Source organism: Perca flavescens, chromosome 6, assembly GCF_004354835.1.
Source record: "Perca flavescens isolate YP-PL-M2 chromosome 6, PFLA_1.0, whole genome shotgun sequence".
NCBI lineage: Eukaryota > Metazoa > Chordata > Actinopteri > Perciformes > Percidae > Perca > Perca flavescens.
In genome coordinates, this window is record NC_041336.1 from 31,631,100 (window position 1) to 31,683,319 (window position 52,220).

The window sequence follows — 52,220 nt, forward strand, 5'->3', positions numbered from 1 at the left end:
TAACGAACTCCTCGTAGAGATTTCCTCCAATGGACTTCAAAATTGGTCTGTACCATCTTAAGAAGTTAAAGATGAAAAGTTGTTAAAAGAAAAACTTTTTGTCAGACGGTGTGGGCGTGGCGGGGCGGCCATTTTGAGTCCTTAGCAATGAACAAAGAAGTTGACTTGAGTGTACGTTGTTGTATCTGCCCGAAATTTCTCAGGATTGACAAGGATCCAGGCATGAGGACACCTACAGGCCAAAATTGACTTTTGGTCATAGCGCCCCCCGCTGGCAACAGGAAATGCGCCTTATATGACAAACATCATCCCATTTACATGAAACTTATAATGTGTGGTCAACATGTGATACTGAGCCGCCCCCAATACTTTAACCATGCCCACTTACTCAGGCCACGCCCCCTTTCATAACATTTGAACCGTTTAAGGTAGAGTCTTGTGTGACGTGTCATTGAATTTAGCAGAAAGTTCCTTATTCATTGATGATGGTTTGGCCCACCGCCTATGCTTAAGCCACGCCCCCTTTTATAACTAATGACCCGTTTGACGTAGACCCTTGTGCGAGGTATCATTGAACTCAGCAGACTTCCTTCTTCATTGGTGATTGTTTGGCCCGCCCCTTTGTGCTTAGCCACTCACTTTTTTATAAATGGGGACCCGTTTAAGGTAGAGTCTTATGTGAGGTATCAATGAACTCAGCAGACTTACATTTTCATTGGTAAAGGTTTGGCCCGCCCTCTATATTTTGGCCACGCCCCTTTTCACAGCTAATGAACTGTATGACGTAGAGTCTTGTGTGAGTTATCATTGAACTCAGCGGGGAGTTCCCTTTTCATTGGTGACGATTTGCGGCGTCTGAGTGCAGCCCAAATGCACGGCAAGGGCCCGTCCATCGCTGCTCGCAGCTTTAATTAGAGTTACAGTTTGAATTTCATCATGACACTTATATCACTACCCCAAGGTCTTACAAAGCTAACAAAAGCTAACAGTCCAATTTGAATTTAAGGCATTTTTTTTTTTTAAAACATATTAAAAAAAATATTGCAATCAAGACCTTGCAATATATTTTTTTTATATGTAGGCTATCAATATATAAACATATATGGTATATGCATATATGGCAATATATTGGAAAATATAAATATTAAATCACATATATGGGAATATAGTGCCCAATATATCACATATTTTCCAATGTACTGCAATATATTTTGGTTTCGTAAGGGATCTGACTCCAGTAAGTGAATTCCCGCTCCTTCTTTTATTGGACTTACATTCACAATACAGAAGGATCAATCAGAGACGATGTGTTCAGTCAGCCAAATTTACTGAGTCCTGCATAAGAGTTACAACACAGCTGTGGGTTCACAAACAGAGACTAAGTTCCCCTAGCTACAGACATAAAGTCAGAGCTCAGTCCACCAAGTTGTCTTCCGAAATGAGCCCCGATCTATTCTCTCCATAAATTTTTATCCTCCCCTCACAGGGGGGTGTCTTCTTGTTTCCAGGCAGAAACTGTTATCTTCACACACACATGCAGGCCAGGGTTGGGGCCTCTGTTTGGTGCAACTTCCTCTTCTGTTCTCCTAACTTTAACTGACTTTCCTGTTTTTCTGCTTGTCTGTCTGGTACACAATGCACTTTTATGCCATATAAAGCCTAAACTAACTTCCTCTTCCTCAATGACTGCACACAGCTCTTTTGCCATGAGCACAATGTAACTTTAACTGTCAACGACTTTTAACTGCCAATATTTCTACATAGTCTACATAGGAACCGCACCAGGTTTGGTTCTTCTATTCTATTGACAGCTTTTACACCACCCTAAGTGAACCAAAGTGGCAAACACACCAGCGTTCATTTGACTCACATTAAACAGGTGAGGTGTGAAAGCTCCTTTATAGTGTATGCTCTGATTTGGCCAAGGTAAGCTTATAAGAGAACTGAAGATGACTACACAATATATAAAATGATATAGTCTTCTGTACGTCAACCAATCAGTACTAACACATGGGCATGTTGGCTGGGATACTTGTCCTTCTAAACTGTACACTTGTGCGTATTACTTTGTTTGATGGCAGATTTTCTATTATCTTTGTATTGTGTGGACATGGTGTGGTTCTTTTGTCAGTCATGCGTGTGGAGGCAGGGGACTTTAACATTTAATGCAATGCGTGTCCCATATGACTTGAATGTGGGCTAAATATTAACAAAAGGTATGTGGTTAAGGGGGCACAATCCAGAACAGGTACACTGTAGCCCAAATCACAATGTTTTTTTTGTTTACAATAACTAAGTAAAAAACTCTTCCATAACCCGTACATACAATTTAACGGTGCTGAGCAAACAGGGGCAAGGAACAACTGGATATACTCTTATCTTATTTATCTAAAATGCATGTTTGATGCTTTTGTATGTCAACGCGTTACCTAATATTAGCTGGGGAGACCTAATTTTCCCGGTTGGGCCAAAGACTAAAGAAACTGACACCACCCAAACTAGCAGTCAGTAAGACCGGCGGTGAGATGTCGCTGTTCGTAACGCTAGATTTGGTTTATCAAAGACGTTAGCAAAACAACACAGTACAGAAAATACGCACTGCAGAAACGCCAGACCCATATTTAACTATATATCTTTAAGCGTTACAGTCACGGCTAAAAATAACAACAGAAAAAAACAAGTTTGCCCATTTCACATATCCCAGCAATACAAATCAAGGGCCAGTTGTCTACCCAGAAGTAATTTTTGTGTTAGCGCGACATCACGGTGATTCTGTCTATATGTGGCCAAAGATGCTGAGACTTTTTTTAAGCTTAACGAACAATCAAATTCCCTGCGCCATTTTGTTGTGGAAGACTGTGCTGTATACCCATCGCTATAGTCAGACAGAGATGTTTTGGATGAGTTGAAGGGCTGCAAAGTGGAAACAAAGTAAGAAGGGAAATAATTTAGAAAGCAATGTTATACTACTACATAAAATAGCAATGTGCTGTTGAACACTACAGAACACCATGCAGCAGATAGACAGACAGATAGGTAGATATACAGTGGGTATGGTGCAGATCTATCATACTGAGGGTGCACTATGCTGGCTGTGACACTGTGACAGGACCACAAAGCCAGTAGTAAATGTCAGACCTCAGTGAAAGCCTGGCTTTTGTGTGTTTCAGGCCTGCCAGCAGGAAACAGGTAGCAATAGAAAAGCTGTGACCGTGACAATACCAGACTAATGTTGTGAAGGAACTTGTTGCTATGGCAAGCGTCCTGTGTTTAAAGGAGAGTGCAGTCCATTATTAGTGAGGGGGAGGGGTTGCCATGAAGACCAGAGGTGAAGAATAAGGTTAGACAGATATATGGGTATACCAGTAGAGCAGCCTTTAATTACAAATCAAATAGCATCCGTTTGGTGTGGCCCATGGTGATTCTCGTGTGTCCTGGTCACTATGTTGGTCTAAACCTTTAAATCTACCCAGCCACCAGTGAAAACCTGTCTCCTTTAGGCCTGATCACACACCTTTAGCTTTCATTGCAGTGTCTGGGTTCTGTCCAAACAAGGCTCAACATGGCAGATGGTCAGAATTGAACCCGCGGCCGCTGCAATAAGGACTGAGACTTAGTACATGGGGCATACACTTAACCAGGTGAGGTGAGGTACCCAGGCACCCCACAATCTTAGATTTTTGAGCATATACATAATACAGTGATACTTACACCACCACAACTATACTATCACCAGGCTTAAAGGTGCAATATGTAATATTGTGTGTAATACTGGCAGCTAGCGGTTAAAATAGTTACTGCACTACCAATTCAAAATACTGGAGAGTCGTTTCCCCCGCCCCCTCCTGCCCAGACTCAAAGTTCACGGGGGTTGCCAGGCTGAGACCGCAGCATTCACAACAAGGTTGCTAGACGCTTTTCTCACATAGCCAGACATTACTCCACAGCACAGCAGAGTAGCTAACGTTAGATGCTAGTCTCACATAGCCAGACATTACTCCACAGCACAGCAGAGTAGCTAACGTTAGATGCTAGTCTCACATAGCCAGACATTACTCCACAGCACAGCAGAGTAGCTAACGTTAGATGCTAGTCTCACATAGCCAGACATTACTCCACAGCACAGCAGAGTAGCTAACGTTAGATGCTAGTCTCACATAGCCAGACATTACTCCACAGCACAGCAGAGTAGCTAACGTTAGATGCTAGTCTCACATAGCCAGACATTACTCCACAGCACAGCAGAGTAGCTAACGTTAGATGATGGCTATATTGACAGTCATAAAAGCCCGTGCTCACTCGGAGCTCTGTAACCAACTGACAGACACACTTTTTCGGCTTAAAATTACAGTATGAACCGCTTACTGGCTATGTCTCAATTGTTTTTGCGAGTAACCAACTCAGGTACTCTGTAAGGGATAATGTAGAGCGAGGCGGTTGTTATAGCGAATACAACCCCAACAGGGTGATCAGTATTTGCTATAACAACCGCCTCGCTCTACATTATCCCGCTTATCCCGGCTACTTACCAAATAAATCAATAATTTGACTAATAACTTGACAAAATATTGATTTAAATGGGAGTTTATTGATTTAAATACGATTGTGTTGCTTCCACTAGAGAAAATAGTCCGTTCCGTCTCTACGGTTGGAATCCTGCGTCCATAGCAACGTAAAAACTCTGTAATGCAATCCTTTGTCTATTAGCTACTCAACACCACCTTACGGGCTGTGGTAGTAGCCGTATATTTTATGGGGTGCTGCCGTGGTGGACAAATGACCCAGCTGCTGTTTTAATCACTGCAGGAATTGACACAACATTAGCTGAAGCGTTGTAGTGAGCTAGCGGGCTATCGGCTGCTCTAATTTACATTAAACTGAACATTTCTGTTGACGGTGAAGTGAGACACGGTGAATGGCTTCTTTGGGAATATTTATGTGGACGTTTATGTCCTCATTCATCTCGTTTCCTTTTTGCAGAGCCGCTGCATGTTGACACACCTGTAAGTAAACGTTAAACAAGTTGCAATGTAAGCTAACTAATTAGCGTTGTTGTCCCTACGGCGGTTACTGCGTAGCTAGCGATCATAGACGGTATAGAAAGATACTAGCGATAGACGCTCATCAGATCTGCTGTCATTGCTTGAATTGGAGGACAGAAGTTGCTCCACGTTTCCCCACTTTTTGCCACAGCTGATAGGCTAAATTATCCGGACTTCTTTCAGGGGATCGATTGATAGCTGTCCTCCAGAGTGAACAGAACTGCGTCCATGGCAACGCTCTGCTTTTGCATGGCAACGGTGTGTTATCCTTAGAAGCGGTCTGTTATCAAGAAATAACAGACCGCATTCTACATTAGAATTCAACCAAGCCATGTAATAAAGCTATATAATTCAATGTGAGTACACAGATGTTGAAATGACAAAAAATGCCCATCCCTAGTAGCTGTGATAAATTAGCCTGAAGCTAATGTTTACCTGTTCAGGAGGAAATAAGCCAACTCTGCGTCCTTTTGGGATCTAAGCTGTCTCCATCTTTCAAACACATCTCCAATATTTACCAGGGGGTTGTTACGTCTCTGGTCACGCAACTGTTAGAAACATGCTGTTTTCTTTTTTTTATGTCATTTAGAATCAATCTCCGTTGATCCTGTTCGTTTGTGTGCTGCTTTCATGGCTGTACTGCCGTTACAGCTGTAGCGCGCTGGGTTTACGTTTTTACAGGTATATCTGGCAACCCGGCCTGCCTGTCAAACTGGGCCGTTGACAACAACACACAGATCAAAACATAAACATAAATTCCGTCACGGAATGTACATTTCAAAAAGAAAAAATACTGACATTAGCATTGTTGTCAGAAAAGATAGTATTTCAGTTTAACATGTTTCCTTAATATCTGATGAGGCACTGGTGTCATTTTTGGATTTATTACAGTACAAATATTACATATTGGACCTTTAATAATACAGTTAACCATGCTAGAGTTGATCAATGAGTACCTGGAAAACGATATATATATATATATATATGTATTCAATATAAGTATTCAGTATTGTATGTTGTGTAGTGTATTTTGGTTCTTGTATTTTATATTAGGTTTATTTTTTTGCTTACATAGGCGCTTTATTGTGAGTATTTAGGTTATGCATTCCCGTCTGTGTATGCTTCTGTGGAGGCTCCACGCAGAGCTTTCCTCGTTAATGGCCTGAAGTTTATACTTGTGCGTTGGTGTGTTGTTATGTACACTGAAAATGCGGCGGTGTAAATGCGCCATTAGAAAAAGCCAGGCTAGTTTCCCCTTGTTTCCAGTCTTCATGCTAAGCTAACCGTGTGTGTGTGTGTGTGTGTGTGGTAGAGTAAATGAGAGAGTGACGGCGATTAGCTTCGGAGCAAGTAGCGACTCTAGAGTGATAGTGTGAGAGTCTTTCTGACCACGGTGGGAAATCTGGAGCAGGAAAAGTTAACCCTCTCCTTGATTTCATGTTGTTTATGGAGAAGGAGAACCAGGAAATGAGTCGGGGGGGGGGGGGGATGCAACGCTACCAAGCAATGGCCAAGAAACGTGCATCGCCTTGACTTTTTGAGAGGTACACATCAGGCTACAGCGTAGGTCCGTGTCTCCACGAACCTACGTACGTAGCCCTGCAGAACCATAAATCACGCTGTCAATGTCTGTTACAAGGCGTTGATTAGGCTCGTGGTTGATGTTGTTTACCGTGGTGTTATAAATGCTGGCCTTTGTATGGCGAGTGGATTGTGTCATTCAAAGGATAACCAGGAGAAGGAGAAGGAGCAGGTTACCCTCCCCGTCGTCGCCAAACCGTGTGGAATTTTGAATTGATTTAATAGGGATTGCAGACGAGAGACCAGCGGCGACTAGGCGGCGAGTGCGTGTACAAACATTTTCCGGCGGCGACGTGGCGATGGCGTATGTTTAGAATTCCCATCAAATTTACGCCTACTAAAGACGTCTAAACTAAGTACGTCGCCTTACAAACGTGTGAAACAGACGTCTTCACTATCTAAAGACGTCTGAACTATGTACTTCGTCAGGGGGACTTTTCCCCTAATATTGAACTAGAGTATTTGTTATAGATTCATGGAGTCATTGTTTAGATTCACATTTTGTTAGTGTTCTTTTGCTTACTTTCTGGTTCTTATGTGTTACTCATAATGTGTGGCTTATAATATCATCATGCTTATAAAAAAAGTATTAATGAACACTCGAAATGTCTCCATGGCAATAAGAGACAGATGCCGTTTGAACAACAATCATAAATAAAATAGCAATTTGGCATATTTAACCAAAATCAACAACAATCATCAACTGTCTTATGCCTTAGGACCGTAATGAAGGTATAGTCACAAGATATATGATCAAAATCATAAAAATAACAGCTTATATAGCTGGGGAGCTTGCAGCCTTGGGGATAGTTGCGTCAACTTGTTACCCAAAATGAACGTCAGTTCACTCAAAAAATACAAACAAATTAACTATTAAGGGTATTCAACATAAAACACATATGAAGGTGCTTGATTGACATTTACCCATTACATAATAAATAAGTCAGTGATTTGGCTGGTCTTAGCTAGGCCAACTAGCTAGATAAAGAACAGAGAGCCAGCCCACACAGCGAGACCGTGGTGCCTTTGACTCAAATCAAATTCTTTTTAATTGGGGGTCTCTGCAAAGATACTAAATAAAGAACTTACAGTATATTTCGGATTTTTATCAGAAACTGCTTTATTGGCCATGTAAGTGTAAACACAAGGGAATTTGAGTCTGGCTAGGTGTTGTTTTCAACACAGAAACAGACAAAACAAAGATAAACAAGGTAACGTTAAACATGAAGGTTTCACTACTATAGGCTACATATATAAGTTATATTTAATAAAGTGTATACATGCATACATATACACATACGTACATAAAGTTACATGTAAATAGATCTATGAAGCTTATAAACAGTAAGGCAATTAGTGCCAATGATCCAGTAGATGGCGCCGATGTTCAATCAATGTTAGAGTTACGCATTCTTCCAACAGTGCGCAGGTCACATAAACTGATGAGATACTACAATTTAATTCATCGTATTATTTTTATACTGTCAGTAGGCTACTTTTAGAGCAACTTGTATAATGGCTAAAGGGCCTGGAACATATATTGAATGAATTGAAATACATTTAAACCTATAGGCTTACTGTATATTGAACTTGAATTCACTCAATAAATTTTTTTTTGGGGGGCACGTCTGGCGACGACGCTAGGTGTGGCGGTGTTCTTATCAACTACGATGTACACTGGCGACGGTGTAGTTAATCCACACGTTAGAGTCACACGACATAGCCTTTGTAGAAATATTTCTATAATCTAGATGCTTTATTCTCAATTCTCAGTATTAAAGTCGTATTCCCTGTATAATGTATAGACTCAGGACACACAGATAGTTAGCGTAAGCTTTGATTACCTTATCGCCCAGGAATGTGAGTGTATGTTTTTCTGTACCAGACGGTGAAGTGGAACTGGAGGGGGGGTTGGCTCTCGGGTCAGTGTGTGTGTGTGAGCTGGAAGATCTGCCCAGAGACGGGAGGGAGAGAGGAGGGGGACACCTTCAAGCCAGAGAATAATAATCGATTAGGGAGATGGTCAGACGGTGTTCATAAACTGACGTAGACTTAAACTCTGTGTACTTTTTCTGCGGTTAGGGAAACTTAGGGTCATTCTTGTGAACCCACAATTGTGTTTTGTAACCTTAAATGCTGGACTTCAGTAAACTTTGCTTAACTGAACTCTTCGTCTCAGATTGATCCTTGTGTTCTGGTAAACTTAAGTGTGATGTAAGAAGGCGTGGGAATTAATACATTGGAGACAGATTTGACAGACCTTAGGGCCTTATTTTAGACATACTATAATTCCCTACTAGCCTAGAAATCTAGAAGCACCCTATGGGTCAGCCAAACTCTAGCCGGGCTTTACTTAATGACGGCAGAGTTAACGACGGTTCCGCGTGAATTCCCCGCTACTTGAAAACAAAGAAGATGGCCGCTGCTGCTGGCGAACAGTGGTCTTTGGAATCGGCTTTGGCCGCGACTCTGGAAGACTTGGAGTTCAGCTTTTCTTTGAGAAAAGAACAAAGAACGGCACCGAAGTCATTCTTTAAAAAAGCAAGATGTGTTCGGAGTTTTGACAACCGTTAATCCCGCCCCTCTGATCGAGCCCTGCCAATGGTGAGTTCCTATACCAGACATCTTGATGTGGGTCTGGCTCGTCAGGCTAATTCCCTCCAGCTTCCAAAAGCTTTACTGCTCCCATACTAGAACATGGTGAGGAGCGAGGCAGCGTGCTGCAGCAGATGTTGGACTCACTGAATGCTGGTTAGGGGCTATTTAGCTCCAGTAGACCTGCTGCTCTAAACTGGTGACCCAACACAGCACTCCCGCTGTGGCCACATCTGTTTATCCAGGCAGACACACAGCTTCATATGCACACACATACACACACACACACACCAGCTCCTTCTACCTTCTCCTGTCAATACCTCCTTTTTTTTTTTTTTTTTTTTCCTTCTATCCCCGCACAAACATGAGACATGTTGCATCTCCCTGGAAACACTACCAAATCACCTGGATTGTCAAAAACAAGTTTTATTGGATAAAATCTCAAACCACAACATATATGTATGGTAAAATACATCATTTGATACTGAAGACTTTACAGAAAATATCTATAAAGGCTCCATTTTCAATAAACATTAACAGCAGTTTAAAAAAGCATTTCAGGCGAGGCCTTCAAAACAATACTGATTGATAATATGAAATATTAAATCAACATGTACACTCCCCCTCACAAATGGAAATAAGAAAAGATGCATAGCGGGATCCCTTTCTCTCTCAGAATAAAAAACACGTTCAGCATGTCTGTGTATAGGCAAAAATACAAATTAAAGTTATAAAAAATGATTTCAGCTTTTATTTCTTGGCACTGCGAGCCAAACATTTATCATGTAGATATATTGAATCGTTCCCCCGTGAAAGTCTACTAAACAGGGACGAATACAAACAGAAAGATTGCTATTCACTACTAAGCGCAAATACAGATGACAGCAAAAGAATTTCACCTAGCACACGTGCATTTTATGCCCCAGGATGGAGTGTTCACGCAGGTATGGAGACAAATAGAAAACACCTGAGCCATACGGTACGTCCAATACCTACGTCAATGTCTTTAACTTACAAACAAATGTCCCATCACAGTCCACTCTTAGATACATTAAACTCCAAATGACATTAAAACACATTTTTGAAAATAAATCAATAAATATTTATCCCTGGCGATCATTTTAATATGTGTATCTTTTGTGGTAAAAATTAATTTTTACTTTTTTTTTTCCTGCAACAATAGCACTCACTACATTGCTATTTGCCAGTGGGCATTATTTTGTATTGTTTTTTTTTTTTATATTTTATTTGATTTTCTTAACAATGTCTACTACAACTCACTCAACACCTGAAGGTCTAAATGCTTTTGTTAACCCTTCACCACACACAGGACAAACATTCTGGTGGGTAGTAGCCAAATTGAAATATTATTAATAATGAGCATAATCATATTTGCAGATTTACATACAAAAGTATGCAAACACTCCTGTTTATATAATTGAATGTACTATTGGTCCGCTTCTGTTTCTTCTCGTTATGGCCCCCTTTGTTCCAGTGACTTTACATCTTAATACAATGACACACAGTAGTATTCTTCCCAACTTTGTGTCAACAGTCGGTGTTTGGCCCTTTTCCTGGTTCAACATGCACGGAGCCAGCTCCATAAAGAAATGGGCTTGTGTTGAAAAACTTGGCCGGCCTGGACAGAACCCTGACCTCCATCCCACCCACCAAAACCTTTTGGGATGAACTGGAACGCCGACTAACAGCTGGAAAACACCGGGCGCCCTAAAGGCTGGTACGCACCAACCAGACGGCCAACCGTCGGCAGAAAAGCCAGTCGGACTGATCAGTCTCCCCGAGGTGGTCCGAAAAAAAGTGCCTCAGAACACACCGAAGAGACGAGATGTAATACGTCTCCATAACAGCAGGCGGCGCTAATCTGTATTGTTGCCCAAAAAATGAAAACCTGTTGCGTAGCGTAGATACGGGCCTGATCCCGCGCCCGGCCATTCACACTGGACCTTTATTTCTACGCGCCGGTCATAAAGTGATATTTCTTCTCTCTCTCTCTCTCTCTCTCTCTCTGATCGAAAGAGACAGGCTGACTGGGGAAAACTGTAGTAATTTTAGCCTGTGTGTGTGTGTGTGTGTGTGTGTGTCTCTCTCTCTCTCTCTGTCCGTCCGTTCGTCGGTCTCTTTCTCCGTGTGCCTGATCGCGTGTCTCGCTGTGAGAAGTCAAGACAGCCAAAACCCCGCCATAAACCTGGCTGTTTTATTTTGAAATGTGTTTTATTTTTGTAAAGGATGCGGCTGCACTGTGGTCTTCCTGTATGTGATTACCCACCTGGCTTGACACATAGGCTCGCGTATCGTGCAAGGAATAGAGGAGACGCCGACGCCGGCGCTCTGCACCCGGTATGAACACCAATTGGATAAAATAAAAATAGCCGCGCTACGCTGCTATACACAACGCTTACGTGTTTTGGCTGTTAAGGCTGCACAACATATCTTTTTTTTTTTTTTTAAGTCATCATCGCAATATCATCTGCCGCAGTCTTTGTACATGTGGCGAAAGGCTGCGACGTATCGCGATAGACAGTCGGAGATTTTGTTTTGCTTGTTGGAAGAAAATATGATATATTGTACAATGTGGACGCGCCGACAGTGATGTTGTCATTACGTAGAATTCCTCACGGGGGAGGCAGAAACTATCGCAAGTAATATCGTCATCGCATATTTTCCTCATATCGTGCAGCCCTACACCGACTGCACCGACTTAGGTGTTGGACCTCACGGGTGCTCTTGTGGCTGAATGGGAGCCAATCCCTGCCGCCTGAAACCAGACAGGGGGAAGCTGTTATAGCAGCACATTAATGGGATGACATGATCAGCTGTCACGCAGGACTTGAATGTTAGACTGTCGACACACTACACGTAGTGCATTGATTTTACGCTCACTTCTGAAGTTTGGCTTATTTTGTTAAACAAAATGCGTGTTTGGTTTCTTCACAGTGCAAGAAAGTATCAAAATAAATCAGCAATCATATTGGCACCATTCGCATCTCCAACTTCTGATCATACCCAGCCCTGACGGTAGGTCAGCCGAGTTTTCGGTAGCGGAGAAGAGCTACTAGACCAGATCACGCACCGGCGAGTGCGTGATCACGGAAGGCTTGTATCACGTGGACGCGCCGACAGTTGTTGTCGTCATTACTTAGAATTCCTCATGGGGGAGACAGAAACTACACACTCTGGCTTTAAAATAGGGAGATAGACAAAACATTTAATAAATAAATAATAGTCTTGAATCTGAAAATGAGGCTGAAACTAAAAATTTACATTTGTTCTATTATACCAGTTTTCTGTAAAGGAATCAGCGCTGTGAAGCTGGGACATATAAACCGTGCAGTTTGATTGATGTTTGAAACTGATCAATTCGGCAATGGTTCTATATGGACAGGTGTTAAACAACATCCATATTTGGCATTCAGTAAGCATGCAGCAATAGGTTGTATTGTGATTATTATGATTACTGTTTTACGTAGAGAATTCATGGTATAAATGCTGTTTTTTTTTCTTCTAAAATAAATGCATGAAAATAGTCAAATTTAGAATATATTAAATTATTTGCATAAATTACCAGATACCAGCATCAATCAAAAAAATAGAAGTTCTGGCACAGGGAGAGATCCAGAAACGGTGGTCTCTGTTCAGTCTGTTTCGCCAGCAGCTCGTTAATAAGACTCTGGATTTCCCTTCTCTCTCTTTTTTTTTTGTCCAGCAAAAGCAGCGCCTGACTACAAAAAAAGAGTGTCTGAGGAGGAGGAGGAGGAGGAGGAGGTGGAGGAGGAGGAGGAGGGAGTGTTGCAGGAGTCTGCAGAACCTCACAGCAGCAGACGTTCACGCCATGGTGTAACCGTAGCTCCCACAATGCAGCGCGACCAGCAGCCGGTCTCTCAGGACCTCCTGGCTCGGGTATTCTGGGAGTTTTAGCATGTTGATACTGTGGAGAGGAGAAAAGAGGGGGGGTCAACCGGCTGTGGTCATGAGATTCATATCGTGAAATGTATTTCGGCTTTTGTACGTCTACATTTTGTGTATGCCCTTTGGTTGTGGTTTTAAGGCATTACAGGTTTCTACCACATCCTCACATGTATTTTAGCCCTGCATCACCCTGCTACGCCCTACTACACCCTGCAACGCCCTGCATCGCCCTGCTACGCCCTACTACACCCTGCAACGCCCTGCATCGCCCTGCTACGCCCTACTACACCCTGCAACGCCCTGCATCGCCCTGCTACGCCCTACTACACCCTGCAACGCCCTGCATCGCCCTGCTACGCCCTACTACACCCTGCAACGCCCTGCATCGCCCTGCTACGCCCTACTACACCCTGCAACGCCGTGCAACGCCCTGCATCGCCCTGCTACGCTCTACTACACCCTGCATCGCCCTGCTACGCCTTACTACACCCTGCTACGCCCTACTTCACCCTGCATCGCCCTGCTATGCCCTACTACACCCTGCATCGCCCTGCTACGCCCTACTACACCCTGCAACGCCCTGCATCGCCCTGCTACGCCCCGCATCGCCCCCCTATGCCCTACTACACCCTGCAACGCCCTACTACACCCTGTAACGCCCTTCTACACCCCGCATAGCCCTGCTACGCCTTACTACACCCCACAACGCCTTTCTAAGCCCCCCTATGCCCTGCTACACCCCCCTACGCCCTGCTACACCCCGGAACGCCCTTCTGTGCCCCGCAAAGCCTTTTTATACCCCACAACGCCCGCGTAAGCCTACTACACCCCAAGTAACGCCCTTCTAGGCTCCGCTCGCCCCTCACGTGCCCGCTGCCACCCTGCGATGCCCGCTCGCCCCTACTGCATCCCAACGCCTACTACACCTGCAACGCCCTAACTCGCCCTACTACACCCTGCATCGCCCTGCTACGCCCCACTACACCCTGCATCGCCCTGCTACGCCCCGCTACGCCCCCACACGCCCGGCCACGCCCTACTACCTACTCCTGCAACCCCTGGTGGGCCCACATCGCCCTGCTACACCCCACAACGCCCCCCTGCCCCTACCACCCTGTAGCCCTTCAACCACCCCGCATGGCCTACTCGCCTTACTACACCCTATAGCGCCTTTCCTTCTGCCTGCTACACCCTGCTCCTTCCCCTACACCCCTGCTACACCCCATAGCCCTTCTGTGCCCGCAAAACCTTTTTTATACCCTAGCGCCCGCGCCGCCCTACTACACCCCTTAGCGCCCTTCTAGGCTCCGCTCGCCCTCGTGCCCGCTACGCCCTACTGCATCCCCCAACGCCCTACTACACCCTGCAACGCCCTGCTACGCCCTACTACACCCTGCATCGCCCTGCTACACCCCGCATCGCCCTGCTACGCCCTACTACACCCTGCAACGCCCTGCTAGGCCCCGCATCGCCCTGCTACACCCCACAACGCCCCCCTATGCCCTACTACACCCTGTAACGCCCTTCTACACCCCGCATAGCCCTGCTACGCCTTACTACACCCCACAACGCCTTTCTACGCCCCCCTATGCCCTGCTACACCCTGCTACGCCCCCCTACGCCCTGCTACACCCCGCTACGCCCCCCTACGCCCTGCTACACCCCGCAACGCCCTTCTGTGCCCCGCAAAGCCTTTTTATACCCCACAACGCCCCGCATCGCCCTACTACACCCCGCAACGCCCTTCTAGGCTCCGCTACGCCCTGCGATGCCCTGCTACGCCCTACTGCATCCCCCAACGCCCTACTACACCCTGAACTGCTACTGAACTATTATGTCTAGTCATAGTTCCAGGATCTTTATTGTTACTATAACCGCCGCTGTTCATCATCAGAATACTTTGTTGATCCCCTCAGGGAAATTATTTTCATTGCAGTTTCATTTCAACTGCTATTATTATTATGAATCATATTTCTCTCTATCTGCATATCTGTATATCAGTGTTTGCGTCCAAAACGGCCGCCCACCAAGAGCCAGGGTCTGTCCGAGGTTTCTCCCTAAAAGGGAGATTTCCCTCGCCACTGTTGCACCAAACGCTCGCACGTGGGAAATTGTTGGGTCTCTGTAAATGATAGAGTGTGGTCTAGACCTGCTCTATCTGTAAAGTGTCCTGACATAACTCTTGTTATGATTTGATACTATAAATAAAATTGAATTGAAACCAATAAACTACAATAACTATCTAGCTGGTGGAGGAGTTCTGGAGTCTCACACTTATCAAAAAGAAAGACCTGCAGCAATATGAACTATCTGTTGCACGCTCAAGCATGCAGACGCCTCTCCCTGTTTTCATCAGTGTGCGAAGACGCCACTAGTCGCCCAGTGCCAGCAACACTGAAGAGACACACTGCCCTCTAGTGCTTAGTCAGACTTGTCAAATGTCCCTCAGTTACGGCTTGTAGAGGGACTTGTACTGGGTCTGTATGTCTGTTTCTTCATTCCTTAATCTTTAAGAGTGTTGAGGGCAGAAAGAAATAGATCATAACAATGCTTAGTTTCTTCCAGTGAAGAAAAAACACCACAGCATCTTTGCCAACACAATAAGATGTCAGATGGCAATGAACCGGGGCTGTTTGACCATTGACATTTATTCTTAGACCAAGTCCAACTGGGAGCACTTTTGAGAACCAGTCATGACTTAGTACAAAGGAATACAATTAGGGCTGCAGCTAAGGACTTTTTTCATTGCCAATTGTGCTGTCAATTATTTTCTTGGTCAATCGATTAGTTGTTTGGTCTATAAAATGTCAGAAAATGGTGAAAAATGTCAGTCGGCTTTTCTTAAGCTCAAGATGACGTCCTAAAGTGTCTCGTTTGGTCCACAACTCAAAGAAATATTTTAGTTGCAGTTGACTGTCATAGAGCAGTGAAGAAACTAGAAAATATTAATATTTAAGAAGCTGGAAGAGTTTTGACTATGGACTTTTGTTTTAAAAAACAAAAATTAATAAATGATTTTGAGCCCAACTGATTATCGAAATAGTTGGTGATTAATTCAATAGTTGACAACTAATCGATTAATCTTTGCAGCTCTACATAAAATAGCAGGGTTTCCCCCAGGAAGGTTGTGGGCAGCCCGGGGGCGAGTGAAGTATGACCACAGACTGATGGCAGCATTCGTGTTTTCTCATTCTTAGTTTCTGTGGTAACGGTATCATCGAAGGAATCACGAAATCGAGAATTTAAACAAGCTAAACACATATTCCATAAGTCAGTGCTAAGCTAAAGCTAAATGGAGGTTTGAAAATATGACATCTTGAAAATTATATATATATATTTTTTTAAATGTATTCCCACTGGCTTAGGCCTGTTGGGGGGGAACTTAGGCCCGGTGGGCCACCAGGCTTACTACAGTAATACACTGGGGGGAAACCTGGATAGTGCTTGTGTAATAGTCCTCATACTGTTGTTCATAGTGAGAGAGTCAACTGTGATAGAATTCAATCCCCCTTTGAATTTTGAAAAGTTTGATATGTGATAGGAACAGTAAACAACTGTACAACAACATTAGTATGATCAAATACTGTGTATGCAGAACAGAATCAACTGATTTAACTCAAACGTTATAAGGTTGATGTCAGGCAAACAATCATAAAAAAAGTTGTATATATAATATATTTATAAAAAATCTACTTGGGTTTAAATGGATCTCTTTTCCCCTGGAAATGAACAACTGCTTACAAACTCAGCTAACCAATTTGAAATAAATAATACCACATTAGATGGTTATTTTCAAAAAAATACCAAGGAAATTATTATTGCGAAAAACTCCCGGCAAAGACATACAATGGAAAATACAAAGTACCTGCACTCTATAAAAATATTACAACTACATAATATGTAATATTTTTATAGAGTGCAGGTACTTTGTATTTGGTGTCTATGGAGAACCGATGGCTGACTGACGGCAGAGCAGCCTCTCCAGTCTGCCACCAGAGCTAAGTGATGGTGGGCAGGAAAAGGCAAAAGGCCAACTGGACTTGTTTGGGGACAAAGACTGTTGCGAGTGATACCGGTGGCCCGAGACTGAAATAATAGTCAACACACCCACGAGACCATGACAAGTCAACGATAATAGAATAAACAGACTCACAAGTAGGGTTGGGCATCGTTTTGATTTGAACAATTCTGATTCCAATTCCTATTCTTCCATTCGATGCCGGTTCTTATCGATTCTTTGAGGGGTGGAGTTGTAATGGGTCACACGCTTATTTCACAGATAAGAGGGAGATTTGATTTCATCCAAGTTGGAACTGGTACTCGATGTCCGAGCCTACTCACATGCTACAAATGCTGGAATAGAACTAGAGATGATGATGACACCGGTATCGGAAAAGCCTCCGATACTGCCTAAAATGCTCGTATCGGTATCCGAAAGTACTCAAGTTTATGCACCGGTCCAATACCACGTAATTTAGCCCCGGAGAAAAACTACTTTAAAGTACTTTATTTTTGTCCTTTTTTCCTCTATGACTGAATGTCAAACTCGATGATAAAATAAAGTTCTATGGCATTCATTGTTTGTGGTTGTTCATGTTTCACAAAAAATGTAACCTGAGCAAGAACAAAGATAGAAATCCTATCACATCCATACAGGGATAGTAGTATACAGGTTATCGGCCAATGGGCAAGTTCATGTATCGGAATCGGTATCGGGAAACAAACAAACAGTATTGGACTATCTCTAAATAGAACTAAGTCAATAGAAAGAGACTGACGAAGACATCGAGTCATTACCAGGTACTAGAGGTAGGCAGTAGGTTGGAGGTGTATGGCACTGCAGCAACGGTGAACTTCTGTAAACCACTGCCACCCATCAGGTAGGCAAAGCCACCATGAGGAACCCTGGAACTGACAGAGAAGGAAACGTCATTACCACAGACTTTAAGTGGATAGAAAGGCCATTGAACTGTTTCCCATGGTCTTTTGATTGGTACACAACAAAATGGCGACTGCTGTTAGTTGTCATAGAGACAATGCGCATCAGTGGGGCCGTAAACTGGGTCGCGGCTCGGCGCCCAATGCAGCTCGGGAGACGGTCCCTGGAGTTGCAGGGAGTGAGGAGGGACAGTTAGCCCCAGCGGCAGTGGGTCAGCGGCCCGCTAACGTTAGCCCCAGCGGCAGTGGGTCAGCTGACCGCTAAAGTTAGCCCCAGCGGCAGTGGGTCAGCGGCCCGCTAACATTAGCCCTAGCGGCAGTGGGTCAGCGGCCCGCTAAAGTTAGCCCTAGCGGCAGTGGGTCAGTGGACTGCTAACGTTAGCCCCAGCGGCAGTGGGTCAGCTGACCACTAAAGTTAGCCCAAGCGGCAGTGGGTCAGCGGCCCGCTAACGTTAGCCCCAGCGGCAGTGGGTCAGCTGACCGCTAAATTTAGCCCCAGCGGCAATGGGTCAGCGGCAATGGGTCAGCGGCCCGCTAACGTTAGCCCCAGCGGCAGTGGGTCAGTGGCCCGCTAACGTTAGCCCCAGCGGCAGTGGGTCAGCGGCCCGCCAACGTTAGCCCCAGCCCGCTGTTCAGCTCATTCTCTGTAACAGATGCAGCAAGCACGGCGGAACCAGCAAGTCAGCCAGCCGGTGTTAGTTGGCTAACGTTAGCTTGCTAACTCCACCTTAGCCCCCTTGCCACATCGTTCACAGAAAAACGAGCTGAATGGAGCGGTCACTCGTGGCGATAGCAATGTGCTTTGTGTGGCTGAAGCATGAAGTTAATTTGACTCATTAACGGCTGGCTCTCTGCCTCGTAACCTTGCAAAACCTCAGCGCCGCGACTTATTATCGGAAGTTTATTCGTTACCATGGCAAAGGTACACATAAAAATGGCGGCTGCTCTGACTATTCTGCTACGTTGATTTGAATGAAACTGGCCTTTCTATCCATTTTATTTCAATGTTCATTGCTAATTACTAGACAGTCGCACATTTGGTGTATCAAGACCGAAAGTGGAAACCCAGCAGACAAACCTTCCAGTGACAAACTGAAGCAGCAGAACCCGTTCCTCCTGGGTCAGGCTGTTCACCACCTCCCAGAACCACTGCAAAACAAACGCAGACAGATCAGCTGATGGGTCCGTTTGTCCAGAAAGAAGATGTTACGATGTGACATGAATATAGTTCTGCCTGACCGGTGGCAGAACAGAACAGGTCCTGGTATTGAGTCAGGGGTCTGCAGGTTTCACAAAGTCAAATTTAAGACTTTTTAAGACCTTTTTTAAGTACATTATGGATGAAATTTAAGAACTATATAGCGACATAAAAAAAATAAAAAATGTCAGTGTGGAAAAGAATGTGTAAAACAATTCCCTGATTTCTTCCTTGGCATTATAGGACTGGGGTCTAGATTGGCTACAGTATAAGTGCATGTTGGTCTCATTTGTAGTCGTAATACAACAAATTATAATTGGACTAACGACAGAACGAACTACAACACCAAAGAATTAAAAAAGAACATAGTTCAGCGCTGCGAGAACATTTCAGTGAGCATTAGAGGTAGGGAAATTAAGACCGGTTTAAAATTATTTAAGAACTACTAACATTTAGATTTTTGACTTTTTAAGACCCCGTGGAAATCCTGTGAGTATTGTTGGGGAATGTTAAACTATCTCTCCTAAACATTATGCTCATCATTCTTCAGCATTCCTCGGAGGAAATTTTGTTATTTTCAACTTTGGGGTTTTTTCCCTGTAAGTGGTGAACATTTGATCACTGAACACAGAAACTGCCCTCATGTTCGGTAGTTCTGGATTCAAAATATAAAATGATGCATAAGTGTTCAAAGTGCTGGACTGAAATCATGTATTCACTTCTTTCCCTGAACTGGAGCTTCAATAGGCACCTGGCCAGGTTACAGTATATCCAGCTTCTGGTGCATTTTAAAATGAACAGTTTTAAAAATGCAATGGCAGCTGTGTGTAAATATGCTAATATCACATACGGTGGTAAGGATGCGACGTATGGGCACATCTGGCTCTCAAACTAAATGCTGAGGTAAAGACTGAGCATGTTTTGACATGGCATTTTAGCCTTTAATATACAGGAAAGCTGTAGACACGAAATAGGAGGGGGGGACTCAAACCCTGAGCCGAGGACTGAGCCTCTGCATATGGGCGCCCACTCTACCAGGTGAGCTACCCAGGCGCCCAGACTAACAGTTCAAAGCTGATAACACATTGTGAGTAAGTCTGCTCACGTGTCAACCGTTCTTTATAGTCTGACATTTAAAAAGAATATCATCAATGAGAAGAAAAAAAATGAAAAAAATGATACTACCGCATTGCTTGGTAAATGTTGCTTTCCTCAAACTCTTTTCAAACAAATCCATAAATGGAATGAAGTAACATCCTGGCTTAAGGTTTGGACAACCAAACTGGTAAACATCGTAGTCAACCAGATTATTCAAGTGAAACATAATTGTCTGTTCTTGGAGGATTTAATCCACGTCAGACTCGCAGAAAAACCAAACAAGCCCACCTGGACGACTGGCTCCTGAGGGTCGTAGCCACTGGTGTACTCAGTGTTCCTGTACCAATCCTGCACATCGATCTCTGGCATCCCTGACAGCAGGAGCTCCTGCACACACACGCGCACACACACACACACACACACACACACACACACACACACACACACACACACACACACACACACACACACACACACACACACACACACACACACACACACACAAAAAATAATCACTAATTTCCTAAAACAGCTGGACAGTGTGGTTTTTAGCAAACAATACTTAAACAAGAGGAGATAAAAAAATTTCAGCTATGGATTCATCCACATTTGGTGCTCTAGTGAGTATATGGGGCTGCAGGACATTGTGTGTGTCTGTGTGAATCTGAGCCAAAAAACACTAAAGTGTGTGTGTATGTGTGTGTGTGTTCATTGTAATGACGGAACACGTCACCCAGTGCAAGAGTGTGGCTCACTGATGTCTTTTTAATAGTCTTTCGGAGAACAATGAAGCTCCATGGCACGGAGGAATACGATATGTCAGGCTTTGGATACACACGCAGTTCTTGTTAGTAGGATACAGTCATTGTTGGTTTGACTCCGGCACGTGGGATTATTTTGTTGTTTTGGTCAATAAGAAAAATATGGAATATTGCCCTTCTTATCCTTTAAACTCCAGGCACACGTACACTGATGGAATCGGAATCGGCAGCGAGAGTAAAACAGACACAAAACAGGCCGTTCAGTTGCCAGTTGCCTTGCGATGACAGCAGGGCCGAGGCATGTCCAACAAATCCAAGGTGGGATAATCCTCATGCTATACTATTGATCATTGCACAAGTGAGGACATGAAATCTGCCGACACACACAGGAAAGAAATGGGAGTTGGGAGAAGAGGGTTGGGCTTCAAGGTCACCGTAGTAACACCCTCCACCCCCACCCGCTACAGCCCCGCCACATCCAGACATGGCTAATCAATCCCTGCATCAGAGCCGAGCGGGCGGGCAAGCGGAGGGAAGCAAGGAGAATGTCAACAATAAAAGACGATGGATGAGGAAAAGCATATATATATATATATATATATATATATATATATATATATATGTTTCAATATGTCTGTTTGTTCATGTATGCACCAACCGCCAAGGCAAATTCCACGTAAGTGTAAGCTCTTGTGGCAATAAAACCTTTTCTGGTTCTGAGAGGACAGGGAGGTTGGAGGAGAATGACTAACCAATTCGTATTCGTCGAAAAGCTGGATGAGCGAGGGGGGGATGAAGGTGTGGAATCCTTGCAGGAAGGCATTTATCTGAGGCTGGATGGCTCGCGTCATCCTCAGCTCCGTCACCAGCTGGACGTACTCGGCCTGAGAGAGGACACGGACACAGACACACACCCAGATCAAAGTCCCCGAGAAATACTGATGGACCAGAGAAAGAGACATAGCTCATGCATAGTTATTATTTCGGCTCCTGTTCTCTGCTTTGTGAGACAGTGCCATCTGCAGGAACACTGCGGTACTGCACTCTCTAATTGGGACTCTTCCTCCCAATTAGCTGGAGGAGAGAGATCAATTGCTCATAAGAGACCAACAATGGATGGATATACTAGAGGGGAACTTCAGCCGGCCATTCATTTTTGGTCTGACTTGATTCTGACATAAACAACATGTGTGAGACACCTGTCCAAATATTCAAATCAAAAAGAAAAAGCAGAAAGCACCCGTCTTTAAAAGCTCTAAGATATTCTGAGTAGGTCACATCATCATGTAAGCTGTTTCAAATCTTGGCCGCCACACATTTAAATCAAAACCACCCAGATCCATAAAATGTGACTGTGATTTTTTGATACCTCTCATGTCAGGTAAACATGAAGTTGGATCTAGAAGCCAGTTAGAATGGCTTAGCATAAATACAAACATTTGTTAAAACAAAAGGTTTAATGGGAGATTGCCAGGAAACCAGTGGATACATGTGACCATGTACCATCTTATTTTGTACGATCTGTGATCTCATAGATGCGTCAAAAGGCCATGGTAATAAATATTACAGCCATAGTTCATTTTATCAACTGTATCCCGGCCATTCTTACAGCTCACGTTAAATGATTGTAATTTTGTCTTACAGCACAAATGTGTCTACATTTTTTTAATTAATAGTCAAATGTTAAGTTCTGGAAAACGACTTATTTAGACGAGCACCCTGGGGTACCCAAGCCCAAGGAGGAGAAACACTGTGGACATTTTTATCAAGAAATTATTTGAAAAATATGTAAAATAAAACAGAACCACCTATCACTGAACTCTGCCCTTTGACCAAACCAACGTGTTCTTGCGTTATGTTGACATTAATGCCTCTGACTGGTCGCGGCGACTGACCTTGTTGTCCTGGGTGACCAGGATGCTGGTCCCTCCGGGTTTGAGCGGCATTTCCTCCATCGCCCCGAACACGTCTGTCTCTACGGAGAAGGTGAGCTCCAGACCCAGATCGCTGATGTCGTTGTCCAGGATCCACTGCAGGTTCTTGGCATACTCTGGATCGATGGACGACACATCCTGGTAGTTCACTGGGATACCTGGGAAACGCACAATTTTCAATTCACAAGTTGTATTGTCACATGCACAGTAAGGTAACAATACTGTACAATGGGATTCTTCCTTTGCTGTCCACAGAATGCCAAAGACTTACACATTAGTTATAGTATGGAAAGTAAAGGATTTTTTTAACTTAGTAATTAACACAAATGTTAACTTTGATAATCACTAGGGCTCAACTCCCAGATTTTCTTAATGTTCCAAGTGTATGGCACTAGCCTAGGAATCTAGACGCACCCTATCAGCAGCAAATGTCATTTGCAGCCAGGGTCAGTCTAGCAACTCTCCATTGGCTTGGAACTGGAAAAACCAAATTCTGGTCAGGCCAATCACATCGTGTATAGAGTCGGTGGGTGGGCTTAACATAAGGAGGGCAGTGTTGCGATGGTTCTGTGTGAATTCCCTGCTACTTGAAAACAAAGAAGAGGTCTTTCGAATCGGCTTTGGCCGTGACTCTGGAAGACTTGGAGTTAAGCACTTTAAGCACTTTCCTTTTCATTCTTAAAAAAGGAAAATGTGTTCGGAGTTTAATATATCAACTAGTGTTGCTCTGGTTGGCTCTGAGTGCAGAGGGAATTTGAAAGTTTATCCCGCCCCTCGGATTGAGCCCTGCCAATGGTGAGTTCCCAGACCCGACATCTTGACGTGGGGCTGGCTTGTCAGGCTAGTATGGCACTATATAATTCTCCACTTTGCAATGTTTAAAACAAATGCAATATCTAAAACATTTAACATTACAATAATGCTAATACGGTTATGATAGTAACGTACTTTTCTGGAATCTGATCAAAACATCACTAGAGTCATGTCAGGGTACCATCAGGTCAACAATAATGTATAAAGAATAAAAATGATCAAGTTATCCAACACTGAACGCTTGAAACCCTAGACATGCAATCAGCAGTGTGTGTATGACGCATGTGTGTTCCAGTATGACTTCTTTTTAGCTAATTAACCCATACGATTATTATATATTATTAATCAACACACTAATCTGACTCTTATCTACACAGATGCTTGTGTTCTTTTACCCAGAATGTGTTTGTAGAAGGAGCGGGTGAAATAGATGTTGACCAGCTGTCGGTGGTACAGAGCCAGACCCAGGATCTGACCTGCGAACAGGAAGTAGTTCAGATGGTCCGGGTTCACCGACGAGTTACTGTTCGGCTGAAAAGTGGTACCTGTAGATCACACACACACGCACACACACAAGCACACACCGTCATTCCACATGATAAGGTTCTGCTTGTCACACTGAATGTTATCACAGTAATGGTGCGTTCTTTTTGTCCACCGAAGTCGATTTACGAGTCATTTTCCGGAGTTACGAACCGGAAGTTGCAAAAAGAACGCCACCGAGGTCGTATATATACGACTCGTCAAGTCGTCTGAACTCAGAGGACCCCGAGTTCACTTTCAAAGATGGCTACGTCATGCATCACACGTAGTAAACATTGTGGTTTTCTACAATTTTAAGCACTTTTGTCTTTGTTGTAACCAAATGAAGAAGTCGTACACATAGCACTGTATACTGCTACCTATAGACATGTCTCTACAGTCTTATTAGGAGTTAAACATAGTGCTGTATACTGCTACCTATAGACATGTCTCTACAGTCTTATTAGGAGTTAAACATAGCGCTGTATACTGCTAACTATAGACATGTCTCTACAGTCTTATTAGGAGTTAAACATAGTGCTGTATACTGCTACCTATAGACATGTCTCTACAGTCTTATTAGGAGTTAAACATAGCGCTGTATACTGCTACCTATAGACATGTCTCTACAGTCTTATTAGGAGTTAAACATAGCACTGTATACTGCTACCTATAGACATGTCTCTACAGTCTTATTAGGAGTTAAACATAGTGCTGTATACTGCTACCTATAGACATGTCTCTACAGTCTTATTAGGAGTTAAACATAGTGCTGTATACTGCTACCTATAGACATGTCTCTACAGTCTTATTAGGAGTTAAACATAGTGCTGTATACTGCTACCTATAGACATGTCTCTACAGTCTTATTAGGAGTTAAATACCGCCTGATTAGTTATTTTGCAGCTTGTGCAGCTGAAATTGGCTAGAGACGCTTGGTTGCTATATGACAACAATGGCTTAAGCCGAGACTTGAGCTGAAAGCAGAGCAGTAGCCTAACGTTAACGTTAATCAAAACGTAATTTTCATGTATCAAACTGTGAAATATATTTGTGTAATATGTCAATAACTGGGTGAATAGAATCCTAAATGTTAATAAAAATGTTACAAAAATCCATCTTTTCTCCGACTCGTAGTATTGTGTGACAAAAAGAACGCAACAACCCGCGGTTATTCGTTTTCCGACATGGATGTGACGTCACACTCGAGCTACTAGTCGCGATTACAAGACAAAAAGAACGCACCATAAGGAAAGTGACACGTACCATCAGCTGACTGAGTGAACAGAGCATAGTCTGGGTTGATGATCTCATTGGACAGGATGTCAAACCACTCCCGAACCACCCCCTGGCCCTGTAAAAACACCGACAAATGCATCACAACTAACAGCTGTGGATTCAATGAGACATGGGACTGGAGTAGGGCTGGGCAGTATATCGATAGTATATCGACATCAATATATGAGGCTAGATATTGTTAGGAATATTTAGTAGTACTGTAGCGAACAATCATCTTAAAAGAATGGCTGTTCTTGGGCAAAGTCACACACACATAGTGATACACACACACACACACACACACACACACACACACACACACACACACACACACACACACACACAGAGCATTGACATTTGAGGGTGGCAGTTAGACTGGTTGAAATAGTTTGAATTCTTCTTAAAGTAACCTGATCCCGTCCTTGTAAACGAGTGAACAATACCCAGGGGGTAAGGGAGAGCGGGAAATCTCTTTCCAGGGTGTTGTCCTCTACCATTGGATGGATCGAATGCCAAGAAGCTGGGCACCAACCAGGAAGCGCCAAAGTTTAAAACACGGCAGCCTCCCGCATTTTCAAAACATTTTCATATATTGAGCTGTGACTTTTGAACGGCATTCTTTTCGGGGAAAGGAGAGACACAGCGCTCCGCTGACTGTGGCTTCTCAAACCGGAAGAATCCTTGTATACATATATAAGTTGCTATTATTATTCCAGCTTTAATAAACCACCTTAAATAAAAGAAGTTGTTTGTCTTCTGTCCTAACTGACCAAACTGGACAGCGTCAATATCGTCTTAAATTATTATAAGTGTTGTCTTTTCCTGGTTTTAAAGGCTGCATTACAGTAAAGTGTTGCCATTTTATGAACTTAGCAGGCTTGCTAGCTGTTTCATTATTTGCCTTTAACCACTTAGTCATTATATCCACATTACTGATGATTATTTAGAAGAAAAAAAATCTCATTGTGTGAATATTTTGTAAAAAAGCACCAATAGTCCACCCTACAATCTCGCTGCAATATCGACATCGATGTATTTGGTCAAGAATATCGTAATATTGGATTTTCTTTTTTTTTTCTATCACCCAGCTCTAAACTGCAGTACTGTTGATCAGCTGACAGCTGAAACAGGCCAGAAAAAGGAGATGGATTACTCAGAACTCCTGCAGTGCCACATGAATTTAGAAACCCACCATCCCCTCCTCGCCATGGAAGCGAACAGCGATGCCCTGTTTGAGTTTCTCATTGGTGGACTTGGAAACCATCTCGCAGCTACTCCTGAATATGGAATCTGTTAGTGAGAAAGAACACACACACAAAAAAAATACGTATCGGTACACTAAGAACAAAACATTAAGGAGAAAAAGTTGTGGAGAACAGATGGAAAATATGTCGGTCTGGGTTGGAGCTACATGCTTTCTGTTCTTTCTTTTATTGACTGGACAAACTCCAATTAGAAGCTGGCAATTTATTGCTTATTGGCATAAATTCACAACCTGTAGAACTTGATATTTTATCACTTTATCGCACACAATTTTGCACCAAGCAGCATCTATACTGTGTACCAGTCACAAACACCTTTCCATAGCGAATGATGTTGGAAATCATTAGTAGTAACAGAAGACAAACTAGTTCTTAGTAAAAACGTAAAAAAAAAAAAATCTGAAATAAATGAATGTTGAATGTTAATGATGAATGATCTCATCTATCCCAAGGTGTTGTGTCTTAGTCACAATCCACTACACATTAATTATATCAAAAGCCATTTTTGCTACTATTTATGGTTTGGCATCCTTTCAGCAATAGCCCTTAAATGTCTTTACATTCTGTAATTGCCTTTCTTATTCACTAGTTTTCATTGTTTGTGTGTTATTCAAATGGTGTACCCACACATATGGTTTTCACAGGAAATGATGCACACATGTAATAAGGTAATGCTTGTGATGCAGAAGACTCCCCTCTGTTCGTGTATAAAGAGGACCTTTTGTACCTCTGTGGATGAGCAGGATGTCGTTCTCGTTGACCGGACGATGAACCATGTCTGAGTCCGGCTGGCCGGCCAGCAGATGCTCATAGAACCACTCGCAGCGATCTTTGAAGGGCTGAGGGAGGAAACAAGACTTCATCCCACACTGCGCGGCACTTTCCTGAACTAATTACCACTTCGCTGTGCTTTCAACTCTCAGACTGTGGATTTTTCAGTCTCAACCGACGGCTCAGAAAGCCTTCAGTGCTGAAAAACCCGTCTGTAATACAGAGATGAGGCTCGGGGTCTATTTGCATAATATATGCCTTTGTTCTCTAAGCGTTGGAGGTAGAGTGAAGGATGAGCATGGAAGAGAGGGGGAAAAAAAGGCTTTTCCCACTGGGGCTGCGGGGCGTACAGAGAGAGGAATCAGGAGATGAAATCAAATTCACCAGGTTAAAGTCTGTAATTAAAACAAGGGCCCACTCCCAGGCGAGCCATAATCCATGGGTAACGAGGCTCGAACGCTGCTGCTCAAATATGAATACTGACGAGTGAGGGAACAGCACACAAGACAGAGCAGCGCTTAAAATTTATGAAGCCATATAAACAGAACTTAAGACAAGTGTTATCGCCATGGTTGTAACGCTGTTAAATGATCCTGAAGTGAAGACAGGGGACTTCCAAAGTCACTTTCCATAAAGTCCCTGAAGACACAACCAAAGACACCGGGCCCCATCTTTCACCCGGCGCAGCGCAAAGCCTGACGCAAGTGTCTTTGCTAGTTTAAGACTGACCCAGTTGTCAATTTCCCATCCAGCACTCGCGTCGTTTAAATAGCAAATGCACCTGCGCCCATCTGTGCGCCCCTGGGCGTGCCGGTCTTACAGGGAGGTTTGTTCAGGTGCATTCTGGGCGTATTGCTATCTTGGGGCAGCGGGAAGTGATCGCGCCATTGACCAACAAAATCCTGGTCTAAAGTCAGCAGCGCAGCATTTCATTGTTATTTTAACAGCAAATCCGCCATCATAATAGCAATGCGCCAAAGTACAAACGCGCCTGGCTTTTAAAGAGAATGGGAGATAACACTCTGATTGGTTTATTGCATGTTACGCCCCAAACACACCTATGAATTAATGAAGACACTAAGTACAACCCTTTTGTAAAAATAGGGTCCAGGTTGAAAAAAACGGTAGTTACCCTTTAAAGTGTACACCTTCTGACTAAATACAACCGTTACTGATAGTGTTGCTCAATAAAGAACAGACAATGGTTTCTAGCTGATTAAATTTAGCTTCCAAACGTGTGCTTCCATATTAAGTCCCTCGAAACATTTCATAAAATAATTCATCATGTCTTACCTGGCCTTTAATAATGTGCATGAAGCGTGACATCAACTCTGGACACTCCAGGAGGAAATGAAAGTGGTTAAAGATGATCTTTGGATTCCTGGAAAAAAAAAAAAAAAAAAAAAAAGGGAGGCACAGGGACGAATTGAGAGAACAAAGAGATAAAAGTGTCAAAGGAAAGAAGTTGCTGGATCATTACCCAGTGCTGCGCAGGGAGGGTGAACCATGGTGGAGAGCCGCATTGACTCACCTGGTTACAAAACACTTGAGCACCTCGTCATGCTTGCAGACAAACTCAATAAAGCGAGGGGATGTCATTCTGGGTGAGGAGAAAAAGAGGGGAGGCGAAGAGTGAGAAAGATGACGTGAGAAAGGAAACGAGACAAAACGCAATCTCATCAACAGCATTTGTTTTTCATTTCTATCTAAAATGGCAAAATCTCCTACACTGAAGAAATTATGTTGGATTATTATTATTATAATTATTATTGCTATTGCTGATGGAAAGCACGGTAAAAAAAGAAACAGAAAGATAGACGGTTCATTTCAGCAGGGATGTCAATACTGTAGCATGCCTCTATTGGCTGTTAATTAAGCGTATTTAATGATGTAATTGCGAATAATTGCATCCTCCAAGTTAGTGAAGGGGGGGGAAGCAAAATTATTTTTGAAAGTTTATTTTTTCAGAAACTTAAATATGTCTGAAAATATACATTAATATGAATCCAACATTTTGTTAGCAAAGATAAATTGGCTTATTTGTAAAAAAAAAAAAAAAAAAGAAAAAGAAGAAGTCACTGTGCCTTCCACATGTATGTTTAACATTAAAACATGATGTATAAATAATATATATTAGGCCCAGTTTAATATGCAACTGATTTGTATAAAAAATATGCAGTATGGGGTCCCTACTCAGTCTCTCTTTCAACTTAGGGGCCCTTGGCCTAAAAAACGTGAAGACCCTCTCGCGACGATAACACAAAAGCTGATATGCAATATAAGTTGCATGTTGGTCTGATTAGTATTAGTATTAGTAATTTGGACTAGCGACAGAAAGAACTACAACATCATGGAATAAAAAAAAAAAACAGAGCATTAGAGGTAGAGTTGCATGGACGTAAATGAAGACCTGTTTAAAACAATTTAAGACCTAGAACACAATGCTTGAGGGGATGTAAGACTTTTTTAGGCCTAAAAGTTTAAAATTTTAGACTTCTACTTTATAAGACCCAGAGGAAACCCTGAGTAGTAGTAGGAGTAACGTGCTAGTGCTAGTAGTAGCAGTAGTAGTAGTAGTAGTAGTAGTAGTAGTAGTTGTAGAGAAACACATCCCAGGCATTTATCTGTCCTTGTCGCTCTCTGCAGCTCAGCACAGCAGAGATTCCTTAAAGAGTGACAACCCACCAAGGGAAGTTAAGCTGTCTACAGAGGACACACTTCAGCTGCGTTTGTCTGCCTCACATGTGTTTGACAGAACAGATACGCTTGTATTTTAGTCAATCCAGCTGTTTACACCTGCTGCGTGGCAGATTCACTTGCACTGCAGCATGTGACAGCGACCTGATCTGTCTTTTTTTGGCTTGGAGTCGGTTTTCTTCCATCCTTTGCACCTAACTACAGTGAGTGGGTTTTTGAACTGTGAGCACTGCCAAAACGCATCTTAGACAATGGCAGTACTGTGGCTGAACACATCTGGTGTGACGCTGATACAGGACTGAACTGAAGCTGAAGCTGCTGCTGCGCAGGTGTTAGACTCTTAGCCTACAGATGGATGCTGGGGTGGAAATAAAGCTTACGAAACACTTTACAAACCACGGCAGTGGCAGAAAAAACAGAGTGAGTAGAGCACTGACATCAGATTACGGCGGCACTGCATTATCTCGCTTTGTTATCGTTATCGCAAAATCAACTGCCGCAATAAACACAGCGCGAAAGGATGCGACATATCGCAAAAGAGAGATTTTTTGTGTTGAAAATATCAGTAGGAAACTGCACTTAAAGATGCAGTAGGTAAGCCTTATAAAACTAACTTTCGGTCATATCTGCTGAAACTGACCCTATGTTCCAGTAGAACTACATGAAGCAGGACATTTAAAACAAATCCAGCTCCTCTGGCGCCACCTACAGCCTGTAGTGCAATTTGCAAAAAATCCACAGCTCCCCGTTCGGATGCACCAATCAGGGCCAGGTGGGGTGTTTTCATTCAGCATTCAATCTTAGAAGACCGTTTGGGCTTTAGCAGAAAGGGGACGAGGGACTGAGAAGTTGTTGATGTCAAAAATTTCATTCATTTATTTGGGGCGCATTTTTTGTTGGATTCAATGTTCAATTTGTCCAATAAAAGAATGTTGGAAATGATTTTGATTTGATTTTAGCAGACTACTGACAGCAGCAGAAAGGCAGGACTGAGTACACTTTAATATCTGTTTATTTATCCCAAGTAAAATCAAAAAATGTCAACGTTATCGCATATCGCATCTTTGCCTCATATAATGCAGTCCTAAATCATATCGCATTAGATATATGTTGCAGTGGGTAGCTTCTCTTAATGCACAAGTGGTGGCTGTGGTAGAAGTAACATTATCAGCCGGAGAGAACAGCAGTAGTAGTAGTGGCTGTAGTAATAGTGTCAATAGTAGTACAGCAGTAGTAGCAGGTGACTATATTCACGATGTTCCACTTCCGGGATTGCTCCGGTGCCACCTGATGTCCCTCATTTTGGCCGGATTTCCGGATTTCTGAGGACTATGGTTAACTGCTCCTCAGATCTCTGTTGAATCAGAGTTTTCTGTTGCACGACTAAAACAACTTTTGAACGTCCACTTGTTCCACCAAAACAAGTTCCTTCCCGAGGCTATTTTGCAGAGGGTCCGTTGCTCTGTGCGACAGTTAGCGCCGCCCAATTCAACGTTTGTTTTTGTTAAAGAAGGAGAAGAAAATCGCAATACTCAATACTAAAGAATCTTCTAGAATCAGAATAAATAAAAAAAAATTAAAATCACGATACAAAATCGGATTGGCACCCGTGTATCGTGAAATAATTGAAAAAGCACATTGTCCCTGCCTTATTAAAAAGATACTTTGCCGATTCCAATTAGGCTCTGTGTCATCTTTGTGTGGGCACGGTGTTTAGATGAACGGTGCGTGGCTTCCCTCCGTGGCAGCAGCGCGCGGAGCTCAGAGCAGCCGAGGTCTGCCAAGAACCGGCCAGATGACGCTAAACACATAACGGGGGTCTGCTGAGAGCCGCCACATGGCGCGCTGTGTCAGATTTCAGCTCCGAGCTCCGTCAGCTGGCGCCACAGAGGAAAGTCACCCCCTTTTTCTGTATACTGATTAGATATCACAGCGGACAGATGGAAGGCTGAACACCGACCCTTGTGGCATCTGACAGGAGCAGCACATATAGAAGGCCTGGATCACAGCACTGAGCCGACTGGCCGTCATGGAGATGACGTCCTCCCCATCGGCGTACACCTCTGTCTCCATGGCGGTCTGGGCGTCCAGCAAGGAGGGCATGGAGCCGGAGGGGTCGACCTCCCGCTGTTTGAGCAGCAGCGAGGCTATTTCGCTGCTGCTGGAGGAGGGGGAAGAAGGGTTCTTCCTGTTCCTGTCCAGCTCTGTGGAGATAAGCACCAGCCACTCGTCCAGGGAGTGCCACAGCAGCTCCATTGGCTGCAAAGAGACCGACAGGAGGGGAGAGGGTTCTTTTTTAAAGCTTCATTCAGGTCAACGCTATATTCAGCGTGTGTGCAGAATATAACGAGTTTGCAAAATGCAACACTTGCGAGGAAAAAGGAGGTCGTGGAGGGGACGACACCAAAAACCAAAATCACTTTTTTTTTAGTTATATTATTATTTATTATTATATATTAGTTATATTGGATGTGAAAAGAAGGAAATAGTTCTAACATTGCACTTTAGATGTGTGTGAATTTCTCCACACCAGGAGTAATTTATATAGTTCTATTTTATAGTGATCCATTCAATGTTCAAAAAATGTTCTATGTTCTGTGCAAAATGTTCTATTAAAGAAAAGATAGAAAATAAATATTTGCATGTGCTGTAAAGTGGTTAGAAAAAATGAAATCGGAATCGGCTAAGATCAGTATCGGCTGGCCTAACTCAAAGAAAATCGGAATCGGCCTAGAAAGTTGTAATCGGTGCATCTATAATACATTCTTCTATAAATACATCATTATAGATAACAATATCATGACATACTGTACATCTCAAAGTGCAATCTAAAATGACATGTAGCATGAAAGAAGATTGTATACATATTGCCCAACCCTAACTCTGTCCACACACAACAAAATGCCAATAATTTTCAAATCTAAGATTAAATCATGAAAACACCCGGCTACCTATTGTGATGGTAAGTACGATTATAAGATTGCAGGGTTCCAGAGATCATATTTCCCAAAGTTCGACATGTCAGTGCATTTGACATGCAGAGGTTTAGGATTGCTGCTGCAAATGATAAAAACGTCCATGGCTCACATCAAAGACAGCAGAACCTGTCCAGGGACATTCATCTTTTTGTACCGTCTCCACAGCCATCTGTCTCGCACACATCTGCAACCAATGGAGTCAATTCTTATTGGTGCTGTTTTAGTTGAAAGGATATACAGTCAAGACAGTATGATCATGTGCCAGTGTTACCAACTATCTTCCAATAAAAGAAGCAATTAACTAGAAAAAGTTCCACTATTGCCCCAGTGCTGTTTTTGATACTACCACCAGGACTTGCCAAAGCCGGACATTTTTAAACCCTACACAAGTGCTTTACAAAGGTGCAGTAATCAATATTTTTCATATTAACAAAGGCTCAGGTGAGTATGTGTTCTATGAAAGTGGTCACTCGTAGAGACAAACCCAAAAAAGAATTATCACCAACTCTGCAGCTTTGTGGAGCTCTTTGGAGCCTTTGAGCTCATTGTTTTGGTCAACCTTAAAAGTTCCTCAAGTCAGTACTAAAACCACTGAATGATTGTTTCCTTTCAAAGTCCAAAAGCTGGAGCATAGCCTGGCATAAACTGAATTTTGAGGTCGATATTGATATTATAAATAAAAAAAATTCTATAATTTATATTGACTGCATTTTTTTATATTTACATTTTTGACGTTGGTCACATAAATGTGGTTCTTAAAGATTAGTGACTAAGACATGTAGTAAGCAGGACTTACTACAGTGTAAAAATTAACATGGTAGTGCTCTCTGGTGGACAAACTACACATTGGAGACATTGTTTCTAAATCAACTCATTTCTTTGATATTTCTGCAGGGACATGCTGATACTGGTATATTCATAATAAGCTAATAAAGATGTAGACAGCCTCTCTCTCTCTCTCTCTCTCTCTCTCTCTCTCTCTCAATAAGATTATTAATGTCTCCTCCAATATATTTGTCTGAAGAACGATTCATTATGTTAAGCTGTATTAAAGTTAACAGCCTGTGGATTTCTTTTTGTTTGTCATATTGTTTTACTTCTCAACCTGTGAATGATGATTACTCCATTGTTCACTAAATATGAACACATGACTGATTGGGAGGTAGCCATTAAGACTATGCACATACATATACATATATATATATATATATATATATATATACTGTATATACACTATGTTGGTGCTATGCTTGGTGGAGATCTTAGACCAATCGAAACATCACACTACATCACTCAATTAAAGATATTGTGGAAGCTAAATAAAGTATGAAGATTATATTTAACCCTTGTGTTGTCTTCTGGTTGACGATGCACTTGTTGTCCTTCTGGGTCAAAATGAACACTTTTTAAAATATATTTTTGACACATTTTCTGACGTGTTTTTAAAGGGACAAAGCACTTTATTTCAATGTTTTTGTCACTTTTTTGGCGTTTGCGATGCTATTTTTCACTAAAACCAACTTATTACCACTCGTTTTACACTTATTTTTAGAATACATGGTCAATACATTTCATTTATAGGACATTATACCTAATTTTGAAATGATTAATTATTTTGACTAATATTAGAGGAACCTATGTTGATGGATAATCACAGACGTGTAGCTCAAAGTTTTGAAAGGTTTTAAATCCATTTCAATTTTGTCAAATGATATAAAATTTAATATCCAAAATTTTATGAAAGTAGTGATCAAGTACTTGCAATTGTACTTAACATTTTGGAAAAGAAACATATTTCTGATATAGAAGTTTTCAGAACGGGTCAAATTGGACCCGAGGACAACACAAGGGTTAAAAAAAATTGCTTTGATGTTTTGTGTTTTTCAGATGTGCATACTTTCATTAAATATCCGAGAATTAGGCATTAACCAATATATAATTTAAAAGTAGAATTGGTGATTATCAGTGTTGATATAATTAAGTAAAAAAAACACGTTAATGCAAATAACACAGAGCATTCACCACTTCCATCCCAGCAGCCTACTCAGTGGTTCTTGCAGCACCTACAGATCACAACGTACTGTATATCCAGCTAACCTACTAACCTTAAAGACCTGGCTGCGAGGCGTCTTGTTGCCATTGTAGCCCATGTCGTTGCCGTTGTTGGGTGAAGAAGGCCCCAGGCGGAACACATGGCAGAAAATACGAACGATTCTCAGCAGGCTCTTCATCTGTGCTTCATAACTGCTGGACAGGCTGAGGATGGACAGAGGTAAAATGAGCGACTGTCAAACATCCATTTGTAATGCAGCTACACAAAATCAGGCACCCTGACACACATTAGACAGGTACAATGTAGGGAGGCATGTAATGGATAATACGTTTGTCTCTTTATAGTCGTCAGATTCATCTACCATCCCTTATAGAACAGGCTCAGGTTTGCCTTGCACCAGCTCATAGTTATGCTGTTATAGTTTAAGACTGCCAGGAGACTCCCTTTGACCCACTGAGCTCCTCTCTCTTTCCATCTGTGTGCACTCATGTCCCAGAAATGCTTGTTACTAACCTAGCTCTGGGGAGCTTATTCCCTGGAGCCCTTTTTTTGCCCAGCAGTTTTCCTTGGATTAGGGTGGCACCTAAATCATGGTTGCAGCTGCCGCTGTGGTCCTGCTCAGCGCCCTGCTACGCCCTTTTACACCCTGCTATGCTCTGCAGTGCCCTGCTATGCCCTGCTACGTCCTGCTATGGTCTGCTCCACCCTGTAAGGCCCTGCAGTGCCCTGCTACGCCATTAACTACTACAACTACTATTTTTAGTCATAGTTCCATTATCTTTATTGTGACTATTATTGCCACTGTTCATCACACCCCCAACCGGCACCGGCTACCAAGAGCCTGGGTCTGTCTGAGGTTTCTCCCTCAAAGGGAGTGAAGCTGGGTGTTTCAACCGTTTATCCATTACTTTTAGCTAACTAGTTAAACTGTTAGTCAGTACTTTTAATTAACCATTGCAGCCGCTTATTTTCACCATTTATTAATTACTGTTAGCTACCAGTTTAAACTTCTGTGTACAGGTGTTACAGCTGATATGTTCTTTAACACAATTTATAACTAGGGATCAAACCCCGAAGGGGTACAACCCTATTTTTTTTGCTCCGGTTTATTATTATTATTCGTTGTCTTCTGCCGCGGCTCAAATTCCAGCAAGCTGGAATGAGCCAGAAACACCAAATTTGACCCAATGACTGGAATAGATGTGCATTTGGTTCCCAAGAAATATAAAAATAATGTAAATTTGTAACACACTTTATATTTAAGCAAATCTCAAAGTGCTGCATAGAAATGCTAAGGACAAGAAAAGTATTAAAACTAAAAGAAATAACAAAAGGACAAGGAAAGGAGTAAGTAATCAGCCGAAAGCCCAAATATGAGCCCAATTGGCCACATGGTTGCGCCATAATTAACAATCAAAAAAGCAATTTTGGAAAGGCCACGCCCCTCACACCGTAAGTCCAATTGTCTTGAAAATTCTCACAAATGCAGCTCAACATGCCATAAGTGTGTAAATGTGTGTATGTTTATGTGATAAGCAGGTGGCACCTTATATGGCAGCCTAGGCCACAGTGTATGAATGTGTGTGAATGGTGGCTGTAATATGGAAAAGCGCTGGGAGTAGTTGTTAAGGCTAGAAACAACTGGAACTACTAGAGCTACAACCTTCTGTTGGACGAGAAAGGGTTTGAACGCGCAAATTGCCGCTTGCGGCTATTTGTTTTGACAAATTAGTTGAGCTGCTTCACAATCTTTTCAAGTACCCCCTGGCAACAGCAGGCACCCCCCCCCTGGGGCACAAGTACCCCTGGCTGGGAATCACTGGTCTAACATACCTGAGAAGCTTGTGTCCATTGGTGGTAGCTACTTCAGCAAGACTGGTCAAGATCCTCTGGTAATGACTGTCTCTCTGCTGAGAGACATGCTCCAGAACCTGCCTGAGCTACACACAGACAGACAGACAGACAGAAAGGCAGGCAGACAGGCAGACAGACACACACACACACACACACACACACGGTCAATAGAAGTGTATAGACAGGGCTTATCAATGAATGTAGAGACAAACTGGTCCATACCATGTTCTCTTTCATTTCATCATTTTGGGTCATCTGGATGAGGGTCTGGAAAAGTCTGCTGTGGTGCTGGATGAGGATCTCACAGGTCTCCCCATATCCACCCTGAACACACACACACACACACACACACACACACACACACACACACACACACACACACACACACACACACACACACACACACACACACACACACACACACACACACACACACACACACACACACACACACACACACAAGGAGAGACAGTAAGCGCATGAATTGAACAACACAACACTACGAGGAAGAAGTGTAAAAGTACATGAGTTAAAAGGTTTAAAAAAAGCCTCACCTGCACACATAGATCCAGAGGAGTGATTCCATTCTTGTCAGCGAGGTATTTGGCACCACGAGAGAGCAGGATCTGCGCTGTGTCTCTTTGGCCATGGCTACAATAATACAGTAATGGACTAATGGTCATATATCGGCACTCTGATGTTTAAAGTTATCCATGGGTATTTTAGATTATCACAATCCCTGATATTTTGGAATATTTTAGCAGTCTGGACATGTGAATAACAACTGTGAAAAGCCAACTCCTGTTAAGTCATTGTCTAAATTAAAGAGAAACTAAAATCCAAAGCCACTTTTTCTTTTAGCTGAAAACCAATGTACAGTATGTGGGTATTTAGTAGTGTTGTTGATGGTAAGTATTTGTGTTCTACATACTGTGACATAAATATGCATAGAGACTGCTCTCTACTGGTTGGAACCCAGCTTTTGCGATTGGATTTTGTTGCTATTGGCTGATCAGGCGCTGCGTGACAGAGCATGTGACGGCGTGTATGGTTTAGTCACCAAGCAACTAGTCTGGATCAACAGGAGTACATTTTTTAGGATAATTGCCTGACATCCACGCGCCGGATGCCTTCACCTTGCCATTCTCGAACTGGGTTTGCTTCGGGAAACAACAAATTTCGAGCTAGCGAGTGACACGCTGTAAATGGCAAGTTTTGAAGAAAATTCAGATCGGGCAATCAGGCGGGCCTGCTTGGTTCTTTCGGGGGAATGACTGTAAAGATCTACGAGGAACATGTTTACGGCGTTTACTATCTAACTGGAACATTTTGGCACCGACTGGCGGTATTCCTGGGGGCCTGATCTCTGACCCTCAAGAGTTGAGGGGACGTGCAATAGAGGTGAGTTAAACCCACACTGTGAATCTTCAATATTACAATGACATCACTGATGACATCACCTGCAGGCAAAGTACAGAGGCGTGGCTCCAGAGATGTTTGGCCGGTTGATGTCAGCTCCACTGTCCAAGAGACACAGCACCGTCTAAGCAGACACAACACACACTGGTATCACATACTGGGACATTTTTTTAAACGGACATACTGGATAATAAAAAATTTAAATTAAAATTAAAAAAACATGTCATCACAACTCAAGTACAACGATTTCAATAATGACTTTCCAAGATTTACAGATATGCTCTTGATGTCTACATTCTTAAATTGTAATGGAAGATGAAAGGTTATACAAGGAAATCTCTCATATTCATATTTCTGCTTGGACGGTCCCTCCATCCACTAGCGATGAGCACAGCGTCTTCTGCTGTGGCCGGCTCGTGCTACTGTCGGTAGGAACTCAACCGAAAGGCTGCATGAAGGCCGTTTTATGCTTCTGAGTGGTATCGACGGCGTACCCCCCGCAGAGCCCACTGCGTCTGGGTTATTAATTAAATCGGTAATTTGCATCCCTAGGGGAGACACTTTGTTTCTCACACTATGGCTCTAGAGTTGCTACTCGCTCCCTCGCTCTACCACACACACACACACACACACACACACACACACACAAGCTACCCAAGTATAAACATCAGGCCACTTACGTAGGCTACAGGGAATGCTCTGCGTGGAGCCTCCACAGAACCATAAAACAGGCTTTAGAGCGTGACACGTCTGTATTCAATGGTTGTAACGCTACCTACATGCAGGGCCTCTGCAAGTTGGCAGGGATGTGTTGGCTAAGCATTGTGGTGAAGCTATTCCTAAACACACACACACACACACACACACACACACACACACACACACACACACACACACACACACACACACACACACACACACACACACTCTTCTGACTTCAAATCCTGGCAGGAATGCCTGGCTCTACAACACTGTCTTGGCCAATTCTATAATCTCAGGCACTGTAAAGAGTAGCCAGCCAATCACAATCTCAGCCCTAGCCAGCCATATACTGTATTTGCATGTCAGCTCTGAAACCCGAGCTAGGCCATGGTTGATGTCAGAGCTTCCCTGGAAATATAGATCAAAGAGAATGCAGAAAGTGTTGTGAGGCAACACAAAATGAGTTAAGAAATAACATTTCCCGCACTGCTGACAGCCAGCAAGAACACTGTAACCAGAGCATGGTGCAAAGCAGATCCACAGTACGAAGAAGGAACAATGGCTGGGTGTAGTAGAAGAAATATTTGACATGGATTCACACACATATTATATTACTGTTCTTTAGTTTTATTTTGTCATTATAACTAGCCATAGCCATATCATGTATGTAAGAAATTATTATTATTTTACTACATGCTGGCTTTATTAAATTTTTTTCTTACGGGTCTTCAGCTCAATTGTAATTTTGTCTGTATGTGGTTTTGTAAGTTGTAGGTTACAACATTTTCAATAAAAATTGAAGTGACAAAAAAAACAAAGAAATACATTTCCCACAGTGATCTTACAGGGGCTCTGTAGCTAACAACCGTTCGCAATGCCGATATAACCCAACATGTACTGCCCTCAAACTCCAGGCCTAAAAGCCTAATAAGCAGCCCCTAGAAGCCATGCTGCTCCTAATGCCCAACTAGACCAAAGTGGCTTGGACTGACCAATCCAAAGACCGACATATGTTGCCAAGCGTTGAGTCCTATGCTCTAACTGTGGCTAAAAATACAATCATATTTTTTCAACAGTGTTTCCTTTTTTGTAGCAGTGGGTGCAGGTCTGTCCGAACAACAGTTGACAAGATGTGTGATATCAGGACGATGAGCTGACGAGTTGAACGTTGTCCAATTAGAACGGACCCACCGCGGTGACATTTTTGGTGGAGCTGTTTGTTTAATAGTCGACTCGGAAGAAAGGGAACGTTTTGACGATAAACTCCATCAACACAACAGCATGTGGAGTTAAACTGGTTAATAACCTCTGAATAGTTCTACTTGTTGTTAAATTGTAATGTGAGTCAGCAGGATCATTTAAAAGGCAACCGCAACTACATTGTGCGTCTGCCCCTTTTCGGATACCGTGGCGGCAGAAATGTTGCCGTGGCGGGCCGCCACTACAAAATCAACATAGAAGAAACACTGTTCAGTGAAATAGATTTAGAATTGGCTCACGGTTTTGTGTCCGTTCTGACAGGCTACGTGTAGAGCTGTCTGCCCCATGGCATCCTCCACATCCACGTTGGACACGTGCTGGACCAGATCGTGAAGGAGCTCCGTCCTCCCATTCACCGCCAGCCAATGGATCTGCAGCATAGGTTCACAATCACTATCCTGACTACAGACCCACCCAGAGATAACGCCACGATCATTTCATTAGCAACAGGCATGATTACAATCATTTTTAGGACTAGAGCTGTAACAATTCAACATTTTGCTGTACAATTCATTGTCTCAGAAATAATTGCGATTAATAATTTATGTTCTCTTTCAGTCAAATTTAAAAACATTTATTTATGTATTACTTTTTTTAAACAAATTAAAGTTGTGAATGAATTCCAGGCTTAATCTTTTGGTTAGTCATGAATAAATGATGTTAAAAAATGTATAAATGACTCATTCTTGACAAAAGGCAAAAGAGCTGTGTGCGAGCGCACATTTCAATAATGCCGGGCTGTAAACGGGTTCGGGCTTTTAAAAAGCTGTCAATCAAAATGTACTTGTCAGGTCTAACTTTTAAGGCCTAATTGCAGCTGTAGTACAAAGCCTATTAAGTAAACAATGCCTCTTTAGTATCATAAAACATTTTTTCTTACTGAACCCCCCCCCTTCTTGTCATTTTTGTTGCTATGAACGTGTGTAGGGTCAAGTGCCAACAACTAGCATAGCTTTAGCTCAACTTGACACACCTAATCATCAAATCAGCAATTACCATCAACAGTAATACCTTAGGACCTTAGCTAGTGTTAGCAATTCATTGCGGTTAAACAAAAGAAACGTGAAAATAATTGACAACTAGACAATTATGTTATAATTGTTGCAGGCCTATTTAAGACAATCAGTACAATATGAACCCCAGTCGGAGGATTATAGTCCACTCACAGCGGTCAGTCCCTCATTGTTGCAGATGTTGACATCAGCATTATATTCCAGGAGTTTGCCCATACACTTCTTCTGTCTGAGGGAACAGTGGAACAGGAAAGGGTTAATTAATCACAACACACACACACACACACACACACACACACACAAGCCGCTTTCACACAGCCTGTTCAAGGCAGGAGTGATGCGCCTTTAAGGCACCCTGCCGTCTCTACGAAAGTTACGCAGACAGAATGGGGGGGGGCAGAGATGTTGTGCCTTTAAACCGGCAGTAGGGTTAGTCACAGAGCTGTGACCGAGCCGAATGGAGGGGCTCTATACAGTAGAAAAGCACAAGTCAGGCAGCAGTTCAGCTGGTCAAAGAGATGAGATGTGAACAGCATCCTCTCTCCATGAGCTGCTCCCACTGACCACCGCTACCAACACTACACTAACTAAACAGGCTGCTATCAAACACAAAACCATCGTTGAGAAATTCAGTGCAGAACAAACAGAGGGCAACACTGCTTACGGCCGTATGTATGGGTGCTTATGTGTTTAACCCTTGTGTTGTCTTTGGGTTTTTTGTTTTTTTTTAATACCGTTTTAATATTGGTTTTCAGAACACATAAGTTTTACAGATCTATGCAATGCAAATAACCATTTTTTTCCCCTTTTTTTTAAGTTGGAAAAACCAAAAGACTATAATTATAATAATGAAAATCTGAGAAAATAAATCACAAAATAGATGAGTATACACATACATATGTATGTGTGCATACATTAATAAATAAAGTATAATCAATAAAAAAAAAAGAATAATAATAACAGTTGCTTACCAGTTCAATACAAAAGGATTAATTGATGTGATGTAAAAAAAAAAAAAAAGAATAAAATAAATAGATATCTGAATACACCTACAATGACAACGACTAGGGACTAATAGTGTCTTCGGGTCAAATTTGACCGGTTCTCAAAATGTCTATCTCCAGAAATATGGGTTTCTTTTTAACTCCCTAATTACCGAATTTTTGAAAAATAACATGGACGGTGATCCCATACAACGCGCTTCGCAAGTACAACAAAAGATCAGATCTCTACTTTCACTGAATTTGGGGTATTTTATTACATTTTTTTTTGCATTTAAAAAAAACTTGAAATGTTTTGGCAAAGTATCCTCGCTGAACGTTGACCCTTCTGTGATCCTCCTTTCTTTAATATGAGTCTAAATAATTCATAATTTCTGCTTCTTTAACTCAAGAATTAGGTGTAGTTTCCTATAAATTAGGTTTTTAAAATGACCATGAATTCCAAAAAGAAGTGTAAAACTATAGTGGTAGTACGTTGGTGTTAGTGGTGTTTATACATATATATATATATATATATATATATATATATGTAAAATAGCTGTTAAATATTTTTCTGGTAAATTAAATCTGGTAAATCTCGTCTCCTCGTTTGTCTTACATCTGTTTTTGTTGACACCTGTCATGTGTGCCAACAGAGCGGAAATACTGGGCGGAAATGAACTGAAACTTCTTCTTTGTTTTATTGCGGGGTTGCAACCATAAAATCACCTAAAACTTAATCGCAATTCATTATTTATTCGGCAAATAACGTTTCCATCAGCGTTTATCGCATAAGCCGTAAATCGATCAAGAGAAAATCCGATGAGACCGAACGTATTTTCTTTGAGTCGATATTCATGAAATTCAATCGGATTTTACTGTTTCCATAAGGCATTTTTCATTCGATATTACTTAATTCGGACAAAAACGGGTCGATGGAAACATAGCTGCTCTGTTTCACGCCACTTAACACTTTGAACTAGGGCTGGGCGATATGGGAAAAATTAAATATCACGATATTTTTGACCAAATACCTCGATATCGATACAGCAACGATATTGTAGTGTTGACTATTGGTGCTTTCACAAAATATTTACACAGTGATATTTTTTATAAATAATCATCAATGACTAAGTGGGTAAAGGCAAATAATAGAACAGTTACAACAGTCTGGTAAGTTCAGAAAATGTCATCACTTTACTGTAATGCAGCCTTTAAAATCAGGAAAAGACAACACTTATGTCATATTAGGATATACAAAATCTAAGACGATATCTAGTCTCATATAACAATATCGATATAATATCTATATACTGTATATTGCCCAGCTCTACTTCTAACAGACATGAATCTTCACTCTTGAAGGTCCATTGACTACAAGTGAGTGACTACATGCAAATAACATCTACAAGTCAAATAAGCAGACATTTAAAAATAAAAATCAAGAGTAGAATCGAGCGGCAGTAATACAGGGAAAAACCTGAATGGTTAAAATGTTATCTTAGCCCGGATTGCTGATATTTGTGTCTGGCAAGCCAATGGAAGGCTGGGTGATCTCAGATAACAGAGCATGCAGTGTCAGCTAATGTCCACACACACACACAAACACACACATCAATACCATACTGGAATGATCAGTGAGGGGGGGGCCAATTTCAGGACAAAGATCTTGTCGCTAAAACCCACTGGCAGCGTTTCTAGAGGAGAGTTCAAGGTATCCCGAGGGGTTTTCACCTCTAGTAGCGCTACGGAGGCTTTTTTTTTTAACGAGTGGTCACCCGTTTTGTTTGTCTCGTGCACACGCGCGAGGACGCACATGGATGTACAAAAAACCATGGATGTATAAAAAAGAAAAAATGCATAGGTGCATAAATTTACCACGATGATCTGCGCTGTCGTGGGGGCCCCTAGATGCGCACTAGAGACCTCCGCTGGCCGAGCCGGCTACTTCCGGTTTAGACCTCCGCTAACTTGAATGGGGAAAATAAATAGGGCAGCACAGTGGCTCAGTGGTTAGCACTGCTGCCTCACGGCAACTAGCCACTGATCCCCGGACAGAGTTCCGGGGCGGGGCATTTCTTTGTGCAGTTTGCATGTCCTCCCGAATGTTTGCGTGGGTTTCCTCCCGCCATAAAAAAACATGCATTCTAACTAACTAGTAAGTAACTAGGACTACAGTTGAAAATGAGCCGACTGGCTAACACCCACGCATTCACAGAAACTGTTGATTAATGTGCATTGTTGAATGATTTGATTGTGGGGGTCTTCTAGACTTTCCAAATGTTATCGAACTGAATGGATCAAATTCTGATATTGAAACGAGTCATTGTCGCGGGGGGTTGGACGATCGAAAAAATGGATCCACTGATTTACAGACGTGTCTTTTTCGCCACGTAAGTCTATGGGGGAAAAGCCTCTTGGGCCTAATGGCATCACGCGATGGACACGGAAGTTGTAATGTGCCAATGTGTCCCACACAATACGTGTGTTTGGCCAGTATAGAACAAATTGGCTTCATAGCCCTGTAGACTTCCTCGGGGCCTGATGCACACACAGCTGGATTTAAATAATACTTCAAACATTGGCTTTGCGAACGATTTATGAGGAAGGAAATGCGTTCGACGTGTTCGCCGGACAACAAAGATTCACACGTTTAGAAGAATCAGCATATAACTAGAAAAGTCCGGTATGTCTGAATGGTACTTCACCGGACCAACTGTCACGAGACCTTGAATAAAAACTGAACCCAAACTCGTGAACGGAGAATCAGTGTAGTAGTGTGAGGCTCGTACCCGTTCCTAGCAGCGAGGTGCAGAGGGGTACAGCCTGAGATGTCCTGGTAGTTTGGGTTGGCTCCTCTCTTCAGCAGCAGAACCAGACACTCCACTGAGCCACAGCTGGACAGAGGACAACACAGAGCAACTGAGTGTGGCCAGAGAAGACAACCTGTCCTGCATGCGCACAAAAATCCCCTCTGCTCAATATGTGACAGAGAAACAATTCATTCAGTATAGCTTTCAGAGTATACATCCAATTCAATTCATGAACACCAGAAGGTAGATATGTTTACCACAGATTTACTCTCTCGCTTCCCACTGAAAACTAGTTAAAGGTGCAGTGTGTAACGTGTTAAGTTGTTCATTATCAAAATCTGTGTTATAATATTTACCACCACCATCAATTCCAAGTGTTCCTTTTGGCTGGAAATTTTACGTTTGCATTCGCATGAACTGGGGTAGACGCTCCATATTCATGCGCCATCTTGAACTACGTTAGCCGGTGAGGGACATACAGGACATACTGCTCCGCCTTTCGCGTTTTTTCGCGGTCACATGATAAACTCACAGGTGCTGCTAATGCTGCTAATGGGCATCGTAGTTTCCCGGGCCCCCGGCAAGTTTGAAGAAGGAAACATGGAGGACCACACGTCATCTTAATACATTCTGCTGGTGGCGGCAGCGGCGGCCGGAGCGGGCGATCAGACCGGCCAGGGCGGCCTCGAAACACTACCGGCCCCACCGGGAAAATTCCAGACTCTCCCGATTGCCACTCCGCCTCGTGCACGTATTCAAAATCCACATTTCAGGAAGAGGAGTCTTCTTCTTCGCCCAGAAAAAGAAAACGGATATTGAAAAAAAGCAAAAGACCGGCTTTTTGAAGCGTGAAGGCTACCGTAGCTGTAATACGTAATTTGAGCGGCGTGGCGCGAGAGAGTTGATTGCGATATACGACCTCAACGCCAGATGGGAGAAATTCCCACACACTGGACCTTAAAACAAAAACAGTGTCCCAGTTACTTTTGGATAATCCATAGATCTCACTGGAGAGGACTACCCAAAAATAAACCCCAAAATTGTTTTTTTTTAACAATTTGGATGAACTGACCCTTCAATTACTGAGATGAGCTTAAACCCTATTTTCCTATGTTTCTGTGTCTAAGTGGCTGATGGGAACAACAATCTTTGACATTGGTCCAGTATTAAGCGAGATTGCTGCAGTCGGCAGCGATGAAATAAGCGACAATGTAAGTTAACAGGGCAATCGTGCATGTGCTTGTATTTACCTTCGCAAAAGTGTGTGTGTGTGTGTGTGTGTGTGTGTGTGTGTGTGTGCGCTCTCTTGATTTCAGTTGTTTGCTTGCGTTCCTCACTTTGTGTTTCTTTTCGTGCACTAATTCGCTTATGACGAACAGTCGGTCCGAGTGATTCCTTTCACCGACAGCTCCGACGCTGATTTAACACGTTGAAATCTCGCCCAACGTGGAACGATGGCCGACGATGTCCCGGGTGGGTTGGCACCAGATGGAAACTACCTTACACAGCATCCACCTTTCAAAGCAGAAGCATTGCAGCAAAGTGTTTGGATGCCTTTAACACAAGGAAACCAGGGCCGCCCGGGTAGCTTACCTGGTAGAGCAGGCGCCCACCATGCAGAAGCCTAGTCTAGTCCGACCTGCGGCCATTTGCTGCATGCCTTCCCCCCTCTCTCTCTCCCCTCTTTCCTGTCCATAGCTGCCCTGTCTATTAATGGCTAAAATGCCCAAATGATCTTGAAAAAAAAAAAAAAAAAAACATGGAAGCCACGCGAGCAACACAAATAGGGTCCCTAACCTCTGCATCCCCCCCGCCCCCCCCCTCCCCCTATGAAATATAGCCCGACCGATACTGGATTTCTGAGGCTGATACCGATATTGATAAAATGACAATGATATAACTTCTTTTCCATATAACGATGAGCATGACATTTTACAGTTGAAAAATCAACCGCAAAAAGTCACCGATAGACAAACTATGTAACCGGGGGATTTCCACCGAATGCGTACCGGCTGCGTACTGGCTCCGCTGCGCGCCGGCTGCGTGCTCCGCCGTCCGTCAACACTCACCGGGTCCGGATTTGTTGCGGCACGGCTGCGGCCGTGACTGACAGCTGTAGTCACGCGGACCCAACGAGATCTCGCAAGTTCACGTCGAATAGAACCACAAAACCAACAACAGTTAGTTTCCATCCAGAGGAGCAGAGGGGAAACAGCTCCGTGCTGTACTTCCAAGGTGGAGTGCAGGGGAATGTGATCCGCCGTGAGCACGGTCGATTTTATTTTGAAAATTAACCGGATATTTATTTTGCTTCTGTGCTCCACTTCCTGGCCCGCACTATCTGCCGTGTGCTGTGTTGCTGCGGAGCTCTCCGTCGTCCGGGAAAAAATAGAAGCTCTGCGTGTCTGCCGGGACGGAGTCGGAACGCAGCCGTTCTGCCGTCACGAATGATTACGCCGCCGTTCCGGAGCGGATCCACAGACGTTCCGCAACCGGTGGAAATTGGGGGGTAAGGAAGACGCCGTTTCTGTCTTACCTCAGCCGACACCCGTACCGATATATCTGCAATGAGCCAACATGGGCTGGTCTAGCTCTACTGTGTTGTCACACACTACTGGCTGCACTGCACCTCAAACATTTTACTCCCTACTCCTTTTTTTTTTAAATATGCCGAACAGGAAGGAACTTAAGGGTGTGCCTCCTTTTAAATGAGAACAGAGTAATATCTTACTTGGCAGCGATGTGTAGCAGACTTCTCTTGACTCGTCCAAAGGCGTAGTTCACATCAAACTTTGAGTTGAGCAGCAACTCTGACACTGACCTTTTAGAGACAGGGTGGAACAAGTTCATAATTTCCTCTGGAAGACAACAACGCAAATTCACTATCCGTCGGTGGTTACAGATGTAAAGAAAAAAGTCAAGACATAATGAGGCTTGTTACAACTAGCGAAAGCAGAAGAGTATGCCACATTGCATGCATTGTTACTCAAGCGCTGGGATCACAATGTGGCAAACGCCAATACGTTGCCCAGGCTGTACAGTCTTGGTTTGATGCTTACCTGTGCTGGTCAGCCATGACCATTGGCATCAGTGTGTACACCGCAGTCTCATTGTCTGCGTCAGGAGAAACAGATGACAAAAAGCATTCAACTTGAACTTGACAAAACCTGACAAGTTGAACACTTCCAAACAGATGATGTGTCTTACCAAAGTATACCTGAACCCTTACCGGTTTGCATTGAATTGTGACTTTAAAAATTGAACGTGAAAGCAAATTGTGGATTTGGGGATATTGTAAAAAGGCGCCGACACACCAACCCGATAATCGTCCATCGGACAGTCTGGCGAGGTCAGGGACTCGAGTCTGTTCGGGGGGGCGTTGCCGTGCCGTCGTCCGTCCGAGGAGCCGTCGGCCTTCGTTTTGTTACCGACCTGACATCGGACACGTCGGACTCCATGGCCAATCTGATTGGTGGAGTACTAACCCGGAAATGACGAGCGGGATGAGCGTGACTAACCCTCTCAAAATCTGATGAAAATCTTTTGTAACTGACCTTTGTCGATCTGAAATGAAGACAGATTTCAGCAACTCCACGGCCTATTTCTCGATTAAAATGTTTTCAGAAAACACTATTTTAGTACAATATGAAGTCAACGAGTAATCGTGTTAAATTATCCTGATTTCAGTATTGACCGAAATAATCGTGATTATATTGTTTTCCATAATCGAGCAGCCCTGTATTTTAGACTAAAAAACTATAAAACATATTTGCAAAAACCTAAAAGACATTGCGCCGGTCTGCTGCCTGCTTTCTCATAAACAGTCCAGTTAAGAGAATTCCAATAGCACAATAAAAAATAAAAAAAATGAAATGCTTAATAGTAAATTGAGCCTCAGTTTCTGCTGTCAAGTGAGACTGAATAACAACAAACTGAAACTCCCCCTGTCTGCCTGCTGCTGTATGCTAGACTGTCAAAGCTGGCAAACTCAATACAAAAAAAGGAGTAACGTTAACGTTACATTGACTAACTTAACAGACGTGACCGGACCTAGCAGGCTATAGAATACAATCAGGGTGGCTGACAGTGACAGAGGCCGAGGCAGGGTGCTATGACACCTCGGTATGACTGTATTACCACGTGAACACCATTGTTTACACTGCCAGCTCGCGCTGTTTTAGCTAAAGCCTTTAGCATCCTGTGTGGGTTACCTTCTGGGAGTTCCACGGTCCTGGCCCGGCGAAGGGAACGGGTCAGCCGACTGAGCTGTACGTTGAGCTGCTCCATCGCCCGTTCCATCATAGGTGAACTGTCCACCGAGAAGGAACCGAGGGAACAGGCTCGCCCGTCGGATTTATTTGTTCCTAACGGGGGTGCGTTGTTCCTGGGCGTCGTCCATGGACGCTGGCAGAAGGAGAACCCTGTTTCTTCCGACACACCGATTTACAGTACACACATATTATTTTTTGTATCCATCCACAGCGCTGTGGCTTTACACATACACCGACAACGTTATTGCCCAGTCGCTGATACTTCCTGTTGTGATGACGTTTAGGTGCTATGCAGTGTGGGCGATGTAGTTTGGGCTCAAAAGCGGCTCTGCGGTCAAATCAGCCGTATTATGCGAAAACCATAGGCGAAAAGCCGGTGTAGACCAGTCGTCCTTTGAATATAAATGCGTGTAAAATAACGTAAGATGAGATAGACTTTATTGCCCCAGAGTGGAATTTGCCTTGGCCGTGATAGGGTCTGCAATATAAAATCATAGCGAAAAGAACAACAAATAGCCTATGTATCAATTACACATGCCCATCCTCTACATCAGAAAAGGTACACACATAATATAAGTAGGCTATAAACAGTGATCAACCAAAAAAAAAAAAAAAGGTTTGAGACGTATAATTAAAATAAATTATTTAATAAAATGGCATTCCAGAGGTTTCCTTTTTTTTAGTAATGATTAACCCTAACTCACTGCAAGAGTCTATCATACTTTAGTATTATTCTGGTGTGCTGTTTTAATGCAACTCTCAGAGCAACTGCTTTTGCATAGACAATACGCTGTCTGATTTGATCATTATCATTCTAAAGCCGTAACTGCAAGCCGTTTCACAAGGTTAATGGAGTACTGATTCCTAGGGGAAATCAGTAATGTATTTTTACTTATTTTCAAAAATAAGTAAAAAGAAATACGGGCCATTCTATGATTTTTCTCTAAGATGCCATTGTCATATTAATCATTAACAGGGATCAGTCATATTCTGTCTTGTGTCTGATTCTGATTCCAGATACTGACACATATTTCTCAAAAATGTGTAGTACTAAAGAAACTGACCTGGGTCCTAGTTTGTCATCCAGGCTGAATAAGAGATACATTACCTATTTTTTTTTTTAAATGGATGCCTTCACACTGGATCTTTGGGTCGATGTTAATGAGCAACAACTTTACAGTAATACACCAAGCTTGGATGGCACATTATGGCCACAGGGGGGCACTCCACTCCTACAAATACAGGAAACATCACACCCTAACTCACTAACAATTCAGTTCTAACTCAAAGGTTAGACTATCTGGACAGGCAAAAAACTGAGTGAGATGACTGGTCACTGGTAATATTTAATGGGTTACAACAGCGAAGTCACAATAATAACTGAATCCAAAGCTTAAACATACAGCAAACATTTCACATTACATTTCACTCCAAATGTTTATTTAAACAACCAAAGTGCACTAATTCTGTTCAAATCCCCACTAACTAAGATTCTGTTGTGAAAGCTGTTACACATATTGTTGCTTAAACAAGGAATAATGCTTGATGGATGTGGATTTGCATCAATGCTGAACAGTTATGTTTTACCGAAACACATTTAAGAATTTATATCATTCTGTTTTGAGAGTTAAGTGGAAGTAAAGTCTGACAAATACAGGATTTCTAGACCAATTCTGCTATAGATATTTGAGTATTTAAAGCTGCACTAATCAATATTTTGACATGTAATGTAATGTGAATAGTGCCACTCTTTATGACAAAACCCACAGATAATTATCCCAACCCTGCAGTTCCTCTCAGCTCTATGGAACTCTCCAGCCCCCAATTTTATTGTTTGGTTCAGTCTTAGCCTTGTTTTAACAGGCAGCTGATTTCAGTTAAAACGCTGTTAAAACACACTAGACTGCTATTGCTATACCTCCTAAGACTGAAATAGCAGAAAGACACAGTTAGCAACTACCTGGTAAACATAAGGTCACTGGAGCATTTAGCATCTAAAAAGCCAGATAATGTTCGCAGGGGTTGGTGGAGACCAAAACAGAGCTAAACGAGACTATCAGACATTCATATGTTGAACACAAACCAGTCCTTCCAGAAAAATGCGGGTTTTTTTGTGATCGTTGCGGGCAAAAATCCTTGATTATGCGGCACGTTTTCTTAAAAAATGCGATGGAAAATGCGGGATATTTATGCAATTTTATGCAATCAAATTGCGGGAACTTGCAAAATTTGCGGGAACTTGCAAAACTACGGTTTGATGAAAAAGAGAAAAAAAAGTGATTCCCCCTGCTTTTCAATGATGTTCACATCGCGTAATTACGTTACTTCATAACGTTACTTCATAACGTTACTTCATAACGTTCCCATGGCAACAGGGGAAAATGGCTGCTCTTGTGTGAAGTAAACGCAACATTTTTCAACTTTCTGTTAAGATATATGTGACTTTTTTGCAACGGAAAT

The 52,220-nt window shown here is 42.7% G+C and overlaps 1 protein-coding gene across 3 annotated transcripts; it reads right to left on the reverse strand.

The window, feature by feature from the left end:
* Positions 1-11,056: 11,056 nt before the first annotated feature.
* hace1 (HECT domain and ankyrin repeat containing E3 ubiquitin protein ligase 1) lies at positions 11,057-50,056 on the reverse strand. 3 transcript variants are annotated; one of them, XM_028580658.1, is made up of 25 exons: positions 49,701-50,056; positions 48,549-48,603; positions 48,221-48,310; positions 45,469-45,573; positions 41,850-41,925; positions 40,923-41,054; positions 38,763-38,845; positions 37,857-37,953; positions 37,525-37,626; positions 37,282-37,388; positions 35,501-35,651; positions 33,505-33,579; positions 32,378-32,676; positions 29,252-29,320; positions 29,014-29,101; positions 27,677-27,788; positions 26,880-26,977; positions 25,676-25,763; positions 24,283-24,432; positions 23,036-23,232; positions 21,893-22,024; positions 20,668-20,766; positions 19,162-19,232; positions 17,943-18,056; positions 11,057-13,164 (listed from the first exon to the last, which is right to left on the reverse strand). In XM_028580658.1, the coding sequence occupies exons 1-25, from the start codon at positions 49,789-49,791 to the stop codon at positions 13,062-13,064; spliced, it is 2,784 nt and encodes a 927-aa protein (XP_028436459.1). In that variant the 5' UTR covers positions 49,792-50,056; the 3' UTR covers positions 11,057-13,061. The 3 variants fall into 3 exon arrangements, with proteins under 3 accessions (XP_028436459.1, XP_028436460.1, XP_028436461.1); XM_028580659.1 differs by lacking the exon at positions 33,505-33,579; XM_028580660.1 differs by lacking the exons at positions 45,469-45,573; positions 48,221-48,310; positions 48,549-48,603; positions 49,701-50,056 and adding an exon at positions 44,555-44,619.
* Positions 50,057-52,220: the final 2,164 nt, after the last annotated feature.

Bases quoted from the DNA above. Each gene is read 5' to 3' on its own strand.
- hace1 (XM_028580658.1), bottom strand. From the start codon at position 49,791: ATGATGGAACGGGCGATGGAGCAGCTCAACGTACAGCTCAGTCGGCTG. The intron at 27,789-29,013 runs GTAAGACATGAT...TTCCTCCCTCAG, and splicing joins TGCACATTATTAAAGGCCAG to CCCTTCAAAGATCGCTGCGA. The intron at 24,433-25,675 runs GTACGTGTCACT...TGTGATCTACAG, and splicing joins GTTCACTCAGTCAGCTGATG to GTACCACTTTTCAGCCGAAC.